Source organism: Lolium perenne, chromosome 5 (genome assembly GCF_019359855.2).
Source record: "Lolium perenne isolate Kyuss_39 chromosome 5, Kyuss_2.0, whole genome shotgun sequence".
Lineage (NCBI taxonomy): Eukaryota > Viridiplantae > Streptophyta > Magnoliopsida > Poales > Poaceae > Lolium > Lolium perenne.
The window spans coordinates 261,567,726-261,633,457 of record NC_067248.2 but is presented as its reverse complement, the minus strand read 5'-3'; the positions used below and the strand labels follow the sequence as shown (position 1 = coordinate 261,633,457).

General features: G+C 43.4%; 1 protein-coding gene across 2 annotated transcripts; it reads left to right on the top strand.

Annotated features, from left to right (window-relative positions):
• The first annotated feature begins 20,256 nt into the window (after nt 1-20,256).
• On the top strand, nt 20,257-29,205 carry LOC127302904 (protein ACCUMULATION AND REPLICATION OF CHLOROPLASTS 3, chloroplastic). Of its 2 annotated transcripts, none has more exons than XM_051333624.2 (17): nt 20,257-20,631; nt 21,397-21,452; nt 21,553-21,617; nt 22,490-22,624; nt 22,753-22,801; nt 23,837-23,949; nt 24,038-24,109; nt 24,199-24,309; nt 24,679-24,860; nt 25,664-25,906; nt 26,013-26,104; nt 26,180-26,556; nt 27,055-27,159; nt 27,246-27,383; nt 27,995-28,161; nt 28,312-28,471; nt 28,636-29,205. In XM_051333624.2, the coding sequence occupies exons 1-16, from the start codon at nt 20,357-20,359 to the stop codon at nt 28,367-28,369; spliced, it is 2,238 nt and encodes a 745-aa protein (XP_051189584.1). In that variant the 5' UTR covers nt 20,257-20,356; the 3' UTR covers nt 28,370-28,471; nt 28,636-29,205. The 2 variants fall into 2 exon arrangements, with proteins under 2 accessions (XP_051189584.1, XP_051189583.1); XM_051333623.2 differs by having other exon boundaries at nt 28,616-29,205.
• Nucleotides 29,206-65,732: the final 36,527 nt, after the last annotated feature.

Sequence of the window (65,732 nt, the reverse complement as noted above, 5' to 3'; positions counted from 1 at the left end):
GGTCCAGGCCGCGCCGCCCTGGCGTGTGGTGGCCCTGTGGCCCCCCTCTGGTCCCTCTCGGGTGTTCTGGAAGCTTCGTGGAATTCTAAGATGCTGGGCGTTGATTTCGTCCGATTCCGAGAATATTTCCTTACTAGAATTTCTGAAACCAAAAACAGCAGAAAACAGGAACTGGCACTTCGGCATCTCGTCAATAGGTTAGTTCCGGAAAACGCATAATAATGACATATAATGTGTATAAAACATGTGAGTATCATCATAAAAGTAGCATGGAACATAAGAAATTATAGATACGTTTGAGACGTATCAAGCATCCCCAAGCTTAGTTCCTACTCGCCCTCGAGTAGGTAAACGATAACAATGATAATTTCTTAAGTGACATGCTACCAACATGATCTTGATCAACATTATTGTAAAACATATGAGATGAATGAAGTGATTCAAAGCAATGGTAAAGACAATGATTAAACAACTGAACCATATAACAAAGACTTTTCATGAATAGTACTTTCAAGACAAGCATCAATAAGACTTGCATAAGAGTTAACTCATAAAACAATAAATTCAAAGTAGAAGGCATTGAAGCAACACAAAGGATGATTAAGTTTCAGCAATTGCTTTCAACTTGTAACATGTATATCTCATGGATAGTTGTCAACATAAAGCAATATAACGAGTGCAATAGGTAAACATGTAAGAATTAATGCACAGTTGACACAAGTGTTTGCTTCTAAGATAGAAGGAAGTAGGTAAACTGACTCAACATAAAGTAGAAGAATGGCCCTTCGCAGAGGGAAGCAGGGATTAAATCATGTGCTAGAGCTTTTCAAGTTTTGAAATCATATAGAGAGCATAAAAGTAAAGTTTTGAGAGGTGTTTGTTGTTGTCAACGAATGGTAATGGGTACTCTAACTACCTCATCAACCAGACTTTCAAGAGCGGCTCCCATGAAGGACGTTATCTCTACCAGCAAGGTAGATCATCCCTCTTCTCTTTTGTTAACACATGTATTTTAGTTTCATTATTTATGGATGACACTCCTCCCAACCTTTTGCTTACACAAGCCATGGCTAACCAAATCCTCGGGTGCCTTCCAACATTCACATACCATGAAGGAGTGTCTATTTGCAAAATTAATTAAGTTGCTTACTGATGAATCAGAGCAAACCATGTGAAGAGAATTATTAATGAAAGTTGATTAATTGGGGGCTGGGAACCCCGCGCCAGCTCTTTTTGCAAAATTATTGGATAAGCGGATGAAGCCACTAGTCCATTGGTGAAAGTCTGTCCGAAGTAAATGACAAGATCGAAAGATAAACACCACATACTTCCTCATGAGCCATAAAACATTGACACAAATAAGAGATAATAGCTTTTGAATTGTTTAAAGGTAGCACATGAAGTATTTGCTTGGAATGGCAGGAAATACCACATAGTAGGTAGTTATGGTGGACACAAATGGCATAGGTTTTGGCTCAAGATTTTGGATGCACGAGAAGCATTCCCTCTCAGTACAAGGCTTGGCTAGCAAGGTTGTTTGAAGCAAACTCAAATATAAAACGGTGCAGCAAGACTCACATATGAACATATTGTAAGCATTATAAGACTTTACATCATCTTCCTTGTTGTTCAAACACCTTAACCAGAAAATATCTAGACTCTAGAGAACAATCATGCAAACCAAATTTTAACAAGATCTATGTAGTTCTTCATTAATAGGTGCAAAGTACATGATGCAAGAGCTTAAACATGATCTATATGAGCACAACAATTGCCAAGTATCAAATTATTCAAGACATTATACCATTTACCACATGCAGCATTTTCTGTTTCCAACCATATAACAATGAACGAAGCAGTTTCAACCTTCGCCATGAACATTAAAAGCTAAGAACACATGTGTTCATACGAACCAGCGGAGCGTGTCTCTCTCCCACACAAGCATGAATTTATTCAAACAAAACAAAAACAAACAGACGCTCCAAGTAAAGTACATAAGATGTGACCGAATAAAAATATAGTTTCAAGAGAAGAAACCTGATAAGTTGTCGATGAAGAAGGGGATGCCTTGGGCATCCCCAAGCTTAGATGCTTGAGTCTTCTTGAAATATGCAGGGATGAACCACGGGGGCATCCCCAAGCTTAGACTTTTCACTCTTCTTGATCATAGTATATCATCCTCCTCTCTTGACCCTTGAAAACTTCCTCCACACCAAACTCAAAACAAACTCATTAGAGGGTTAGTGCATAATCAAAATTTCACATGTTCAGAGGTGACACAATCATTCTTAACACTTCTGGACATTGCCAAAAGCTACTGGAAGTAAATGGAACAAAGAAATCCATCCAACACAGCAAAAGAGGCAATGCGAAATAAAAGGCAGAATCTGTCAAAACAGAACAGTCCGTAAAGACGAATTTTCCAGAGGCACTGGACTTGCTTTGATGAAAATTCTCAAATTGAATGAAAGTTGCGTACATATCTGAGGATCACGCACGTAAATTGGCAGATTTTTCTGAGTTACCTACAGAGAACCCTGCCCAAATTCGTGACAGACAGAAATCTGTTTCTGCGCAATAATCCAAATCTAGTATGAACCTTGCTATCAAAGACTTTACTTGGCACAACAATGCAATAAAAATAAGATAAGAAGAGGTTGCTACAGTAGTAAACAACTTCCAAGACTCAAACATAAAACAAAAGTACTGTAGTAAAATAAACACATGGGTTATCTCCCAAGAAGTGCTTTCTTTATAGCCATTAAGATGGGCTCAGCAATTTCAACGATGCACTCGCAAAAAAAAAAGAGTTGAAACAAAAGAGAGCATCAATAAGCAAATTCAAAACACATTTAAGTCTAACATGCTTCCTATTAATAGGAATCTTGTAAATAAACAAGTTCATGAAGAGCAAAGTAACAAGCATAAGAAGATAAAACCAGTGTAACTTCAAAAATTTCAGCATATAGAGAGGTGTTTTAGTAACATGAAAATTTCTACAACCATATTTTCCTCTCTCATAATAACTTTCAGAGGCATCATGAACAAACTCAACAATATAAGTATCACATAAAGCATTCTTATTCACATGCATAAAAGTATCATTACTCTCCACATAAGCATAATCAATTTTATTAGTTGTAGTGGGAGCAAATTCAACAAAGTAGCTATCATTATTATTCTCATCATCAAATATAGGAGGCATATTGTAATCATAATTAAACTTATCCTCCATAGTAGGCGGCACCAAAAGACCACTATCATTATAATCATCATATATGGGAGGCATATCATAATCAACATAAATTTTCTCCACAATACCCGGAGGGCTAAAGAGATCATTTTCATCAAAACCGACCTCCCCAAGCTTAGAATTTTCTATATCATTAGCAACAATGGTGTTCAAAGCGTTCATACTAATATCATTGCTACTAGCATGCAAATAAGGTTCCATAGGTTTTTTAATTTTCGCATTAAACCATTCATGTCTTGACTCAGGAAATAGTTTAAAAAGCTCACAAATGTTTTCCATTATGCCTTACTAGTGTTTAACAAGAAACAAAAAGATGCAATTGCAGGATCTAAAGGAAATAGCTTCGAGCACACACACAACGGTAACAGAAAAGTACTTAGTTACCTGGGACCGGAGTATGAGTGCCTTTTACCTTTCCTCCCCGGCAACGGCGCCAGAAAAGTGCTTGATGTCTACGGGTGCTTCTATTCTGTAGACAGTGTTGGGCCTCCAAGAGCAGAGGTTTGTAGAACAGCAGAAAGTTTCCCTTAAGTGGATCACCCAAGGTTTATCGAACTCAGGGAGGAAGAGGTCAAAGATATCCCTCTCAAGCAACCCTGCAATCACGATACAAGAAGTCTCTTGTGTCCCCAACACACCTAATACACTTGTCAGATGTATAGGTGCACTAGTTCGGCGAAGAGATAGTGAAATACAAGTGGTATGAATGAATATGAGCAGTAGTAACGGCGCCAGAAAAGTGCTTGCTGGCGTGCAGTTGATGGCAGTAATTTTGCAGGAAGTAAAGATGCAGTAAAACAGTAAACAAGCGATGATTGCAGTATTTGGAAACAAGGCCTAGGGATCATACTTTCACTAGTGGACACTCTCAACATTGATCACATAATAAATAAGTTCTCTTCCTCTGTGCTACATATACTCTTGTTTGATAATGAACACCATTCGTTGTGTAGGGCTACAAGAGCTCCCTCAATGCCGGAGTTAACAAGCGCCACAACATTCGGCATTCATATTTAGGTAACCTTTAGAGCATAATAGATCTTTGCAATTTAAACCGAGTACTAACATAGCATACACACTGTCACCTTTACACTATGAAGGGGCAATAAATCACATCAATACTATCATAGTAATAATTAACTCCATAACCTACAAGAGATTATGATCATAACCTACGCCAAGTACTACACGATGCACACACTGTCACCATTACACCGTGAAGGAGGAATAGACTACTTTAATAACATCACAAGAGTAGCACATAGACTAATAGTGATACCAAACTCATATGAATATCAATCATGTAAGGCAGCTCATGAGATCATTGTATTGAAGTACATAGGAGAGACATTAACCACATAGCTACCGGTACAACCCTTAGCCTCGATGGAGAACTACTCCCTCCTCACGGGAGACAGCAGCGTTGATGAAGATGGCGGTGGTGTCGATGAGAAGCCTTCCGGGGGCACTTCCCCGTCCCGGCGGCGTGCTGGAACAGAGACTCCTGTGCCCCAGATCTTGGCTTCGCGATGGCGGCGGCTCTGGAAGGTTTCTCGTACCGTGGCTTTTTCGTATCGATGTTTTAGGTCAGGGGGCTTCTTATAGGCGAAGAGGCGGCCTCGGAGGAGCCAGGGGGTGGCCCCCCATAGGCTGGCGCGCCCAGGGTCCAGGCCGCGCCGCCCTGGCGTGTGGTGGCCCTGTGGCCCCCCTCTGGTCCCTCTCGGGTGTTCTGGAAGCTTCGTGGAATTCTAAGATGCTGGGCGTTGATTTCGTCCAATTCCGAGAATATTTCCTTACTAGGATTTCTGAAACCAAAAACAGCAGAAAACAGGAACTGGCACTTCGGCATCTCGTCAATAGGTTAGTTCCGGAAAACGCATAATAATGACATATAATGTGTATAAAACATGTGAGTATCATCATAAAAGTAGCATGGAACATAAGAAATTATAGATACGTTTGAGACGTATCAGAGCTCCACAAGGTAAGAAGGTAAATTCTATTGAAGAAACCTCCTCCTTGAGTGATAAGATTGATGTGATTATGTCTATGCTTGTGAATGGTAGATCTAATGTTGATCCTAATAATGTTCCTTTAGCTTCATTGGTTGCCCAAGAAGAACATGTTGATGTGAACTTCATTAAAAATAATAATTTCAACAACAATTCTTATAGGAATAATTCTGGTAACAACTATAGGCCATATCCTGCTAGTGGTAATGATTATGGTAATTCTTATGGTAGATATGAGGAAAAGATGCTAGAAATTGAAAGATCCACTAAGAGCTTTATGCAATCACAATATGAGCAAAATCAATTGTTTACTAAAACTATGAATGAACAATCTACCTTGTTGAAAAATATAGGAAATCAACTTGAAAATTTGAATATGGAGATTTCGGGCTTGCAAACTAAGATTTCAAATGCTAAAAACCGAATCTCATACATGTCTGCGTCACAATCCTCCTTAATTAATAAAATGGCTGCTAAACCTGAGGATATTGATAATAAAATTGTCACTACAACAAATGCCATCCAATTTCGAATTAATGAGAATATTAGATTGATGGCTGAATTGCATGCTAGGTGGGAAAGAGAAGAAAATGAAAAACTTGCTAAAGAGAATAATGTAGCTAAAGTTTGGACTATTACCACCACTAGTAATGATAATGCTTCACATGTTGCTACACCTCCTACTATCAATGGTAAAATAATTGGTGTTGGCAATGTTTCTACTCCTAGTGCAAAGCGTGCAAAATTACCTGAAACTGCTAAAACTGCTTGTGATAAAACTGCTGAAATTTTTCAAAACATTGGGGACAATGATTCCATTGCTGTAGGTCATAATGATTTAGACTTTGACGATTGTCACATCTCTGAAGTTATAAAGTTCTTACAAAAACTTGCTAAAAGTCCCAATGCTAGTGCTATAAATTTGGCCTTTACAAAACATATTACAAATGCTCTCATAAAAGCTAGAGAAGATAAACTAAAACTTGAAACTTCTATTCCTAGGAAGTTAGAAGATGGTTGGGAGCCCATTATTAAGATGAGGGTCAATGATTTTGATTGTAATGCTTTATGTGATCTTGGTGCAAGTATTTCTGTTATGCCTAAGAGAATCTATGATATGCTTGACTTGCCACCATTGAAAAATTGTTATTTGGGTGTTAATCTTGCTGATAATGCTATAAAGAAACCTTTGGGGAGGATTGATAATGTTCGTATTATGGTTAACAATAACCTTGTCCCCGTTGATTTTGTTGTCTTGGATATTGAATGCAATGCATCTTGTCCCATTATATTGGGAAGACCTTTTCTTCGAACTGTTGGTGCCACCATTGATATGAAGGAAGTTAATATTAAATACAAATTTCCTCACAAGAAAGGTATGGAACACTTCCCTAGAAAGAAAATGAAGTTACCTTATGATTCTATTATTAGAACAAATTATGATGTCAATGCTTCGTCTCTTGATGTTACTTGATTCACACTTTCTGCGCCTAGCTGAAAGACGTTAAAGAAAAGCGCTTATGGGAGACAACCCATTATTTTACTTCTGCACTTTTGTTTTATATTTGAGTCTTGGAAGTTGTTACTACTGTAGCAACCTCTCCTTATCTTTATTTTATTGCATTGTTGTGCCAAGTAAATCTGTTTCTGCGCAGTAAGAAATCTGTTTCTGCGCAGTAATCCAAATCTAGTATCAACCCTACTATCAAAGACTTTACTTGGCACAACAATGCAATAAAATAAAGATAAGGAGAGGTTGCTACAGTAGTAACAACTTCCAAGACTCAAATATAAAACAAAAGTGCAAAAGTAAAATAATGGGTTGTCTCCCATAAGCGCTTTTCTTTAACGCCTTTCAGCTAGGCGCAGAAAGTGTGAATCAAGTAACATCAAGAGATGAAGCATCGACATCATAATTTGTTCTAATAATAGAATCAAAAGGTAACTTCATTCTCTTTCTAGGGAAGTGTTCCATACCTTTCTTCAGAGGAAATTGATACTTAATATTACCTTCCTTCATATCAATAATAGCACCAACAGTTCGAAGAAAAGGTCTTCCCAAAATAATGGGACAAGATGCATTGCATTCAATATCCAAGACAACAAAATCAACGGGGACAAGGTTATTGTTAACCGTAATGTGAACATTATCAATCCTCCCCAAAGGTTTCTTTGTAGAATTATCAGCGAGATTAACATCCAAATAACAATTTTTTAATGGTGGCAAGTCAAGCATATTATAGATTTTCTTAGGCATAACAGAAATACTTGCACCAAGATCACATAAAGCATTACAATCAAAATCATTGACCTTCATCTTAATGATGGGCTCCCAACCATCTTCCAACTTCCTAGGAATAGAAGTTTCAAGTTTTAATTTCTCTTCTCTAGCTTTAATGAGAGCATTTGTAATATGTTTTGTAAAGGCCAAATTTATAGCACTAGCATTAGGACTTCTAGCAAGTTTTTGTAAGAACTTTATAACTTCAGAGATATGACAATCATCAAAATCTAAACCATTATGATCTACAGCAATGGGATCATTGTCCCCAATATTTTGAAAAATTTCAGCAGTTTTATCACAAACAGTTTCAGCAGTTTCAGGCAGTTTTGCACGCTTTGGATTAGGAGTAGAAACATTGCCAACACCAATTATTTTACCATTGATAGTAGGAGGTTTAGCAACATGTGAAGCATCAACATTACTAGTGGTGGTAATAGTCCAAACTTTAGCTACATTATTCTCTTTAGCAAGTTTTTCTATTTCTTCTCTTTCCCACCTAGCATGCAATTCAGCCATCAATCTAATATTTTCATTAATTCGAACTTGGATAGCGTTTGCTGTAGCAAATGACTTAATATCTTTATCTTCATTAGGCATAACTTTCAATTTTAAAAGATCAACATCAGCAGCAAGACTATCAACCTTAGAAGCAAGAATATCAATTTTACCAAGCTTTTCTTCAACAGATTTGTTAAAAGCAGTTTGTGTACTAATAAATTCTTTAAGCATGACCTCAAGCCCAGAGGGTACACTCCTATTATTGTTGTAAGAATTACCATAACTATTACTATTATTAGAAGGATATGGCCTATAGTTGTTACCAGAATTATTCCTATAAGCATTGTTGTTGAAATTATTATTTTTAATGAAGTTCACATCAACATGTTCTTCTTGGGAAACCAATGAAGCTAAAGGAACATTATTTGGATCAACATTAGATCTACCATTAACAAGCATAGACATAATAGCATCAATCTTATCACTCAAGGAGGAGGTTTCGTCAACAGAATTTACCTTCTTACCTTGTGGAGCCCTTTCCGTGTGCCATCCAGAGTAATTAATCATCATATTATCAAGAAGCTTTGTTGCCGCCCCCAAAGTAATGGACATAAAAGTACCTCCAGCAGCTGAATCCAATAGGTTCCGCGAAGAAAAATTTAATCCTGCATAGAAGGTTTGGATGATCATCCAAGTAGTTAGTCCATGGGTTGGGCAATTCTTTACCAAAGATTTCATTCTTTCCCATGCTTGGGCAACATGTTCATTATCCAATTGCTTAAAATTCATAATGCTACTTCTCAAAGATATAATTTTAGCAGGAGGATAATATCTACCAATGAAAGCATCTTTACATTTAGTCCATGAATCAATACTATTCTTAGGCAAAGATAGCAACCAATCTTTAGCTCTTCCTCTTAAGGAGAAAGGAAATAATTTTAGTTTTATAATGTCTCCATCTATATCCTTATACGTTTGCATTTCACAAAGTTCAACAAAATTATTAAGATGGACAGCAGCATCATCAGAACTAACACCAGAAAATTGCTCTCTCATAACAAGATTTAGTAAAGCAGGTTTAATTTTATAGAATTCTGCTGTAGTAGCAGGTGGAGCAATAGGTGTGCATAGGAAATCATTATTATTTGTGCTAGTGAAGTCACACAACTTAGTATTCTCAGGAGTACCCATTTTAGCAGTAATAAAAACAAGTAAAGCAAACTAAGTAAAGTAAATGCAAGTAACTAATTTTTTTGTGTTTTTAATATAGAGAACGCAAACAAGACAAATGAAATAAAGTAAAGCAACTAATTTTTTTGTGTTTTTGATATAAAGAAAGCAAACAAAGCAGAAAATAAAATAAAGTAAAGCAAGACAAAAACAAAGTAAAGAGATTGGAAGTGAGAGACTCCCCTTGCAGCGTGTCTTGATCTCCCCGACAACGGCGCCAGAAATTTAGCTTGATGACGCGTAAAGCACACGCCCGTTGGGAACCCCAAGTGGAAGGTGTGATGCGTACAGCAGCAAGTTTCTCTCAGTAAGAAACCAAGGTTTATCGAACCAGTAGGAGTCAAGGGCCACGTGAAGGTCGTTGGTGACGGAGTGTAGTGCGGCGCAACACCAAGGATTCCGGCGCCAACGTGGAACCTGCACAACACAATCAAAATACTTTGCCCCAACGTAATAGTGAGGTTGTCAATCTCACCGGCTTGCTGTAAACAAAGGATTAAATGTATAGTGTGGAAGATGATGTTTGTTTGCGAAGAACAGTAGAGAACAATGATTGCAGTAGATTGTATTCAGATGTAAAAGAATGGACCGGGGTCCACAGTTCACTAGTGGTGTCTCTCCCATAAGATAAATAGCATGTCGGGTGAACAAATTACAGTTGGGCAATTGACAAATAGAGATGCATACATATCATGATGATTACTATGAGATTTAATCAGGGCATTACGACAAAGTACATAGACCGCTATCCAGCATGCATCTATGCCTAAAAAGTCCACCTTCGGGTTAGCATCCGCACCCCTTCCAGTATTAAGTTGCAAACAACAAACAATTGCATTAAGTATGGTGCGTAATGTAATCAACACAAATATCCATAGACAAAGCATTGATGTTTTATCCCTAGTGGCAACAGCACATCCACAACCTTAGAACTTTCACACCTTTGTCCTGATTCAATGGAGGCATGAACCCACTATCTAGCATAAATACTCCCTCTTGAAGTCACAAGTATCAACTTGGCCAGAGCCTCTACTAGCAACGAAGAGCATGCAAGAACATAAACAACATATGTATGATAGATTGATAATCAACTTGACATAGTATTCAATATTCATCGGATCCCAACAAACACAACATGTAGCATTACAAATAGATGATCTTGATCATGATAGGCAGCTCCCAAGATCTAACATGATAGCACAATGAGGAGAAGACAACCATCTAGCTACTGCTATGGACCCATAGTCCAAGGATGAACTACTCACACATCAATCCGGAGGCGGGCATGGTGATGTAGAGCCCTCCGGTGATGATTCCCTCCTCCGGCAGGGTGCCGGAGGCGATCTCCTGAATCCCCCGAGATGGGATTGGCGGCGGCGGCGTCTCTGGAAGTATTTCCGTATCGTGGCTCTCGGTAATAGGGTTTTCGCGACGAAGAGTTTAAGTAGGCGGAAGGGCAGGGTCGGTGGAGGCACGAGGGCCCCACACCATAGGGCGGCGTGGGCCCCACCCTGGCCGCGCGGCCCTGTGGTCTGGGCGCCTCGTCGCCCCACCTCGTATGCTCTTCGGTCTTCTGGAAGCTCCGTGGAAAAATAAGACCCTGGGCGTTGATTTCGTCCAATTCCGAGAATATTTTTTTTGTAGGATTTCTGAAACCAAAAACAGCAGAAAACAGCAACTGGCTCTTCGGCATCTCGTTAATAGGTTAATGCCGGAAAATGCATATAAATGATATAAAGTGTGTATAAAACATGTGAGTATTGTCATAAAACTAGCATGGAACATAAGAAATTATGGATACGTTTGAGACGTATCACCTTTCTTCATCTCCCCTCCGTACTTTGTCTTCGTTACGGTAAAATATTGACTTCGGCTTTTGTTTCGTCCAAATCCGAGAATATTTCCTGTACAACTTTTCTAAAATACAAAACAGCAGAAAATAGGGAACTAGCACTGTGGCATCTTGTCAATAGGTTAGCGCCGGAAAATGTATAAAAGTGCAACGACGCATGAGCAAACACGTCAGATTTATTTTTCAAGATATATATCCTTGTAAACTTGATATAATCATCGATAAAACTGACATAATATTTATATCTTCCAACTGAGCCTGGAGCAGGACCCCAAACATCAGAAAAAACAAGTTTATGGGGAAAATTAGACACACTTGATGATTTAGGATAAGGAAGTTGATGACTCTTGGTCTTTTGACAAGCATCACAAACTGACTCTTTATTTGCCTCACTAAAAGAAATATTATTGTCTCCATGAACTTGATGAACTACACCTGAAGTTGGATGACCTAGACGCCTATGCCAAAGTGATGATGACGACTTGATGACACCATGAACTTGTTGACCATGGGATGAAGAGGATGACGCCGACAAATGGTAAAGGCCTCCCACGCATCTACCTTGGAGCAGGATTTCCCTCCTGTCCCGATCCTTAACAAAAAAAGAATTAGGTCAATACTCAAAAAAGGCATGATTATCTTTGGCTAGACGACTAGTGGATAAGAGACTCTTAGATGCACTTGGAACATGCAGAATATTTTTGAGATGCCAATCATGATTAGGGGTACAAATTTTAGATTGACCAATATGACGTATATCCATACCTGCACCACTAGCTGTGTGGATCTGTTCGTTTCCATTGTAGCGATCATAGACATGAAGCTTCTCTAGCTTGCCTGTGACATGATCAGTTGCTCCGGTGTCACTGTACCAATTTGTATCGACACCATAAGAACCAGAACCATATGCTACACCAGCTGATTTATCCGGACCCGGTAGCCTTTGTTGAATCTCTTCCAACAATTCAAGGCAATGTGGCCAACCTTGGCATACACCTGGCAGGTCTCATCGATGCGTCCACCTCCATATGGATGGTTTCCCTGTGGGTAGCGACCACCGCCATTGCCTCGGCCGCCTCTGTACCCATCACGGTTATTGTTTCTCTGATCATAACCATTGGGCTGATCACGATACTGGTACTGGTCCTAATCACGGTACTGGTACTGCTCCTGGTACTTCCCACGTCCACGGCCACCAATGCGACCTCCACGAGTTGGAGCGTTTATAGATGACCCATCTCCAGAGAGCCTCCCTTCCATCTGAGATTCATTTGCCATGAACTGAGCATATAAATTGCTCAGAGTCACGTTCTTCTCCGGCTTAAGAAAGACGTTTATCGCGGCAACGAAGCCGTCATAGGTATCATCGAGCCCAACGAGGATGTGTGAAATCACATCCACGGTGTCCATGGGCTTGCCAGTAGATGCCATCTCATTGGACAGACACTTGATCTCATCCAGGTAGACCCTGTTTTATCCTCCTTGCGACACTGATTCAGCTTCGTGCAGAGGTGCACGATTCACGACTGTGACTACGCGGAGAACATCTCCATCACATCTTTACAGACCACGGCGGATGTCGAGAGGCCAACCACATGCGTAAGAACCTCCCTTGACATATTCCTGACTAAGAACCCTAGGATGGTCTGGTCTTGCGCAACCCAGCGAACATGCTCGGGATTGGGAATATTCACCACAACCCCGTCCTTGTTTTTGGTCTTGATCTCCTTCTCCAGTTCCACCGACAAAGCCAAATAACTGAGCACCACGAATCTCAGGGAGAACTTGCGTTTTCCAAAGCAGGAAATTCTCTCGGGTTAACTTGTCTGAGAGGGTGATGTTGAGAACCACCACACCATATGTAGACGATGAAGACGACAACATGATGCTTGTCGACGATGGCGACCTAGATGTGTTTGAAAGAAGCTTGCTCTGATACCATATCAAAACATATGGGAAGGGGTAACCCTAAACAGGGCCGCAGTGTGTTTATATATAACGGACATCGGTACAAATACAAGTCCACCTCCTATAGGTGAGGGGTACGGATACAACATAGAGACCATATACACAACTAGCTATATATTTAACATTGTTCCCATGCGAGGCAGAGTACACCGTGGCATCAAGCGATGCCTGCTGACCAAGTTGCTTGGGGTGTCGCCAGGTTATAGGAGCTGCGTACCAAGATCCCATCGTCGAAATCAAGAACACTTACATCTAAATCGGGGGGGGGATTTTCAGCTAATCTAGCTGCTGCTTCCCGCTTTGTATCTTTTCCGTTTACTGCATATTTGGAAGACGTACTGGTAGCGTGTAGAGTATGAGCTCACGCATTATGCGAGTCATACCCGTCTGGTGTGATCTTCACTCGACCACGTACGCTCTGGCATTTCCCTAATTAAGATGCGAGACCGTGGGATGGCACGGAACTCCCTCGATTGTGGGTGTGGTTGCACCTAGAAGGCACAATTTCTCTTTTAAGCAATATACGGAAGGAAGAAAAGTTGTGCGATTTGACAGAAGGAACACAACACACTTTCAGAGTTCATCTGTTCGTTCTTCAGTTTCAACGACGAGCCACAACGACCACGAAGCCGCGGTGGGTGGGGAGTGCTGCCGACGGCGTGCCTCGCCCGCGAAATCCATATTGTGGAAACGAGAAAGTGCCGACGTCCCCTATAGAGCATGTCCGGCTGTGTTGCCGATCATACAGGTCGCCCGGTTGAGATGCTCATATATACGTGCGTGCACGTACGTACCTCCGATCCATCACGCATGATTTCTCTGGCTAGCTAACTCGTGCAGCCTCGCACATAATTCGTGCAAGAAGAATATGGAGGATAACGAGATCTCCGTCTTCGATCGTCCAAGGCAGACAAGGAGAAAGAGAGAGACGCGTAACTCCAAAGTGATATATTCCTCGTTAAAAGCCCTGGGACAAAAGGAACATCCCTTTTCTCATATAATCATTTGTCGGCCAGCCCGAATCGAATCTCCAGATCCAAATCTGTTGCCTACGCATCGTTCTCTTTTGCAGTCCTGTTACACGCACATGCTTCTCAAAGGAAATCGATCCTAAGCTCCGGCTGTAGGCGATTTGCACAAAAATAATCCAAAAGTGAAAGAAAAGCACAGACTGACCCTCCGGCGAAACTATTTCACCCATCTAACCCTTTTGTGTGGCGCCCCTCCCATCGGCGCCACACATGCCAGTGTGGCGCCCCTCCTGCCGGCGCCACACACCCAGCCGACGTGGCGCCCTCGACGCTGAGCTGGTGCGCCGATCCGACGTGGCAGCATGTGTGGCGCCCCTCCCATCGGCGCCACACATGCCAACTTATATCAAGTTTTCGGTCGAAAACATCCAGGGGCTCCGGACGTCTGGGACTTAGCCGTTTTGGCGAGCCTCTATGTGTGGCGCCCGTGGCATCGGCGCCACACTGTGAGGTGCGGCGCCCGTGGCATCGGCGCCACACATAGAGCCTCGCCAAAACGGCTAAGTCCCAGACGATTTGTCTCACAGTATGTTTTGGGCAATTACAAATGGATGTGTGGCGCCGATGAGAGGGGCGCCACACAGTGCAGTGCGGCGCCAGCGGGAAGGGCGCCACACATTGACTTGTGTAAAACCATGAAAAATCTTACCACATTCCAACAAAACTGCCATCATGTCAATAGCTATTTCATACACACATCATATCAATAGCAATTTCGTACACACATCATAGACATAACATCATCATACCTAACATCGTAGCACATAGTTTCATACAATTTAAGTTAGAATTCAAACAACACGTAGCAATGAAGATAGAGTTCACAACACTCTAAGTTCTAACTATCGGTGTCCGAGCCGGATTCGCCGGTGTGGTAGTGCACGCGGCAGGCTGTGTCGTCGAACACCTTGACGATCATCTCGTCGTCCCCCTCGTAGAGGAAGGTGAGCTGGCAGCCGGGCTCGAGCGCGAGGTCACGGGCGAACTTGTCCCACCCCGTGTGCAGGTACATCTTGCCCTGCCCGTCGAACAGGACCTCCACGGGCCAGCGGCAGAAGTTGCAGCTGGCCTCCCGTAGATGCAACTGCGCCGGCTCGACGCCATCGACGAACTCGGCGAACTTGTCCGGTAGCCGCTTGATGCCGAGTGGGTCGTCGTCGATGCGGAGGAGGAACTCGAATCAGCGTTCATCATGCGAAGACGAGGAGGGTGCAGGTGACGGTGAGCGTGGGGCCGTTGCTGCTCCACCACGGCGGCCCCTTCCCCGGCCCCGGGGGCGCCCAGGGCCGCGGCCTCGACCGCCTCGCCGGCCACCAGGACTGGCCATCCTACATGTTTACATCAAACACCATATTATGACCCATTCCACTAACAAATATGAGTTATTCCATCACAAATACTACGCATATGTAACACATTTGAATGCATTTCCTAGGTAGATATTACACATTTCAACACATACATACATAGGGTTTCAACACATACATGTGAAATTTCATATCTAGGTTTCAACAAATCTATGGTTCAAACACATGCATACATGAGGCTATGAATTTCAACACATACACTACAATATAGAGTGCACAAAAAAAAATTCATGTCTAGGGTTCATGTCCAAATCTAGCAAGATTTATGAAATTAGTGGATGAATGGAAAAGATTCGAAGGGGATTACCTCAAGGAACGAGTTGGGAACGATCTTTACGGACAGATCTGATGATTTGGTGGTGGATTTGGTGGGGGGGGGGGGGAGGGGGGAGAGAGAGAGCCGGCCGCCTCCTGTGAGAGAAGAAGAACAGAGGGAGGAGAAAGAAGATGGGTCGGGCTGGGCGGGTTGGCGCGGCCACACATAAGTGGATGTGTGGCGCCCTTGCCAAGGGAGTGTGGCGCCGGCGCGAGCGGCGCCACACGGGCTGCCACGTCGGATCGGCTCACCAACTCAGTGTGGACGGGCCACGTCGGATGGGTGTGTGGCGCCGGCAGGACGGGCGCCACATGGGCATGTGTGGCGCCCATGGGAGGGGCGCCACACAAAAGGGTTAGATGGGTGAAATAGTTTCGCCGGAGGGCCAGTCTGTGCTATAGTTTGACAAAAGGGTTATTTCTGTGTAAATCGCCCCGGCTGTACGTGTAGGTGTAGCTACAGTTTTCAGCCCCAACGCCGGCCTGCTTTCCCCGGCCGCCGTACTCTCTCGCTCATTGTAGACGCCCTCCGTCCTCTCGCTCAATGCATAAGGGCATCTCCAGCGGCGCGACGCATTTCGGACGTCCGAAATGTCCGTTTGCGTCGGCCCGCGGACGCGTTGTGGCCCAGGGCGACCGTTTGCGTCGGGGGTAGCTCCAGCGGTGCGGACGCATATTTTATCCGGGGACAGCGTCAAGGTCGCTAATGGCGTTTTACGTCCCGTCGAGGACTGCCGCCGGCGATTAACTGTTCCCGCGCGACGACGATCGTTCCCGCGCGCGCCCAATACATTCGCAAGTTTCGCCGGCGTTTCGCGCGCGCGGGAAACACCCTGCGCGGCAACGCCGTTTCCCGCCCCGCCGTGGCTATATACGGTGGACACCGCCGGGTGCGACGGGCACACCTCACACTACCATCCATCCATGGCGGACCACATGAGTTGGGAGCAAGTTGTTGACATTTGCCGCCAGCTCCACCCGAAGGAGGAGGAGGACGAGGTAGCTGCCGCCGGCGTTGAGGCCCAGCAGCTGGACCTGGAGGTCGCGGAGGCGGAGGCGGAGGTCGCGGAGGTGGAGGCGGAGGCGGCAGAGCGCGCGGAAGGGCACCTCGCGGCGACCAGGGCGGAGATCGCCAACGCCATGGCCGAGGTCACCGACGCCAGGGCCGAGCTCGCGGAGGCGCGGGCGGCCCTCGCGGCCCCTCCGGCCGACGCCGTCATCATCCACGACATCGCGGACGACGACCCCCGTGCCCGTGGCGCGCTTCGAGTGCGCCGGTGACCGGCGGGTTACGCTCGCGTCCTTCGAGTCCCCGGGCAGGGGACGCCCGGCCGCCGCCAAAGCTTTGGTGGCGGAGGAGGAAGCCGCCAGCTATGCGACGGCCATGGCTAGGGGGTTAATGTGCTCCGACCTGGACTCGCTCCGGCGTAGGGGCCGTTCTCCCGCGCGGGTCGAGCAGAGAACCGGGAGCCGGAGGTCGCCATCGCCGCCAGGGACGAAGCCGTGGCGGCGGCGGCAGGGACAGGGGCCCGGTTCGCCGCCGACGTGGCGGCGATCCAGGCGGCGGTCCGTGGAGGAGGACGCGGCGGCGGCGGAGGAGGAGGCCCGGCGGCGGCGGCGGCGGTCCAGCGGCGGGCAGAGGAGGAGGCCCGGCGACGGCGGAGGCGGCGGCTACGAAGGTGGCCTTTGCGACGGTGACGGCCCCGTGGGACAGCTCCCTGGCCGAGGCCCTCGAACGCCGCAGGCGGCAGGACGAGATGTCCGTTCGCCGCCGTGCGCGGCGCGCGGAGTGCAAGAAGCGCTCCCGCTTCGACGACGGCGCCGGCCCATCCGGCGGCCAGTAGTAGGGCGCGCGACTGCGAGTAACCGAGGCCGGTGTAGGCCGCGCGACGACGAGTAGGTACGGCCGTTGTAGTTTTAGGTTAACTCAACTAACCATCTCTGTAAAGATGGTCCTTTTGGCCAATCAATAGTAATGAAAAAATATTTTGCTTATCTAGTCACTGCCGACCGGGCCCGGATGTACCCAACGCGGACATTTTCCGCGACCGCCGAGCGTCCGCGGAGACGCAAACCTGACGCATATTTGGGCCAGATTTGCGTCTCCGCGGACGGGCCGGTTACTTTGCGTCGCCCAGCTGGAGCAGGGCCCAGACGCATTTCCGGTCATGGCGGACGAAAACGGTCGCTCAGCGACTATTTGCGTCGCGCCGCTGGAGATGGCCTAAGCACGCACATGAGGCTTTGTCTTTGGCGTTAGCCCGGCGCGGTTGGCGTCTTGCACCAGGGAGAGCATATCGCGATCCACCCAGCCCGTTTGTTATAGGACCTGTTACTTGGATCAGATTTGATATTCCGAGTGATATGCTAGTTAACCAAGTGCAGGCTATGGCTAGGGTCGATCGATGTTAGAGTACTTGGCTTGATTGATCGGACGTGCTTCAGATGATAAATGGTTTGACTCATCAGATGGACCAGCGCGTGCGAACTTGTGCTTGCTTATGACCATATGCGTTTTTTTTTTCTGTCTGTACTTTCCTTAGCCTATTAGTTGTTTTTTCGGAGGGAATAGCGACAATTTAATTGCTGGTTATAGGTTCACAATCAGCTGACATAAACTGTGTATAAACTGTGTTACAAACTTTTTTCGGGTGGTTCAACCAAGCGTCTAGGTTTTAACCCCGCTTTATAAATAAAGCAACCGCAACCATACATGTAAGAAATCAAGTCTCGCGTCACAAGGAAAAAAAGGAAAAGAAAGGCTTGCTACACCGCAATAAATACAAACCCAAAGCAAAACCGAATATGAAAAAACAAGCGCAGCGTCCCACAGCGAAGGAACACCGGTCAGCGACTGGGCGAGAGCTCAACCAAAACCTAGCCAACTAGATTATGGACAACTCTACTTTGTTGATTAGGGTTTATCTTCTCAAGACTTATACCAATGAAACTTCAGATTTTCTAGCAACAGTTGCCAGCCATTGGGGCGATCGTGGTGTTGGTGGATCTTATTCCTGCAATGTTGCATGGTGCCAAGTTGCTTCCTCGCAACCCAAGTCTTTCTCAAGATGCAAACTTGAAAACATGCAAACTAGGAATTTGATAATTGAATTCCAATTTCTAAAACTTCAAAAATTCAAAACTCAAAGGACATAAACATTTTTTTAAATAAAAACAACAGTTAAATAATTTTACGAGATACTGATAGTTATGTACAACACATTCAACCTTTGGATCAGGTGACTCGGGTCATAAAGGTCTAGGGCAGGTGTGGCTTGGGGAATATGAATGCTTGAGTGAGGAGCTATGATGGAAGTGTTCCGAGATCGATTGTCATGCATCGAGGGCTACCATAAAACTAATGGGTACTTGGTTTCTTTACTGTGTGTTCGAGATGACTTTTATGAACTTGTGAACGTGGCACCTTATTTTGCACTTCCGAACTACATGTTTCCCAAGAATAGTCACGGGCTATCCATGAGATTTTTGTCTATCACCAAGTGGATGGACATTAGAGATGGTTATATATCATGGGCCTATTAGGGATCAAATATAATATTTGCCTTTATATGTGTATCGCAAAGACATGAAACAGTTCCGGTGATAGGCGGTGTACCAGTTAATAGTGAGGCAGTGACTTTGACTTTATTTATCTTGATGCTCCATGACCACAATCTTAAACATTGTGTTGCTATATGGGTAATTGTTTGCATGTGCACGCATCCACATTGTATTCAATTTTCTAAACAAAAGTAAGACTTAAAGAAGTGATCCTATCTCAATTGGTTAGGAAAGTGGATAAACAACCCAGCCACCTAGGTTAAAATCACTCTAGGGGCTTTCCCTCTTGTATTCGTTTTAAAAATGTGATTTTTTTACGAGAACCTAAGATGAATAAACATGTAAATTTGGAATTTGATAATTGAACTCCTAAAACTTTTGAAATTCAACCTATGGATCAGAGAACTCTGGTCATGGAGTCCATCTATGGAGGGCTGGTGTGGCTTGGCGAATATGAATGCTTGAGTGAGGAGCTATGATGGAACCGTTACCAGGATGATTGTCACGCATCGAGGGATATCATAAACCTAATAGGTACTTAGTTTCTTAACTATGTTCGAGAGGACTTGTATGAACTTGTGAAAGTGGCCCTTTAATTTGCAGTTCCGTACAACATCTTGCCCAAAGAATAGTAAGAGGCTATCCATGAAAATTGTATGTCATACGCATATTAGGGAACACATATCGGATTTGACTTCATATGTGTGTCACAAAGACATAAAGCCTTTTCACATTTGTGCTCGTTCTTATCACCGTTCGAGAACTCTAGGCCCGCTCATAAGTTTTGGTCAAGATCAGCCCAACACGAACATGTTGGCCCATTGTCTAAAAAAAAACATGTTGGCCCAATACGACATAACGACCAACAATTCCCATTTTCGGTCCGCCTCACCGGCTCACCGGCCGCACCACGCACTCCACTACAGTCCTTCAAACCCACCGCCGTCCACGCCTCCTCGTCGCCGGCCGGCGCCGCGTCCAATCCATGTCGGGCTCAGTCCGGGGCGGCGGCCTGGTTGTACTCCCGGTCCCGCCGCCGCTCGCTTCAACGCGCCACCTCGCCCCGTCCCCGCGGAGGCGCCACCGCCGCGCCGCCCCCGGGGTCCGCGCGGCGGCGGCGGCGGCGGCGGCGGCGGCGGCGGAGGGTGCCCCGCGGCCGACGGAGCCCGTCGAGGTGGTCGGCGTCGGGAGCCGGAAGGACGCCGTCATCGACTTCTGCCTGGGCTCCCGCACCCTCTCCTCCACCCCGATCCGCTTCTGGTAACACACTGGAACCCTCGCATCGCACTGCAGCTAGCGCGTAATGTGGTTGGTGAATTGGGATATTGTGGTCTGTTGAAGCTTAAACCATCCTTAAAGCAAGCAATGCCAGTGTGAATTTTGTGAAATATGGAATAGTCGGGCCATTTTGCATCCTGCCCCAAGACGATGCCGATGTTAATTACTCTCTCCGTTCCGGAAAGGATGTCGCAGATTTAGTGTGTACTCAATTTAGTGTATACTTCGGGGTGACACTAGTGGAATAGATGGGTCAGAACATTTCCTGCGACTGTATCAATCATGCCGCCAGATTGTACTATTTGTAACTTACCATCAGGCATCACCGCATCAGTAGTATCAATCATGCCGCCAGATTGTACTATTTGTAACTTACCATCAGGCATCACCGCATCAGTAATGTTTTGGTTATAATAACTGTGGAGTGGCATATGAATGCTTGTCTTCCACAGTGTTAGGCACTAATAATTCGAAGGCCGTTTTCTTTCACAATGTTAGTTCACAATGTTAGATGCTATTTTCGGTTTATGTGGTGGTCCATTTGGAAACTCTTTGTAAGATTCAGTAGTGAAAAATAAGCATGTGACTTTTTGCAATTTATTCTGAACAAAATAGAAAAACTCCCAATAAACCCAATTCCCTATCATATTATGAAACGCTAGGCATGTGTATTATTTTCAGTAATTCCTAACTTGCCCTTATATACTTTTCTTTACAAACTCTGCCTTATACGTAGTTTTGTTTCAGGACAGTACATGCGGATAATTCCGAAGTACAGTTCATACAAAGAAGGCATGGTGCAGGTCTCAAACCTTTCTAAGCCTGTACTTCTGGGACCGATTTCCTATCTTTATCATATCTCATCCAGTTTTTAGCATGAACCTGACAGTTCTTTATTTTCAGAGGCAGTAGTCAGAGACTTGGAACCTCCCTTATCTCTCCATCCATGCCCACCGGCGCTTATAATTGTTTGTGCACTTCTCATCTTCATGTTTGATGCGATTTATTGTTTTTTGTGTTCTTGTTTACCTCAGATATGACATGATTATGACATCTGCATCAGTTGCTCCTTTGATATTAGAAAATATATTACTAGTTGCCGTGTTTGATCATATACTGTAGTATTACACTGTTGCTAGTTCTTAATGTGGCCATTTTTGTAGAAACAAACAATTGACCATGACAATTTCAGCCCATTTTCCGAGCTTGTAATACAGTGGTAACTGTTATTATGAATCTGTAGATCTGTACTGTCCCTGCTGTTCATATTGTGTTTTATACCTACATAACATAATTAAAAGTTCAAGACAAGAAAGATACTTAGCTTGGCGTAAGTACTAACAAACTTGAGCGTTCCATTTTTCGGAAAAAAACTGCTAACAATCTAAGTATCCAGTCCATGGCATGTTTCATGTTTTCATTTGCCTCAGGGAGAGGTCATGGTGTGAATTTAATATTGTGACTTTCCGCAAAGATGAGAACACTCCTGGGCTAGATCCGTAATTTTTTTTTTGTATAGGAGACACCAAAGTGAACTGACCATTTTACCGTGTCATAAGTGATACTCCCCACACATTTCTTACTAATTTTCGAGGAAGCACTTCTAACAAATAACGGAATGAAATTACTTTTATGCAAAAAATGTCTAGGGCTTTTATCGAACTTTTTAGAACCAGAAGGTCACATTGGTCATTGTGGTGCTAATATGGGTTTGCCTTTGGAATGCAGCAAACAATAGGGTAACATGCAATTCCAGACACCATGTTGCACTACTGATTTTTCTGATTTTGCCAGGTAAGATAGATGAGATCTTCCATCTTACAGTGATTGCATCCTGTAGGTTGCAAGTGCCGGACAGGAGGCTGATCAAGTTGCTGCACTGGAGCTTCTAAGTGCTACCAAATCTGCCGATAATCTTGCTGCATCAATATTTTTGAAGCCCTTTTGTTTCGAGGGACAAAGGCGGCAAGTAGAGGTGGATACTTCTGCCGGCAATTTTTCCTTCATTTGTTGAACTGTGTATTGCTGCCTAGAGCCTGATTATTTCTTTGGTACTCGTGGCTGGGTTTATCGTTAACTATTGTATTCTTTATGGTTCTGCAGGCATCTGATTTGATTGTTAAACTTCAAGCATGCTCAAACTTTCACATTGGTAAAACATTTTCTGACCAGGTTTAACGCTTTTGCACTAGGGATGAAGTAAACATACAATGCTCATGGAGGATTTTCATTTTTTTTTTGGGTTCTGTTTGGACTTTATATTTGCTCTAATATGGATCTTGTTATAGTGCTTCTCACCTTTTTCTTCTAAATAGAATGCGAGTGAAAGACTGGAAGTAGATAGTCATCGGTGAGATCATTGGTTGTTTTTATCCAAGTTTCTGTATAAGCTCGTGATTCAGAAAAGGCAAGTGCATACAAAAGTCATTTGTTTCTTTATAAAAGCCAAGGGATCATGAGCTTTTGGTTCATTTTGAAAGGATAGAACAAGGGTAAAAGGAGGATAGTGCTGGGAGTTTGGATTACAATTTAATATAAGTTTTGCAGTTGACAGTAGAATCAGGAGCAGAGCCAGGACACACCCCAGGTTGCCATGGCCCAAGTCCAGCAAAGCTTTTACTCCTAGCAAATCCTAGGCTTTTGAGCCTTTATTTCCATGGCAGCTAGCCTACCAGTTTCTCATGGGATAGCTCACCAGGGATTACTCTCACACACACCCAAAGTGGAAAAGCACCACAACCCATTGCTAAAACCTCTAGTTGCTGCAGTATGTTAACCAATGACTCATTAATGAACAAAACACCACCAAAAACCATCTTCAGCGTTCCAACTGTCATGTTTTGTTGCACATGCGAGTTGAGATCAAAACTTATATAGTTATAGAAGTCACTTGTTATCACACTTATCATATAAGGTTTATACAGATGCCCATCTCAATGCCTGGGATGATAGAGTAGCATGACGTAATGTAGATCTGTAATTGTTGATGTTTCATGTGGCGCTGGAGGTAGTGAACTAGTGTCAGTAATTGACTTCTACTAATCTACTTTGAATTTCTGCTATGTAGTTATGTTTGTCTCAAGTGCTATTTAGCACCACTACGATTACATTTCAGCATCCTGTCACTAAGCAGTAGTCACAGCCCAGAACAATTGACATGTAGTTAAATATTTATCTTCCACCCCAGTTATTGAAGCTGATTCACTGCTTGAGACGGAAGTGGAGACCCTTGCTGAAGCTCTGGAAAGTGCAAATAATGCTGTCCTCTCAACTATTAGCATGATATCTATCATGATGTCGGTTAGTCTTAACTAATTTTGTGTTGAATTTGTATAAAAAATATTATACTTGCTGCTCTAATTGACCAATCCTTCTCTTGACATATCAGGGATATAATCAGATGTTCTGGAGCTCCCCTGATGCACAAATTAAGGAAGTTGGTCCGGAGGAAGTAGGCAAAGTAATCTGTTGCATTCTCTTACTACTATGTTCTATGGTCAATACATGAGTTTTATTTTTCTTAATTCTTACAGTGTACAACTCTAACAGCTACTCAAATGCTACGGGGAAGCTAGAGTTGGATTTGGTGCTGGCTATAATATTCAATCAGCTATTAAGCAAGCTGTTCTTCACTGTCCATTTCTTCGTGAAGGCATAAAGGTGCACACAGTTGTCTATTAAAACCGTGTATTGCTTAATACTAGTCCGCTCATAGCAAGAGTAATTGTTACTATCAATTTGATAGTTTGTGCCAAAAGCAACAGTCTTAAGCATGTAGTCAGGTCGTTTGTCAAATATGCAATCTTACTTTGCAATAGCTAGTTTATCTCAAGCATGTCGGATCCTGTTGTTTTGAGATCTTCCACATTAGAATTATTAGGACGATGCATTATTTAAATTTTTTCACTCGTTATAGCTTTAATGGGTTTCTTTTGCAGGAAAACCCATTCCTGGTTTTAACTTGATCTCTTTCTGTAACCATATTCTGTTTTCATGGCAGTGATATGTGTGTACATTATTTTGATGTAGGAATTGAACAATGTGGTTTTCCTCTCCATTACAACTTCTCGGGTATTGGCTGAGGGTGACATGGTATCGACTCTACACATGTTTCGTCGAGTTACCGGGTTCACTGAGGATGTTATATTTTCTAGAAATTCTGAACCTGATTTAGAGCCGAAACTCATAGTAGTTTCTCTCCTAACAATTAGGTAAGCCCTTGCATGTCACATTGGCACAGTGACACCTGATTTAGAAAATAATCATACAGTCTTTCTACTTGAACATGTGCATTAGATCAAATCATGCTTTGTTGATTTTATACTATTCAGTTAATCTATCAACAATTACGACCTGGGATGTACATTAGTGCTCCCCTGTTCTGTAAAGAATTGTACCTCCTAGGAGGCGTGTACCAAAACCTATGTTTTCAATGAAATGAAACACAAACACCTCTTTGCATTTTCTCGAAAAAAAAGAAAAAAAGTTAATCTTTTAAGCTACACATTTCGTCACAATCTAACTATGTTATTACTTAACTCTCTGATGGAAGTCTGAACCTGCGAGCTTCAAATGGGAATGCATTTAATGTTTATTAATCAACAATTATTTAGCAAACGTAGTGCCTGTTGAGATTGTTATGCTTCCTATTTTATACTTAGTATCCCTTCTCTATTTGGATCTCATGATTCTAGTATGAATGAACCTGGTCTATGTCACTATGCCGGTACGTACTTCTAATTTGTTCATGGTATTTATTCTATAACTTATGCATGTATGAGATCACTATTTTGGTATAATCTTGTATCATAAGTAATGAAATCTATTTGTATTCAGAAGCTTACTGTACAAATAGTGTGTACTATCTGCCTAGCTGGTGCTCTTTTCAGTTTTGCCTATATACTACTATCTGGCCTTATGATGGTCAGGATTGCATTTTTTTTTTGTATTATGTTCATGTATAATAGTAGCATCATATAATTATATGACAAATGTATGCAATGTTTGTTTCCAGAAATAACCGTGTTGAAAATGTTACCTCGGTAAAGGAGGGGTTCCTTTCGAGCTTAGCTTTGCGTTTTCCTTTTATATCCTCTCTTATGGGAGGAGACACTCCAGAGCTTAAAGAAGCTTGGTCAAATAACTCATTCAACCAACCGCCTGACAGTGGATTGAGTTTGGCAGAACAAGGATTGTCAAAACTTTCAAGTGCTTCTAATTTTATTTCTGAAGAGATGGAAAATGTCAAACCTGAAAGGTAATGTACAGGCACATTTTGTATTTTCCCAGGGAATATATTTCCTTCTTTAGTGTAACTTCCAGTTATTATATGCCAAGCGATGTTCATTGCTATTCTGTCTCAGGGAATCTAATAACAACAACGGGAGAGCACATCCAGAGTTTCAAGAAGCTAATTTCGAATCTGATGGAGAAATTAATATAGATGTTGGCAGAGGTAAAATTGCATACACTAGGTTCTTTGTTTTTTTTCCATTTTGGTGGAGCATCCTAATTTTATCCTCATTGGCAGTGGATTTAAGTTCAGAGAAAGGGCATAATTTCTGGAGCAATGCCCCTGCCTTTGCTATTGCACAACTATGGGCTAAAGAGCGTACAACAACAGATAGAGGCAATCGAAGTAATGAGCTCGATGTTATCACTCTGCCTGTTGGTGTAAAATCTCCTGAATCTCAGTATGATCATTCTCCAACTATACAGCCTGGAACTCGTAATGCTACTGATAGCACATCGCCAGCTACTGGGAATGCTGCCTCTGGACCCTCACTTTCTGATGTTGGTTTGGAGAAAGTGATGGAGATATGTAGTTCCGCAGCAGCACTCCTAAAGGGCAGAATGGATAAATCTCGAAAACGTGGCTCAGCTGCCAGCCGAGCTGCATCAATGCTTGTTAGTCTCCCTCCCTGTCTTCCTTATGTTCCTCTATCATTTTTCACTGGAGACTTATCTTGGATTTTCCCCTGGTATAGTTTGCTGTTAAAGTTTAAGACATTCCTCATCTGGAGTTTCAGTAGCTAGCCTGTCTTACTAAAATTAAATCGGAAAAAATGCCAACTGAGTTGAAGTTTTGTTAATCACATTTGGGGATGAGAAGTTCCATCATGTTTTTAGTACGATCTTTTGGTTTCATGCAGGTTCATGATCAAATTATATGCCTTGTTTATGCAAGCCAAATAGGGTGCACCCAAATCCATTCATGATCAAATTATTTCTGGAAGCAAACTCTCCAGCTACTCATCATGCTAGGACTGTGTATGGTTTAACACTTTGGTAGATAATGTGCAGTACCCTTAACATCTATAGACGGGTTCCTATTCTATTTTTATTATAATTCTTTGGTTGCTGCATGACAACTATGATCTCTTATATCTTTTATATCGCTTGTAGGATGCAGAAAGAGAACCCGAAAAAACATGGAGCCCAGTAGTTGAAATACAGTTTGGAGAAGGAACTTACAGAGGAAGATGCCAAGAAGGTGTCCCTGAAGGAAAGGTGAAGCCCGTTAATGTACTTGTTCTTCTAGTTTGCTGGTCGTAATTATTACCTTTTCGACAATCTTGTTTTCTTAATTTCCATAGGGACGCTTAACCTACACGGATGGCAGCTTTTATGATGGACTCTGGAGGTATGGCAAAAGATCCGGTTTGGGAACCCTTTATTACAGTAATGGTGATGTGTTTCATGGAACATGGAGGGATGGTCTAATTCATGGAAAGGTTTGGTTCACTACTACACTCATTGCCATCTTGTACATGGTAGTTATGAAATGGTCACATTAGAATTATCGGAAAAGGTCACATTAGAAATGCTCTACTCCTCCCTGTTAGATTGTGCTTGTGTTAAATTGTGTTAGATTATGGTCACATATAATTGCATCCCATGTGTTAGATTGTGCGTTTATTCCATGCTGTACCTGATTATCCTCATGGTTACTTGGTGAGAAATATGCACTTCATATCGTAATAGTCCATCAGCATACATCGATCAAATATGGCTGTGTGGCCTGTGTCAGTCGGCATGTTTTAGATGTATTTGCTACAGAACAATTCATACTTGCATTTTAGTTTCATTTGCATAGCTTATATGTGCCTTTTAACTTATACTTTTATATGCCAAAATCCTATCTTGAGGCTTCATCCAAAGCCCCCAAGTCTTGAATTCAGTTGGTACTGTAACTAAACATGTGCTCATTTTTATGCTCAGTAAAATCGAATAGGAACATCTTGTATTGTATTAAATGTTGACCATGTATTTTGCATGTTTGATTGAATTTTCCAAGCCTCTTTCAAGGTTTTGTGAAATTTTGAAATTTCCCTCTTCTCTTTAGGGTTGGTACTACTTTCACAGTGGTGACCGTTGGTTCGCGAATTTTTGGAAGGGCAAGGCTAATGGCGAGGGAAGATTTTATGCCAAGGATGGGAGCATACTCTTTGGCCATTTTCAAAATGGATGGCGCCATGGGGAGTGCCTGTTGATAGATGTGAACGGATCAAGGTGGTTCTAGTCTATCTCCCTTTTTTTTGAACATTCTATCTCTCATTTAAAATGCGCTCAAGAAAGAGCAGAACTGCAAATAATGTAAAAGAAGAATTATACTTTTTTTATCTGAGAAAGATTTAACTTTAGTATGCATTGTGATTACAGGTGGCTTGAAGTTTGGAATGATGGTCTACTTACTGAACGGAGTAAGCTGAAAGACTAGTATCCTGATCTAACTGATTTCTCTGGATGTCTTTGGCAAAGTCTTGCTGCTCAGATTAGGGAGAACAATGCTTCCATAGTGCAAATCCTTCAAGACTATATGGTATGGGCTTCTATTATACCTATTTTTAAAAGAATTTGTATTACACCTCATCCCTTCTGCATTGATTGATCGGCAGACTCTAGCCCCTTCTAATTTAACTATACTACACTACATGACACCAGCATGTCTAACATGTTACTTTAGTCTCGTCCAATTGTTGGTAGGTGCCTGCTGGAAGCTTTGTCAAAGTGATTGTGCTATTTTTCAAAGCTGTGAGCTGTAATGGTTGCTGGATCCACCCCAAGAAGTATGGGAGGCTCTCGTCATAATTCTGTTATTCAAAGTAGGGAACGAAACACCATCACAAGCACAAAGAAGCACGCCTGGTTCCTTTTGCTGATAGCTGCGAGTACATATTTCTTCTCTTGTTAGGCTCTGTATGTGGATGAAGGTCTCCACATTTCCAATTGAATACGTCCCGTCAGTACCAAACGTATATAGTATTAGTGTGTAGATACTGATGTGCATCTTATTTCAAGTTTATTTACATATCTCCACATCGCCCAGTCAGTAGGTGCCCAATAATTTGATGGGTACTGCATAAACTGTAAGGAAGAGGTGACATAGGGTCAGAGAGGGAATCCATGATGTAGATAGATATTGTGCGTAGTGTGTGTGTGTTTCAACTTTCATTTTGAGCTTTTTGGCGACTGTAAGCTGATTGATACGGTTTTGTCAAGAAGTTCTTCACTGGTGGACAACAATAGTACTATTGATTAATCCATTCTTGATAATGCCTAATGGTCCAGATCAGCTGAAACGTGGCAGGATTTGGTGAAGTTTGGGTGTTTCCGTGAGGATATATAGGTGATAGGGCTAAGAGAGTGATTTATTCTGAGAATGGAAGCTGAGGAGGCAAAGTGCTACTCGCCTTCTTGGTTATGTGCATGGTTTGATCAATCTGTCGTTGCCGATTAGATTGGACATTCTTGTCTCTTTAATTTTTGTGAGATACTATATTCATGGTTGGTCAAACACATTTTGTTCCAGGCTTGCAGCCTTTCAGGCCTCTCTTCCGTGATATTGCTTCTTGAGGCAGTAGGCTGATTGCCATGTTTTCATTTCATAGCAGACTTTTGAACGGGTGGCGCGCTGCAGAAGTGCAAATTTCTTTTTTCCTTGCAAGGTCGACCCCCACATGTAGTTTTGAGTTGATGACCAGTGAAGAAGATCGGGTGTCAGCCTGCCAGTGGATGTACTACTGCCTACTGGTTCTGAGAATACAAAGGGACATTCTCGGTCGCCATTAGCTTGAGCCAACAGTCGAGTTAGTGCGCAGCGCAAACCGACACCGTATCCTGCCTGTCGCAATTGTTATCATGTTCCTGCCGACGAGTGCTTGACTAAGTGCATTACTACAATACTCCAGTGCCTACCCTAGTAGTAGCACTTAACATTCTTCCTTTTTGTTGACGTTATGTTTAACGAAATCAGCTGAAACATGGCCAGGTTGGGATTTTTTGTGGGTTCAGCGAGCATAGGTGATATAATGGTCAAATTATTTCCAGAAACCCAGAGCCCACCCTAACTAGTAACTAGTGTACATGCAAATCGGTAGGGAAAACGACGCTTTGTAGTAGAGAACAAATGTGTGAAGGATAACCAAGTTTATCCACGGGGCGGACGCTAGCAGGACTTGAGTGCCTACTACCCTAGTGTGCAGGCAAATCCGTATAGATGACGACACAGTATACAACAAATACCTGAAGTCTCGGCGAATTTGCGATATAGTACTATATCAAAAACAAAGGTGACCTTATGGTTCTGGCTTCTGGGCGTCTCTTGCGTGTTGCTGCTTCCTGAAGTGGACGCGTCAATTGGCATTATTTCATTTCATATAATCGGGCATGCAATGCAAGATGGATCGATCCATGGATGGAGTAGATGTAGAATTCAGATTACATTACATATGCCATAGATGTGTAGTAATCATGTAGACCTGCCTGCTTGGGTGTACACCGTGCATGCGTGGCGCGTGGCAGAAGAGGGTTGAGGCATTGCACAAGTGCGAATCAGCAACAGGTTGACGCGCTACCTTTCTCTGTCGACTGACCGGTGGAGGAGAACTGGAATGGGGTGTCAGCTGGCCATTCGTCGTGCTGATTCTCACTTATTGGCGCGTATCTTTGCTCGGTGCAGAATTAAGCTTCAGTCCCACTGGGACTGCCCTGCCGACGAGTGCTTGCTGACGGAGGGGAAAGGAGACCACCGTCGATCGGCTCGCCGTCGCTGTCTGCCCCGCGCGCCGTCCAAAGTGGAAGGAGACTGGTCGGCCGGGCCGCGTGGAAAAGCGCTGATCCGGACAAGTGATCCCCTGATCCTCCCTCGCAGCTCAACGGCCTGTGCCTGTTGCAAGATGCCGTGGATCCACCCGCACGCGCAGGCGGCGCGCGCGGCTGCCGGTTGGACTTGGACGGCGGTCGTCGACTCCGGCACCGATAACGCAACAGCAACGGCCAGCCGGTGCTGACGGGGTCCTCGATCATGCATGGGCATGGCACGACCGCGCGCACGGGTGAGCCGCAGACAGAGACGGCGACCGCGGCGGAAACGCGAGGGCCCACGTTCACCGGCGTGTCTGCCTCGCTACCGGCCGGCCGGCCGGCCCCCGCTTGCATGGAAATTTTGCCAAAAGAGACCACCTGCCCCAATTCATTGACAAAAAGGACCACCTCTGAAGCAAATTGACAAAAAGGACCCCCTCTGGTGTGGCGGCAGCGCCCCCAGCCGACACGTGGCGGTTGCCGCCGGAGCGAGGGGCGGCAGGGGCCCGCCGCCGACGTGCCTGGCAGCACGTTACCGAGGCCGCCTCGCCGTCAGCTCGCCGTTTGGTCCGGTGGGCCATGCCGCTGGACGCAGGGGCGGCAGGTCCACGTCGAGCGTGCCGCCATCGAGTGTGGAGGCAGGTCCCGCCATGCAGCACGCGCGTCGTCGGCGCGAGGAGACTGATATCATGCAATGATCGACCACGGGAATCTGCCGACCAGCTCCGACGTGACACTGACTAAAGCTGGTGACACGGGAATCTGCCCGCCCGTTTCATGCAATGATCGACCACGCGCGGCGCGAATCTGCCGACATGCACGCACTTTGCTGTAAAAAAGCTGCTAATCAGAGTGCTTTGAACTGTTGCAAATTTTGGCTTTCGGTGTGATTGCTGCGAAACTGTTGTAAATTGCTGCTTTGCTGCTTTCGCTCTGATTGCTGCTGAGCCGATTCTATATAAAGAAGTACGTTACTCGCTCTCGCTCTCGCTCTCACTGTGAACACACTCAGTCTCTGCTCACTTAGTTGATGTCTGTTGCTGTGCGTCGTTAATGTCTCTTACTCAGTTAGTTTATGTCTGTTGATTGAGTGGAGCCTGGTTGATTCCGTCTTTGCTCAAGGTAAGGATTACAAGAAGCTAGCATGTTGTATTTATTTACGTAGTTAGAATCTTATTATTTGTGTAGTGTAATTAGTTTAAGTGGTGCATGTTCCGTAGTTGCGTGCATAGGTAGGATGAAAATATTAGTACGGCATATTATTGAGTACTCCCTCCATCTCACAGCATAGGGCGTATATATTTTTGCACTCGGATTAAGGAGAAATTTGGTTCGGTAGCTGTGGACGAATTTACCCCTAAATTAACTCTCTGCAGTAATAATTAGCGTGTGTTTCCCGGAATAAACTTCCCTAGTCTGCCCGTGGTATGCGGCCTCGTTATCTCTTCACATTAATTTCGGGTGAGCTGTTAAAGTTTGCATGCACTGCATGACCAATCGATGCTGCATGCACACGGTTTTTCAAGTGAAAAAATAGCATGCATGTTAATATATTAGTAGTTAATGCTGCATGCAGGGCAACATGTAATTAAGCCGTAGATAGCTAATTAAATGTGCTGTATAGAATTTATATTTTTTGTACGCGATATGCAGAGTATAGAGACTATGATTTTATGTGCTACGTACAAGCTAGCATGGTGAACATTAGTAGCAAATAGAGGAAAACGCACCGGTGGTCACACAACTAATCTGAGATGAGCGGATTGGTCACTCATCTCTCAAAACGTGCGAAACGAGCACAAAACTTTCACATGATGAGCGGTTTGGTCACGAACCAGGTCCGACGCGGTTTTCTTGTCGACGTGGCGTCTGGGTGGGTGTTTCGGCGGGAAATAACACACGTGTGGTGCACGTGAGAAGGGAGTAGGGGCATGGCAGCTGTGGGGAAAATAACAAGGATCTTTTCATAAATCTGCCGACACCGGGTATAACAAGAAAACATCCAGAACATTGCAATTTCTAGCTGAATCATGACAGTTAACAGAAGTTTTGCACAAATAGGATGTACTAACAAAAGATTGGATATAATTTCTGTAACAACTACATAGTTGGTGGCTCCTGGGTGCTTTCAAGCACTATTTGCTCATCTAGTTGTGCTTGTTGGCTAGTACTAGCCTGATCATCGCCAAATAGCAGCCATTCTCCTCTTCCTTGTCCTCTTTTTGGTATGGCCGATGTCTCCGTTACTCCTCTCCCTCTTCCTCCACTTGTTGATCCTCTCCCTCTTCCTCTTCTTCCTCTTGTAGCAGCTCCAATAATGTCAGCTTGCGCACTTCTTTTGGGAACATCTCTTCTCACTTTGCCTCTGGTTTTCTGTTTTCCTCTTAAGATTGCATAGCCAGCTGATGTTGCAGTATTAAGTCCTGCTCTGACAGGGATAGATTCTCTGTGTTCTGCTACAAAAGTTGATTCTTCTGGAATTGGTTCATAGTCAGTGATCACAACCAAGGGTTCCTGCCAGAAAAACATTGCAATTAACTTCTGGAAGTTTCTAGACTAGCAAAATAGCAAAAATATCATTGACAATACCTCATTAGCAAGAATAGAAACCATGGAGTCTTGCAGGTTAGTAGGATCACGAGCTGGGTCCAAGTCAACATGTACAATGTGCTACACAGAATGTGTTCATATTAGCTATAATTTGAAAAAAAATGAAAAACTATGAGGGAACGGCTGGAAATTACCTCTCTAATAGCAGGAACATCTGCATCTCCATGTTCATCAATAATAGTAGGTTCTCTAGTTGGATTTTGTTGACTAACTTTTTCATAACATGTCCTTCTCTTCTGTCTAGTTGGTTTTTGTACTGAATCTACATTCTCCTCTACATTCTCCTCTTCGTTCTGTTGTGCCTTGGCAGTTTTCTTTCTCTTTCTTGTAGATTTTCGTGTGGTAGCTGCTGCATCTCCCTATTGAGTTGCTTCATCAGCCTCCAACAGTTCACAACCTGCCTTATTGTGATCTGCTTCTCCGCAGTAACTACAGTGCATCTGAACTCCTGCTTTGCTCAATTTGGTGCCATTTTGCTTTTCTTCTGGTGCCTTTCTTCTATTTTTCCTTGGCCTGCCAACAACCTTTTCATAATATGGAGGCTTCACTTCTGGTCCATTGAGCTTTTTCCACTCTTTTCTATCCCTGACTGGTCTCACATGTGTTCCATAAGCTTTCATGAATGTTTGTATTGAATAACAGTCAACAACCAGCTTCTCTAGCTTGATCTTTTCATGCCTCAGGCATGCAATGGCGTGAGCACAAGGAATGCCTGTGAGTTGCCACCTCTTGCAAGTACAGCTCCTAAGATTTAGTTCAACAATGTAAATTGTCTTGGGGCTGCTCCCCACCTTAAAAACTCTAGCTCCTGCTGGTTTTGGTGTGTACAGTGCTGCTAAATCTGAATTTTTATCTAACTTTTTCTTTATCTTTGGGCAGATGAGTCCAATCCAAGTTTCTCTTCCTTCTTTCTCCTTCTCATAATTCCTTGTCATAATCTGGCAAATAATTCTTTCAAGCATTGATAGTACAGGTAGCTCCCTTGCTTCCAATATCCACCTACAAAAACAGTGAACCAATATTATCACTAACACTATGGTTCCAAACTAAATAATGACACGTGGCAAAACATATACAGAAACAAACCTGTTGAAAACTTCACAACTATTATTGAGGAGAATGTCACATTTAGGAAAATCACTAAAGAAAGCTCGACACCAAGTGTTTGGTGGCATTTCTTCTAGCCATGCTTGTGCTTCAGGGCACTCATCTTTAAACTTTTCCATGTTTTCGGTCCACTTTGCAACATTAGTTGATCTCGCACACGCCCACACATGATTCTTCACAACCTCTCCTTTGTGCAGCTGACTCATGTTCTGGTGGAGATGTCTGACACAAAATCTATGTTCAGAATCAGGAAACAATTCAAGGACTGCTTTGATGAGGCCCTGCGATAATATAACAAGTAAATATTGATAGTTAATAAAGCAATAAATCAAGTTAATGAATGAACCAAGTAAATATAGCGAACCAACCTTCTGTTTATCACTCATGATCGTAAATGGTGAAGTGTTAACAATGTTCAGATCATTCTTGAATGTGCTCAGAAACCACAACCAACTGCTATAACACTCAACCTCGACAATTGCCATTGCAATTGGATAAATACAATCGTTAGGGTCAATTCCCACAGCTGTTAGTAGCTGGCCACCAAACTTTGTCTTGATATGTGTCCCATCAAGGCATATTATGGGTCTGCAACCCCTCAACCATCCTCTTTTCATTGCATCCAAGCTGATGTACATACAACTGAAAGAATTTCCCACACTCTTCAGGTAATAGCTGGTTCCAGGGTTTGCTCTCCTCAATTCTTCCCCATAATCCCAGAGATAACTCCACTGAGCAACCTCGTCACCATGGATTTTCTTAAGTGCTGCCAGCCTAGCCCTTGCCAACTTAAACCTGCTTGGTTCCATGTTGTATTTTATCTGAACTTTCTCAGCAAATCCTTTCAGCGACAATTTCTCATTAATCCTAAATTCTTCTATGAATTTATCGGTAAGAAAAGGATGTGTCATCTCCTTTACATCCCACACCCTCTCACAGTCATGCACATCAATAAATGTCTTCACTGAAAATGATGCATTATAGCTGCTATCTTTAGTAGCAATGATCTTCCAAGGACAACCTTCACAGCATTGGGCCTCAACCCTTGTGCTATTGTTCCGTGTTTTCTTCACCTGGTGCCTTTCATTCACAGCATACATAGCCAAAGCTTGTCTAAAATCCTTTGCTGATGGAAATACCATTCCTAGCTTGAATATAGGATTGTCTTTATCTGTTGCAGGGTTGTAATACTTGCAATTATATTTTGGCTCATCAAATCTCTGTAATTCATCTTCATCTGGTACATCATCCTCACCTTTGGGAAAATATTGTTTAGGTTTTTTTCCAACTAAGTCATCTGTCACGGCTACATCCACATTCTCATCAAACAAGCAATCATCATCATCAAAATCATAATCCGAATCACTGAAGTCTGGATCATCTATTGATTCACAATCTGAATATTCACATCTTGCCGCTCCTTCTTCATCACTGTCAGACCCACATACAGCAAATTCTTCTTCTTCATTCTTCCCATAACCACCTTTCTTTGGACTGAATACTTTGGGCATAATATGTCCAGAAGAAGACACATCATCTTTGACATTCTGAGTAGCTATCAAACCCACATGATCGATATATAATACCATTGGATTGTGTTCGAGGGAAGCAGCTGCCATTGCTATAGCATGTCTCTCAAAGGACACCTCCAGCAAGTGACCACCAATATCATCCCCAGGCTTCAACCAGTATACGGCAATTGTAGGATCAGCATAATTATAGCACAACTCCTTCAGAAACTCATCTACAAACTGTATGCACCAATTGTCTATGTGACAGTAGTCAAAGTGGTCTACTTTTTCATCTAAATAGCACCTATTCCTTCCCAATCCACAGAAAAAACCACCGTGATGCACTTCCACAGTAAACACACCATGTCCGTCGCCTACGTTGAGCAATAATTTCATCAAAACCCTAGCTTTACAGAGAACAATAATAACAGAGAAGATATACAACATAGTCGTGTATAATCTGTGCCTAATTGTCACCAACATTACGAAATCGAACTAAAAACTATGTAATCTACCTCCAGCAAACCCCAAATCCATCCAAAATCAGCAGATGAACTACGTACCGTAAACTGGGGCAGAGCACCACAGATCCCTTCGTTGTGGCCGCGCTGGAATCGGAGCAGAGCCGCCCGCCATGAATCCACTCCCGCTGCCACCGTTGTCCGCACCTCCACCACCCTCACCCTCGCCCCCATCGTGGTCTCCGGCCTTCTCCATCTGTGCAAGACAACGATCGTGTGAGAATTGAACGGCCAGGGACTGGAATAATGGAATACCAATCATGGCAGGGTCGTCTTTGCAAAACCTACGCAGCGCCTGCTCGACCTGGACACACCTGCACGCCACGTCGACAAGAAAAACCGCGCCAAACCCGGTTCGTGACCAAACCGCTCATCATGTGAAAGTTTTGTGCTCGTTTCGCACGTTTCGAGAGATGAGTGACCAATCTGCTCATCTCAGATTAGTTGTATGACCACCGGTGCGTTTTCCTCTAGCAAATAATGGTCCATTCAAGATCCATGTTAAAATAGACATATAATATTACGGTGCTGAAATATTAATGTTCCAACTAAATATGTTGAACTTGTATTTTAAGATATAATTAGAAGTGGAGCGCACGGGCTGAAGTAGAGGTAGTAAAATCCATCCGTACTTATTTTAATTTTAGTTTGTAGTATTAAAATTTGTCGCTTATTAAAAAATAGTCTCGTGTTATGTTTGGTGTTAAATTTATTATGGAATGAGTGAGCGGTAGGCTTGTAATACAATTATTATGGAATGTTGTTATAAATATTAAAGATGCTGTTGTGTTATGATTATTTAAAAATGTTAATCACATGTTAAATATTATTATGTTGTAATCTAATATAATTTTAAAAATATGGTTGTGCGGTAGGTACGATGGAAACTGTGTTAGTATTTTATGGAGACGTCGTACGCGATGAATTTTCTGGTGTCGATGTGTCGCGCTGCGACTCGATGAAAGTTGTAGTGACAGATATGGTCAATAGAGAATTTTTGGATGTTAGAAGATGCATCCGAGCACAGTTTGGGCGCGCCATGCGTGTGAAGAAGATGACCGTTGAGGCTCTCATTGTCGTAGGAGGGAATGATGGGACACCTGCACGTTGGGGTTTGCGGGAGGTAAAGAGTGATAGAAATTGGGGTACGTACATGAGGTTTGCAAGCACACCTGGTGCTGCTATGTACGGAGAGCCCATGGTGTACGTTCAGTTTATATCAGGTGATGATGGTGCCGGAAGCAGTACCGGCGCTGGTGAAGAGGAGATGGCCATCATCACAGGACCGAGCACCGTTCAATCGGACCATTTGGCCCTGACTGCAGCAGGCATGATAGGCCAATCAGAGCAAGCGGCACTGACTGCAGGCCATAGCACCGGCCCATCGGAGCAGATGGTCGCCCAGTTTGCTGCCGAGCCAGGATACTGGTCCGCGTTCGTTGATATTAGCGAGCGTGTGGAGGGACTGCCGGAGGCATTGGACGATGACGCTCGTTCTTCTTCGTCTGAATCCTCCTCGGACGAAGAAGGTGCCGGTCCTTCCCGGAGGGCGGTTGCGGCACCAATGGACCCTGAGTTCTTAAAAACAATGACCATCAGCAATGAATTCCACTCTGTTCCAGGCCTAGGGGAAGACAGTCTTCAGGTTGGGCAAACTTTCCCAGACAAGGACTCGGCTGACCAAGCAATCAAGAGGTATGCGTTGGCCATATCTCGGCAACACAGAGTGAAGCAGTCTGATCGAAGGCAGCTGAAAGTCATATGCGTCAAATTGAATGAGGAGGGTTGCAGGGGGAGAGTTATCGCTCGGGTGAGCCCTGGGGTATGTCAGCCATGGCATATCTCAAAAATAGAACCCCATAGCTGCGAGCAATTGGGGTCTCTCGACAAGCACCGCAACGTCACTGCAAAATATGTATCACATATCATGCAAGTGGCGGTGGAAGAAGATATAACCCTTGGTACAAAGAAGCTGCAAAAAACCGCGGAAGATCTGATTGACTTCCCGGTCAGCTTTAGTAAGGCAAGGCGGGCGAAGGAGGAGATTTTCCAGAGATTGTATGGCACCTATGAAAAGGCATATGATCTTGCCCCGAGACTACTCCATCAGATAGCAGCAACTAACCAGGGGACTCAAGTGGTCAGGAGAGTTCGTCAACACCCTCTGGAGGAAAACCAAGAAATCCTTGATCGTTTATTCTGGGCATTCCCCCAGACTATACGTGCATTCCATCACTGCCGCCCTGTGCTGTCAATAGATGGTACCTTTCTCACAGGAAAGTACAAGGGCACACTCTTGGTGGCGATCGCAGCTGACGCAAATAATCAGCTCTTGCCTATTGCCTATGCACTTGTCGAGAGTGAAAACAAAGATAGCTGGTTATGGTTCCTCAGCTGCTTGAAGATGGGAGTCGTGATAGATCGGCCCGATGTTTGCATCATATCAGATCGCAACACATGCCTTTTGAGCGCTCTCGAAATAATCAAGAATTCATCGGACCCTCTCTGGGGGTGGCCCGACCTGGAGACAAGGTGGTGCATGAGGCACCTGGCTGCCAATTTTTACTCAAAGTTCAAGAACAAGGACTGGTTCAAGCTATTTAAGAGGATGTGCATGCAGAAGACTGAGGCGAAGATAAATGCTATTTGGGCTGGAATCAACAAAGAAATCGAGAGTGCTGCCTTGCCGCCGAGAGAAGACCGGAGGGGCCGGAGGACTGAAATAAATTTGAGTACATGGATTAATCAGAACTGCCCCGATTTACGTAAGTGGGCGCAAGCTCACGACTCAGGGGCTCGGTACGGTATAATGACCAGCAACATGTCAGAGGTTTACAATGGCGTGCTGAAAGGTGTGCGAGCCCTCCCTATCACAGCCCTGATTACTGAAACTTGGAACCGGACTCTGTCATACTTTGCAGACAGAGTGCAGGTCGCAAACACACGGTATGTGATGAACAAGCAATGGTCTGAAAAGATGCAACGACATTTGGATGAGAAAGCTGAAAAATCCAAAAGTCATGGGTTTCGTCAAATTGATGCACTTAATAATAAGTGGGAAATCCACGTACGAGCCAAGTATGTGAAAGGCCACCTTAGAGGATCGAGAAAGCAAGTTGTTCAACTCGGCCCCAACACGTGTGAATGCAGTTGCAACAAGCCCAAGCTTTTAGGATATCCATGTTTAATAATTACCTACCAACACGTGATTATTTACATGCCTACTAATAACATGTCGTTTACGTTCGCAGGAATCTGTTGACCCTACGTGGTCCAACATGGGAGCTGGTTTAGGCCACAATATGCCTCCACTGCGTGGTCGTGACCACATGCAATCGCAATACCCAACACAGGTTAATTCATGTTAATTACATACATGATTATTGCATGCATGTTTCTGACAGAGCCATTCAATACGCAGGAATCTTTAATCCCGACATGGCCCGATATGACACAGCAACCACAATACTACAGCAGCACTTCCCAACAACCTCGCAATGATGTTACCGGGATAGTTGAAGAATTCTTTGGAGGTGCTATTTTCGGCACAGATGCCAGTTTGATTCCCCCAAATCTGGAATCTCCATACATATTTCAGACTCCATCGCCAGCAGATGAGACACGTACAGAGGATAAGGAAAATCAGTATGGCCGAGGTTTGCGTCCACCTCATCCCCCTCGTCCCCGGTTGTCGCCTTCCGGTCCAAGGCCACGGCAGCAACGTCGTCGTCGTCGACAGGAATGATACAAATGGACCTTACTTCTATGTATCATATATTTATCTATGTATGAGACATTTTTCTATGTATCTCGGAGACATATTAATATTAGTTCCAATAAGTTTGATTTCTAAATTAACTCCAATAATTACTATTATTTCTATCTATGTATGAACTATGTATGAGACATATTTCTATAATTTTGAATAATTATTCAACCAGTTTTTCAAAATAAGATACATGAACATGCAAAAAATTCAATGATTTCGCATAATAATTCAACAGGTACTTCAAAATAAGATACATCAACATGCAAAAAATTCAACATAAAATTAAGTTACTACCAAAATAAAGATACATCGGCAATACCAACACCACAACTTAAAATAAACGCTACGAGTAACATTATAAGCTTCACTTTTTTCCCTTCTTCTTGCTCTTCGATGATGAACTAGCCTTTCCCTTCTTACTCGGTGGCATAAAATCATCGTCCGAGTCAACGCAAGCGGATGCAGCGCTTTTTCCCTTGAAATATTCATTGCTCTTAGCAAGACTCCTCGGCGTGAAGACTTCTTCGTCATCCTCCGTCGAGGAAGCCCATGTATATGGAAACCTTAGAAATTCTTCTTGTTCCTTCTCATCCTTCGGTTTCTTCTTCTCAAACCTTGCTTGCAACCTAAGAAGCTCTTGTCGTAATTCCACCGGAGTTCGGCCAGGCATACCTGCGTGCTTAGAAAAAAGCTTGCCTACCTCAACGAGAAGATTCACATTCGTGACCAGATCTTCGACATTTTCTATGTTATTGGCACTCATAACTGAAGTAGCAGAGGAGATAAGAGGAGCAGCCATACGTGCAGTAAAACTACGATCTCCACGAGGAGCCATCTTCTGGCGACTAAGATTGTGTACAACAAATGAATGCCCGGGGAGGGGTTTTATAGCACGCGGCTCAGAGAAAAGGCGGGAAATCTTGGCGGGAATTCATGGCGCGAAATTTTGGCGGGAAAAAATAAGGCGGGAACTTTAGGCGGGAAAATTTACACGCGAACTTTTTCCGGGAAATCAACATTTATTATTAATACATCTGCGGAAATAAAGTTGGAAATATAACTTAAATTAAAATACGGCTAATCACTACAACAAAATTTAAGATACAACGCGAAAGTAAAACATAATTTAAAATACGTAGTTACTATAACAGATCACTCTATTTGCCCGGCGTCCAGCGTGACCATTTTCCAGTCTTGTCGCCGCGTTCTTCTGCTGCCTGCGCCTCAGCAGCCCTTTCTCTTAATCTCTTTCTTTCCGCTTCACGGGCCTCCCTGCGCACCTCTTCCTCTGCATACCTACGTGCAGCCTCATCATCCATCCGCTTCTGATTTACCTCGCGATTTCGAGCTTGCTCTGCCCTTAATTTTTGTATCTGTCTCTTTCTTTCTGCTTTATCATTAGCAATAGCCTTTTCGAAACGCTCCTCCTCATGGAACATTGCCCATGCACGCCGTTGTTTCTCCTCCACCTCGCGGCGTGCCCACTCCGGCTGCTCCTGGTCTATCCAGTGAAACCACATGCAAAGGGGCGGGGGAGACTACAACACAAATAATACGGTTAATAAACAAAAATTAATGACATACAATTAATTTTTTTAATCATGCTGTTAGAACATACCGCAGGCCTCGAGGACGATGAACTTGTTTGCCTGGGTGGATCACGATCATAGCTCGCGCACATGAAATATTTCATGCCGAACTTATCAGAAAAATCAACCACCTCCTTCACCTTCGCAAGGCGGCCGCACCAACACCTCTCTGCTCTCACCCCCGGTGGCAAGCTTGCATTCTTCCCCTTCATCGGCCTAAAATCCTGGTCCGAACAAGGCACACTCATACTCACTCCAATATTTTGCGCACGAAACAGAGACGCGGAGAAGGCAAACTCGATCCTGCTGCTTCGATTTCTATGCGGGGAAGCCGACTTATATAGCCTTCAATTAGTGTGAACAGTACCAAAAAATTAGTGCAGAATTATTGGTATCGGCTGTCGGTGCTCTAATTGCTGTATCAGCACAGAATTCCTACGCATATAGGCCGCTTTCGGTGGTTAATTTCCTGTATCGAGCGGGAAACTCCGACAGTTTCAGCAGACCTTTAAATCAGTGCAGTCAGCTCTTTAGTCAGTGTCAGCAGCTCTTTAGTCAGTGTCAGCAGCACATGTCGGCCGGCCGAATCTGCCGGGCCCTGCCTCCACCGGGTGTGGAGGCATCCTCCACGTCACCCTGCCGCCCCATGCGATGGCGGCATGGCCCACCTCGACGGACGGCGGCCTGATGATACGTCTCCGACGTATCGATAATTTCTTATGTTCCATGCCACATTATTGATGTTATCTACATGTTTTATGCACACTTTATGTCATATTCGTGCATTTTCTGGAACTAACCTATTAACAAGATGCCGAAGTGCCAGTTCCTGTTTTCTGCTGTTTTTGGTTTCAGAAATCCTAGTAACGAAATATTCTCGGAATCGGACGAAATCAACGCCCAGGTTCCTATTTTCACCGGAAGCATCCAGAACACACGAGAAGGACCAGAGGGGGGGCACTGGGCCCCCAGACCATAGGCCGGCGCGGCCCAGGCCCTGGCCACGCCGCCATATGGTGTGGTCGCCCCTTCGACCCTCTGGCGCCGCCTCTTCGCCTATATAATGCCCCTGGATCGAAAACCCTGATGCGTTGGACGAAACCCACAGAAACCTTCCAGAGCCGCCGCCATCGCGAAGCCAAGATCTGGGGGACAGGAGTCTCTGTTCCGGCACGCTGCCGGAGCGGGGAAGTGCCCCCGGAAGGCTTCTCCATCGACACCGCTGCCATCTCCACCGCCATCTTCATCACCACTGCTGCTCCCATGAGGAGGGAGTAGTTCTCCATCAAGGCTCGGGGCTGTACCGGTAGCTATGTGGTTCATCTCTCTCCCATGTACCTCAATACAATGATCTCATGAGCTGCTTTACATGATTGAGATTCATATGAGTTTGTATCACAATTTATCTATGTGCTACTCTAGCAAAGTTATTAAAGTAGTTCTATTCCTCCTGCACGTGTGTAAAGGTGACAGTGTGTGCACCGTGTTAGTACTTGGTTTATGCTATGATCATGATCTCTTGTAGATTGCGAAGTTAACTATTGCTATGATAATATTGATGTGATCTATTCCTCCTACATATGCATGAAGGTGACAGTGTGCATGCTATGTTAGTACTTGGTTTAGTCTATTGATCTATCTTACACTATAAGGTTACTTAAACATGAGCATTATTGTGGAGCTTGTTAACTCCGGCATTGAGGGTTCGTGTAATCCTACGCAATGTGTTCATCATCCAACAAAAGTGTAGAGTATGCATTTATCTATTCTGTTATGTGATCAATGTTGAGAGTGTCCACTAGTGAAAGTGTAATCCCTAGGCCTTGTTCCTAAATACTGCTATCGCTGCTTGTTTACTATTTTACTGCGTTACTACTGCTGCAATACTACCACCATCAACTACACGCCAGCAAGCTATTTTCTGGCACCGTTGCTACTACTCATACTTATTCATACCACCTGTATTTCACTATCTCTTCGCCGAACTAGTGCACCTATTAGGTGTGTTGGGGACACAAGAGACTTCTTGCTTTGTGGTTGCAGGGTTGCATGAGAGGGATATCTTTGACCTCTTCCTCCCTGAGTTCGATAAACCTTGGGTGATCCACTTAAGGGAAAACTTGCTGCTGTTCTACAAACCTCTGCTCTTGGAGGCCCAACACTGTCTACAGGAAAGGAGGGGGAACGTAGACATCAAGCTATTTTCTGGCGCCGTTGCCGGGGAGGAAAGGTAAAAGGTACTCACACTCCGGACCTCGGCTACTAAGCTATTTTCGCCGTTGTAAGTACTTGAAGCTATTTCCTTTAGATCCTGCAATTGCATCTTTTTGTTTCTTGTTTACACTAGTTTGGCATAATGGACAACAATGAGCTTTTTATTCTATTTCCTGAGTTAAGACATGGATGGTTTGATCCGAAAATTAAAAAACCCATGGAACATGTTAGTATGAACACTTTGAATACCATTGTTGCTAATGATATGGAAAATTCTAAGCTTGGGGAAGCTGGTTTTGATGAGCATGATCTTTTTAGTCCCCCAAGCATTGAGGAGGAAATTTACTTTGATGATACTTTGCCTCCTATTTATGATGATTATAATGATAGTAGTCTTTTGTTACCACCTGTTATGGAGGATGAAATTGATTATGATTATAATATGCCTCCTATATTTGATGATGAGAATAATAATGATGGCTACTTTGTTGAATTTGCACCCACTACAACTAATAAAATTGATTATGCTTATGTGGGTAGTAATAATTTTATGCATGAGACTCATGATAAGAATGCTTTATGTGATATTTATATTGTTGAGTTTGCTCATGATACTACTGAAAGTTATTATGAGAGAGGAAAATATGGTTGTAGAAATTTTCATGTTACTAAAATGCCTCTCTATGTGCTGAAATTTTTGAAGCTATGCTTGTTTTATCTTCCTATGCTTGTTACTTTGCTCTTCATGAACTTGTTTATTTACAAGATTCCTATGCATAGGAAGCATGTTAGACTTAAATGTGTTTTGAATTTGCCTCTTGATGCTCTCTTTTGCTTCAAATACTATTTCTTGCGAGTGCATCATTAAAACTGCTGAGCCCATCTTAATGGCTATAAAGAAAAGAACTTCTTGGGAGATAACCCATGTGTTATTTTGCTACAGTACTTTGTTTTATATTTGTGTCTTGGAAGTTGTTTACTACTGTAGAAACCTCTCCTTATCTTAGTTTTGTATTTTGTTGTGCCAAGTAAAGTCTTTGATAGTAAAGTAAGTACTAGATTTGGATTACTGCACAGTTCCAGATTTCTTTGCTGTCACGAATCTGGGTCTACCTCCCTGTAGGTAGCTCAGAAAATTAAGCCAATTTACGTGCGTGATCCTCAGATATGTACGCAACTTTCATTCAATTTGAGCATTTTCATTTGAGCAAGTCTGGTTCCATTTTAAAATTCGTCAATACAAACTGTTCTGTTTTGACAGATTCTGCCTTTTATTTCGCATTGCCTCTTTTGCTATGTTGGATGAATTTCTTTGATCCACTAATGTCCAGTAGCATTATGCAATGTCCAGAAGTGTTAAGAATGATTGTGTCACCTCTGAATATGTTAATTTTTATTGTGCACTAACCCTCTAATGAGTTGTTTCGAGTTTGGTGTGGAGGAAGTTTTCAAGGATCAAGAGAGGAGTATGATGCAACATGATCAAGGAGAGTGAAAGCTCTAAGCTTGGGGATGCCCCGGTGGTTCACCCCTACATATATTAAGAAGACTCAAGCGTCTAAGCTTGGGGATGCCCAAGGCATCCCCTTCTTCATCGACAACATTATCAGGTTCCTCCCCTGAAACTATATTTTTATTCCATCACATCTTATGTGCTTTGCTTGGAGCGTCGGTTTGTTTTTGTTTTTTGTTTTGTTTGAATAAAATGGATCCTAGCATTCACTTTATGGGAGAGAGACACGCTCCGCTGTAGCATATGGACAAGTATGTCCTTGGTTTCTACTCATAGTATTCATGGCGAAGTTTCTCCTTCGTTAAATTGTTATATGGTTGGAATTGAAAAATGATACATGTAGTAATTGCTATTAATGTCTTGGGTAATGTGATACTTGGCAATTGTTGTGCTCATGTTTAAGCTCTTGCATCATATGCTTTGCACCCATTAATGAAGAAATACATAGAGCATGCTAAAATTTGGTTTGCATATTTGGTTTCTCTAAGGTCTAGATAATTTCTAGTATTGAGTTTGAACAACAAGGAAGACGGTGTAGAGTCTTATAATGTTTTCAATATGTCTTTTATGTGAGTTTTGCTGCACCGGTTCATCCTTGTGTTTGTTTCAAATAAGCCTTGCTAGCCTAAACCTTGTATCGAGAGGGAATACTTCTCATGCATCCAAAATACTTGAGCCAACCACTATGCCATTTGTGTCCACTATACCTACCTACTACATGGTATTTTCCGCCATTCCAAAGTAAATTGCTTGAGTGCTACCTTTAAAATTCCATCATTCACCTTTGCAATATATAGCTCATGGGACAAATAGCTTCAAAACTATTGTGGTATTGAATATGTAATTATGCAATTTATCTCTTATTAAGTTGCTTGTTGTGCGATAACCATGTTCACTGGGGACGCCATCAATTATTCATTGTTGAATTTCATGTGAGTTGCTATGCATGTCCGTCTTGTCTGAAGTAAGAGAGATCTACCACCTTATGGTTAAGCATGCATAATGTTAGAGAAGATCATTGGGCCGCTAACTAAAGCCATGATCCATGGTGGAAGTTTCAGTTTTGGACATATATCCTCAATCTCAAATGAGAAAATTATTAATCGTTGTTACATGCTTATGCATAAAAGAGGAGTCCATTATCTGTTGTCTATGTTGTCCCGGTACGGATGTCTAAGTTGAAGAATAATCAATAGCGAGAAATCCAATGCGAGCTTTCTCCTTAGACCTTTGTACAGGCGGCATAGAGGTACCCCTTTGTGACACTTGGTTAAAACAGTGCATTGTGATGATCCGGTAGTCCAAGCTAATTAGGACAAGGTGCGGGCACTATTAGTACACTATGCATGAGGCTTGCAACTTATAAGATATAATTTACATGATGCATATGCTTTATTACTACCGTTGACAAAATTGTTTCATGTTTTCAAAATCAAAGCTCTAGCACAAATATAGCAATCGATGCTTTTCCTCTATGGAGGACCATTCTTTTACTTTCAATGTTGAGTCAGTTCACCTATTTCTCTCCACCTCAAGAAGCAAACACTTGTGTGAACTATGCATTGATTCCTACATATTTGCTTATTGCACTTATTATATTACTCTATGTTGACAATATCCATGAGATATACATGTTACAAGTTGAAAGCAACCGCTGAAACTTAATCTTCTTTTGTGTTGCTTCAATACCTTTACTTTGAATTATTGCTTTATGAGTTAACTCTTATGCAAGACTTATTGATGCTTATCTTGAAGTGCTATTCATGAAAAGTCTTTGCTATATGATTCACTTGTTTACTCATGTCATATACATTGTTTTGATCGCTGCATTCACTACATATGCTTTACAAATAGTATGATCAAGATTATGATGGCATGTCACTCCCGAAATTATCTGTGTTATCGTTTTACCTGCTCGGGACGAGCAGAACTAAGCTTGGGGATGCTGATACGTCTCCGACGTATCGATAATTTCTTATGTTCCATGCCACATTATTGATGTTATCTACATGTTTTATGCACACTTTATGTCATATTCGTGCATTTTCTGGAACTAACCTATTAACAAGATGCCGAAGTGCCAGTTCCTGTTTTCTGCTGTTTTTGGTTTCAGAAATCCTAGTAACGAAATATTCTCGGAATCGGACGAAATCAACGCCCAGGTTCCTATTTTCACCGGAACCATCCAGAACACACGAGAAGGACCAGAGGGGGGGCACTGGGCCCCCAGACCATAGGCCGGCGCGGCCCAGGCCCTGGCCGCGCCACCATATGGTGTGGTCGCCCCTTCGACCCTCTGGCGCCGCCTCTTCGCCTATATAATGCCCCTGGATCGAAAACCCTGATGCGTTGGACGAAACCCACAGAAACCTTCCAGAGCCGCCGCCATCGCGAAGCCAAGATCTGGGGGACAGGAGTCTCTGTTCCGGCACGCTGCCGGAGCGGGGAAGTGCCCCCGGAAGGCTTCTCCATCGACACCGCTGCCATCTCCACCGCCATCTTCATCACCACTGCTGCTCCCATGAGGAGGGAGTAGTTCTCCATCGAGGCTCGGGGCTGTACCGGTAGCTATGTGGTTCATCTCTCTCCCATGTACCTCAATACAATGATCTCATGAGCTGCTTTACATGATTGAGATTCATATGAGTTTGTATCACAATTTATCTATGTGCTACTCTAGCAAAGTTATTAAAGTAGTTCTATTCCTCCTGCACGTGTGTAAAGGTGACAGTGTGTGCACCGTGTTAGTACTTGGTTTATGCTATGATCATGATCTCTTGTAGATTGCGAAGTTAACTATTGCTATGATAATATTGATGTGATCTATTCCTCCTACATATGCATGAAGGTGACAGTGTGCATGCTATGTTAGTACTTGGTTTAGTCTATTGATCTATCTTACACTATAAGGTTACTTAAACATGAGCATTATTGTGGAGCTTGTTAACTCCGGCATTGAGGGTTCGTGTAATCCTACGCAATGTGTTCATCATCCAACAAAAGTGTAGAGTATGCATTTATCTATTCTGTTATGTGATCAATGTTGAGAGTGTCCACTAGTGAAAGTGTAATCCCTAGGCCTTGTTCCTAAATACTGCTATCGCTGCTTGTTTATCGTTTCTTTGCGTTACTACTGCTGCAATACTACCACCATCAACTACACGCCAGCAAGCTATTTTCTGGCACCGTTGCTACTACTCATACTTATTCATACCACCTGTATTTCACTATCTCTTCGCCGAACTAGTGCACCTATTAGGTGTGTTGGGGACACAAGAGACTTCTTGCTTTGTGGTTGCAGGGTTGCATGAGAGGGATATCTTTGACCTCTTCCTCCCTGAGTTCGATAAACCTTGGGTGATCCACTTAAGGGAAAACTTGCTGCTGTTTCTACAAACCTCTGCTCTTGGAGGCCCAACACTGTCTACAGGAAAGGAGGGGGAACGTAGACATCACCTGACGGTGATGCGGCCTCGGTAACGTGCCGCCACACACTTCGACGGCGGGCCCCTGCCGCCCCTCGCTCCGGCGGCACCCTCCACGTGTCGCCTGGGGGCGCTGCCGCCACACACAAGGTGGTCTTTTTTGTCAATTTGCCTCACAGGTGGTCCTTTTTGTCAATGAATTGGGGCAGGTGGTCTCTTTTGTCAAAATTTCGCGTGCATGTGCCGTGGCCGCGCCGCCCGCACCTTTTAAATCTCTCGACAACTAGCTCCCACTTTTGAGGACACTCATCAACGCATTATCTCTTCGATACTACAGTACAGCATATGACTCACCCACCGTGCGTCCTTGTGTGTATAACCGTTTATGTCCGCGAGGTCGAAAAATACTTCTGCACCTAGTTCAGCGGCTCGACGCAAATGCCCGTAAAATAACCCGTTTGCGTTGTCCACGTAGTCGACAAATATGCATACACCCAGCCCAACAATCCGGCGCAAACTGACTGCTATTCGCGGGAACTCATTCTGAGACCAATTTGCATCGTGAATGCGTCTGCGTGTCCGTATGGCATGCTTGACCCTCTATCCTCCTGCGCAAACTGACTGTTGTTCGCGGGAACTCATTCTGAGACCAATTTACATCGTGAATGCGTCTGCGTGTCCGTGTGGCATGCTTGGCCCTCTATCATCCTTTAATTAATGTAGTGACTATGTGCTCGTCACTCCTGACGACATAAAAGACAACTTTCTCTCTCCTTCCTAATTAATACATGGCAGGCCTATTATGGTCAAAAAATGAGCACTGCTGTTGGGGAGATGCACACGCATACGAACATATTAGAAAAAAAATTCAATTTCATCTGCACATTCGACGCAAACATACATAAATCATGTTCAAAATACCGTCAAGCCGCCCGAGATGCCGTTATTCAAAGTAGGATAGGCCATGGCGGTCACGGGGTTCAACGACGGGGCTCCCGCGCAGTTTGTCCTTAGTCCATCGACCATGGTGGCACCGACCCGAAAACTATATGCTTTCTCCCTACCTTGTATTCTTTGTTGAGGCTACTAATGTCTTCCTGCGCCCTATGCACCTAATATTGGGATTCTAACTCTCAATGCTTCCGTGTATGATAAGGTTCTACGTTAAACAACTTCTAAATTTATTGAATTTGACTACTACCGAAGGGTGCAATAACGGTCAACGGATCATTTGCATCCATGAAATACAATACCGTGGGCATGGTGGAATAGCACGATCTAGTGGGGGGGCATAGTGATCCACACAACATGCTTGCTCGAATAAAACGAGGAGAAATAGAGAACAACGACAAGTTGAACCCGCCACAAGAATATTGTCTTCGTCTTCCTCTGAAACATTTCTTTCACTCAAGCGTGAGATCATCTGCTTCTTTTTCCAAGGGACTCTCTAAGCCAAAGGATCGATTTTCGTTACCGTCGCGATAACAAAAAATAGGAGTTCATCTGTTTGTATGTTGTAGAAAATAGTGTAAACGTCTCTCCCACCTCTGCAGCTATAGGCGGCGGTGGTGAAGCGGCTCTGTTTGCGTACACCCAAATGACCGACGATAGTCCGCTATTTGTATTGCGAAGTCAAAGAAATATATTACAGACACGGGAGGGGGGCATTGGCCCCCTAGTCCACCACACAGTAAGTACGTATAAACCACTTAACTATTGGGACTTGATGGTCCAGGCTTCGTCGCCTGCAACCATATCATCGAGAACACAGTAAGTGCTGCCAACCACCATGCAGTGGCACTAAGGTCGACGTCCAACTGGTATGTGGTGTACCGCTCGTTCGCTCCGACATCAAAGGCTACCAGGACACTCTCAACGCCAAGACGACATTAGTTCAATTCGAACAGTTTGATAGCCAGAAGCTGTTTAAGACCGAGTGAGACACACTTTTGGCAAAAAGTTCTTCAGTGGTATACTACTTTTTTTTTTTGCTCTGTGGAAGCATTTGTGGAATTTGGAGAGTGTAGGACACGTGTCGGCTATTGGAGGTGAGGTATCCTGAAGAAATATTCATGTGGGACGTCCAACAGATTCTTTTTTACCTATACCACATAAAAAGTCGATTTCTCTTGGACCAACTTGGCGCACACATAGGTTGGTTATGAAGATGTCCACATGACATTTTTAAAAAAAACTGACATTTCAAATTATGTTCAAGATACATTTTAAACAAAGAGAGCATATGCAGACTGAGGGAAAACGTTACTCTGCTAATGTTCTCCGTGCTCTGTTCTTTGTATATTGTAATGTAACTGATGGAATACTCAAAGAATTTTATAATAATAATAATAATAATACCAACTCTAACTAATTATTAATAATAATTATTATTATATGGGACTGCCTACCCTACTAGTGTATAGGCAGATCAGTAGGGAAAACGACATTTTATAGCTTTGGTAGAAAACAAATGGGTACACTATAACTATCAGGACTTGAGTGCCTACTACCCTAGTGGATTGGCCACTCTGTTGTTTTTTATTTCTTCCTGCGTTGCGTGGACCGTCAGATTTGTACACTGCTTTGACAACAATTATATATTTATATTAACAACGAAATCCTGGATTCTTGCCGAATTTGAGATATGTTATACGCTTGGACGAGAAGGCATGCTTCTAAAAAAACAGAGAGGTGATCTCATGGTTCTAGCTGACCTTCTAGGCGTCTCTTGCGTGCTGCCGCTTCCTGAATACAAGACATAGATGTAGGATTGAGATTAGATTTACATTGTACTCCCTCCTTCCCAAATTAAGGTGTCTATAGTTTTTAGTTAAATTAAAAAAAATATAAAATTTGAGCAACTATATACGAAAAAATATCAACATCTAAAATTTCAAATGCACATAATATTAAAATATATTTCATGATGGTTCTAAAAATATTAACTTAAGATTATAAATGTTGATACTTTTTTCTACTATACCTCTGATTAATATTACTTGTCCGTAGTATGGATGTACCTAGAACTAAAATATGTCTAGATATATCTGTATTAGTGGCAAATAATATATAGTTGGTATGGGCATCCTATTTTGGGCCAAAATAGAGGGAGTATATATAGATGTATTAATAATGTAAAGCTGCATGTATAGGTGTACATCATGCATGCGTGGCGCGTGGCAGAAGGATAGTATGATATGGCGCACTGTACATGCAGAGGTGCGAATCAAAATACAGGTTGACGCGCTATCTGTCGCTGCCGGCTGACCAGAGGAGGAGGGTGTCAGGCTGCCATTCGTCGTGCGCGCGCGACTGAAAACAGAGGAATGTTCCCACTGATTGGAGTCACTCACAGTGAGAGAGAGTGATCCAACATGTCTGCAGACGAGTGCTTGCTGACTGAGGAGGAGGAAGGCGACGGAAGGGAAGACCACCGTCGATCGGCTCGTTGTCTGTCCCCGCCGCCCAAAGTGGAGGGAGGGAGACTGGTCGGCCGCGTCGAAAAGCTTGGATCCGGACAAGTGGGTGCGTGATCCTCCATCGCAGCCGCACCGCAGCTCAACTCAATGCCCTGTGCCCGGTGCCAGTTGCCGGCGGCCGTCGACATCGACGGAACGGACACAACAGGTCCAGTAGCGCTAGCCCGGCGGCGGACGTGCGTGCGCCAGCACGACCTCAATCATGCATGGCACGAACGGGCGGAGAGGCACCGATAGCGACGCCGGCCGTTCTCAGCGAGGACCGCGAGCTAGCGCGGCAGAAGCACGAGGGCCCACCAGGTGCTCCTTGTCGCGCCGTCCATTCCCACGTCCACGTGTCTGCCTTGCTACGTACCTGCCGGCCGGCCGGCCACCGCGTGCATGTGCCGTGGGCGCGCCGCGCACTGGACGGCGACGGGCGGAAGGGAGACGAATACAGTCTAGGTGGTGGGGGCGCACCGCGTTCGCGATCCTTGAATAAGCATCCGGCCTATGTTGGTCCATCACCTGCCACTGCCGGTATAATACTCTGTCTCTGCCAAACAGTTTTACTGACATACGCATGCATAAATTAGTTAATCTACCAAATCTATCGAGCATTACTTCGCACAGTACAGGACACTGGTCAATGGGCTTTAAAGCATCTCTGCGTATGTTCCTGGATGGACTGTCGAATCAGAAGTTTCCGCGGAGCTTTGACAGCTTACAACGGTTGCACGTGTGGAGAAACACGGGGACACTAATAACTCATCTGTATGCACTCGACTCGACCGTCACCGCCTCATCCTCTCTCTGACTCTCACCCCTCTTCCATTAAACATCTCCTCAATGTTTGTGTCCTAGCCTCCTACCCCTTCCGCCGCAAGCTACCTTGGCCAAGCTTTCTCCTCGACAGGTCGCAAGGAGCATACGGATGGTCCACGAGTATGAAGCCGACGGGTTTCGCGACGCGGCAACGCCGATTGACCTTGTCGTCGTGCCATTGTTAAATCGGCCGTCCAACTTCGCATCCTGGCATATGGCGAGCACGAGGGCGGCCATGGCAGTCGCTGTGATTCAATGGCGGAGGTTCCTGATGGGGACATTTGTCTCCCATGTGGGTACGCATTGAGTAGAGCGGCCGCCATGGGGAGGGGGCAACCGGCTCAAGGCTAGAGATGTATGTCTTGCCGGGCTTAGCCCCTATGTCGTGGCATGCTTTGCCTCGGGCAAGGGGACCCGCTAGCAGTTCGTCCTCCTCCCTTGACCATGGTGGCATCGACCCTTGGCAGAGTGCATACGCCACCCCGGCACCAGCAGCACCATTGGGACAATCGACACCACCTCCAACACCTCGAAATGGGGGCACTGTCCTTCTCTCCATTGTAAGTTTGAATTAACCCCCCCCCCCCCCCCCCAGCTAGGGTTTTTCCTAGATTCGACTGTGTCGATCCTTGCAGCCGAAGTACTATTTCAATTTGGGTTGTGTTACATGTAGGCTTTGCAGTGTGTGATGGCAGGACCATTGGCTAGTAGGGTGGTGACCACACCATGGCACGATCACCACTGTGTTGCCATATATTGTGTTGCAAGTCCATGACACGACACTAATGCATGCCAGTGTTTTCTGTTCTTGCATTATACATAACTGGAAATTCTTGCAGAATTACACCGAGAAGTTGTCATTCCCTAGGGTGCAACTTAGGTCTGGCAATTCAGCCCTCATGGTTGCTGTCGATGAGGTGTCCGTGCCCATGATGACACCTGGGCGTTCTGCACTCTTGAGGCACCATCTCCAAGACAAGGTGCATGCCTTCTACGCGCAGCTTAGCGCCAATGACCCTAGGTCGCTCACCGTGCCGCTCACCATGGAGTTGGTGTTGTCGACGAAGTTCAAGATCAAGGACGGAGGTCTTGCAGTAAACACGACGATCTTGGAGAGCAAGTGGTGCGAGTATAGGGTGCAGCTGCTGGAGCAAGCTGGCAGGGTTGTCTTCCTCAGGGGTTGGAGCCCACATGGGAGTCGGTGACACGCTCTCTTCACGTACAAGAACGGCGGCTTCCAGCTACAGATATACACGGAAGCCACCTCCGTGGAGGTGTAGTGTGGACTTGCAACAAGCATGCATGCTGCCATGGAGCTTGATCAGAATGTTGTTATTGTTGTTGTCTTTTGATGTGTAGTTCTAATGTTGGCATGTAGCAGGGGGCGGGCCCAGGCACAGCTGAGTGGGGGCCTATGCCCCCACTCAAATTTTTGAATTCCCTTTGTATTTGTACATATTTTGAAGGAAATCATCAAAAATCTGCAAATTCATTAAAGAAATGCCCCCACTCAAATCATATGCCCCCAGTCAGGATTTGTTCTGGGTCCGCTCCTGGCATGTAGAGGCTTAAGACCATCTCTTTTGTGACAAAGGTAGACCGTAATTTGTAGGATGTGTGTGTCTGGAACAAACTTGGCATGAGTGTGCAATCCTGTTAGAATGATCTTTTAGCCCACTTGAGACGTGGGCACATGAAGTGCGACATCAGAAAATGGTATCCATGTTAGTAGAAGCCACAACGTGGCACACACAACAACATGTACACGTAGGATAGACATTGGCTAAATAAACCAGTGTAATTTTGGAGCCCCGTCTTCTTCAACTTCAGAACTTCGTGGCCGAAAACTCATTGTAGTTAAAATAAAATGTAGTACTTCATAATAGAGTATACTTGATTGGATTTTAGTTTCACAACACAAGTGTAATAATGCATAACCATTTTTTCCATATGAGTTGGATGAAGCTAAACTTATGTGGAGACTAACAATAACAGACTTCTAGAACTATGGTTTGGGAAAATGTCCAGTTCGACCAGCCATGTCAAGAACTAAGGTTTGGGAATAGCTTAATGGGTTTACATTGTCAATTTATGTTATAGAGATCAATTGTGGGACTAAAACAATAAAATATATTCATATTTGCTATACTCCAAGCTCTTTTCCGTTTTCCAAGTTTTATTTGTGGTTATGATATTGTTATGATATTTGCACCAGACACTAAACCAAAATCCATTCATAGGCATTGTCCCATCATCATGGGAATCCCAAATTATTGATGATCTCTCATTTACCATTCAACAACAGTGATTAAATCAATTGGAACGGAGTTTCTTCTGAGTTGATACTTATAATATTTTTCCTAGCGACAATTTCATCCCCAAACACTTTTTCTAGAAGAGGGTAATGGCCGGACACTACAACAACTCAAAGTGACATTTTCAGAGTGATATTAGTGGCAGGTACGAGGAATAAGTATAAGCTTTTAAGGGCCGGTTCATGCAGAAGTTTGACCCGAGGAAAATATATAGCATTTTATACTAAAATTTTGTACTTCGAAGTTACTTTTATCATGATACCCTCTAAGAAATTACAATTTTTTGTTGTTATTTGAAATAGTTAATCACATATCAACGTTTCGAAGTATTAGTTAAGTTTTGTTTTTTTATGCATGTGAAATTCATATTGATGAAAGATACACATGTATTGTGTCATATTTAATCTAATTTTGTGAAATTATTCTCTGCATAAATTATTCTGCAATATGTAAACAGTATACTATTATACCTATTTGTGGTAGGGATATCTTTGTGATAAATATCTTAAAAATGATTTAGTGTATGAGTAGGTTACCATATTTATAGAAACTTCGAGAGTATAAGTAGAATTGTTCCAAAGATTCTTTTGTTTTTTCCGTCATGTTAAAATGTGTCTACTAAGTTATAATGGGTTTAATATAAGTTGATAACGTTTGTATTCTGCCACCCCCCCCCCCCCCCCACCCCGGGCGAGGCGGTCAACAGTCCATGCTTATGTGCACCCCCTTCTCTAGGATATTGCGATGTGTTGCTACTCTACTGTAATGCTATCATGCTATGTAATATTCGAGTGCACTAGTTTGCGTTGGATTAAGTTGTGAACTACCCTTTTCCTTTATTTGCATCGTTGATTGAAATTTATTCAGTTCATACCGTTGACTTCATGGTGGTCGTTGATGTCTACGCCCCCTCCTTTTCCTGTAGACAGTGTTGGGCCTCCAAGAGCAGAGGTTTGTAGAACAGCAGCAAGTTTCCCTTAAGTGGATCACCCAAGGTTTATCGAACTCACGGAGGAAGAGGTCAAAGATATCCCTCTCATGCAACCCTGCAACCACAAAGCAAGAAGTCTCTTGTGTCCCCAACACACCTAATAGGTACACTAGTTCGGCGAAGAGATAGTGAAATACAGGTGGTATGAATATATATAAGCAGTAGCAACGGCACCAGAAAAGTGCTTTGCTCAGGACAGTAAACAAGCAGTAGTAACGCAGCAGTAGTAACGCAGTAAAACAGTAAACAAGCAGCGATAGCAGTATTTAGGGACAAGGCCTAGGGATCATACTTTCACTAGTGGACACTCTCAACATTGATCACATAACAGAATAGATAAATGCATACTCTACACTCTTTTGTTGGATGATGAACACCATTGCGTAGGATTACACGAACCCTCAATGCCGGAGTTAACAAGCTCCACAATTCAATGTTCATATTTAAATAACCCTAGAGTGCATGAAAGATCAACACGACTAAACCAAGTACTAACATAGCATGCACACTGTCACCTTCACACTATGTAGGAGGAATAGATCTCATCAATACCATCATAGCAATAGTTAACTTCATAATCTACAAGAGATCATGATCATAGCCTACGCCAAGTACTAACACGGATACACACACTGTCACCATTACACCGTGCAGGAGGAATAAAACTACTTTAATAACATCACTAGAGTAGCACATAGATAAATTGTGATACAAAACACATTGCAATCATAAAGAGATATAAGTAAGCACTTCACTATGCCACTCATAACAGTGAATAAGTATTCTGTGAAATATAGCCTAAGAGACCCACACGGTGCACACACTGTCACCTTTACACACGTGGGACAAGGAGTCTCCGGAGATCACATAAGTAAAATTCACTTGACTAGCATAACGACATCTAGATTACAAGCATCATCATATGAATCTCAATCATGTAAGGCAGCTCATGAGATTATTGTATTGAAGTACATAGGAGAGAGATGAACCACATAGCTACCGGTACAGCCCCGAGCCTCGATGGAGAACTACTCCCTCCTCATGGGAGACAGCAGCGTTGATGAAGATGGCGGTGGTGTCGATGGAGGAGCCTTCCGGGGGCACTTCCCCGTCCCGGCGGCGTGCCGGAACAGAGACTCCTGTCCCCCAGATCTTGGCTTCGCGATGGCGGCGGCTCTGGAAGGTTTCTCGTACCGTGGCTTTTTCGTCAATTGGTACTGCGTTTTTAGGTCGAAAGGGGTTTTATAGGCGAAGAGGCGGCGCAGGAGGGCTGACAGGGTGGCCTCACCCTAGGCCGGCACGGCCAGGGTCTGGCCCGCGCGGCCCTATGGTGTGGGGCCCCCTGGATCTCCTCCGACTCTCCTTCGGTGTTCTGGAGCCTTCCGGGAAAAATAGGAGGTTTGGCGTTGATTTCGTCCAATTCCGAGAATATTGCCCGAACAGCCTTTCTGGAACCAAAAACAGCAGAAAACAACAACTGGCCTTTCGGCATCTCGTCAATAGGTTAGTTCCGGAAAACGCATAATAATGACATAAAGTGTGAACAAAACATGTAGATATCATCAATAATGTGGCATGGAACATAAGAAATTATCGATACGTCGGAGACGTATCAGCATCCCCAAGCTTAGTTTCTGCTCGTCCCGAGCAGGTAAACGATAACAAAGATAATTTCTGGAGTGACATGCCATCATAAACTTGATCATACTATTGTAAGCATATGTAATGAATGCAGCGATCAAAACAATGTAAATGACATGAGTAAACAAATGAATCATATAGCAAAGACTTTTCATGAATAGTACTTCAAGACAAGCATCAATAAGTCTTGCATAAGAGTTACTCATAAAGCAATAAATTCTTAGTAAAGGTATTGAAGCAGCACATTGGAAGATTAAGTTTCAGCGGTTGCTTTCAACTTGTAACATGTATATCTCATGGATAGTTGTCAATGCAAAGCAATATAACAAATGCAATATGCAAATATGTAGGAATCAATGCACAGTTCACACAAGTGTTAGCTTCTTGAGATGGAGAGAAATAGGTGAACTGACTCAACAATAAAAGTAAAAGAATGGTCCTTCAAAGAGGAAAGCATCGATTGCTATATTTGTGCTAGAGCTTCTATTTTGAAAACATAAAGAGAGCATAAAAATAAAGTTTTGAGAGGTGTATGTTGTTGTCAACGAATGGTAGCGGGTACTCTAACCCCCTTGTCAGGCAAACCTTCAAAGAGCGGCTCCCATTTTATTTTATTTTTGGGTGGCACTCCTTCCAACCTTTCTTTCACAAACCATGGCTAACCGAATCCTCGGGTGCCTGCCAACAATCTCATACCATGAAGGAGTGCCTTTTTATTTTAGTTTTATTATGATGACACTCCTCCCAACCTTTGCTTACACAAGCCATGGCTAACCGAATCCTTCGGGTGCCGTCCAACAATCACATACCATGGAGGAGTGTCTATTTTTGTTAATTAATTTGGGACTGGGAATCCCATTGCCAGCTCTTTTTGCAAGATTATTGGATAAGCGGATGAAGCCACTAGTCCATTGGTGAAAGTTGCCCAACAAGATTGAAAGATAAACACCACATACTTCCTCATGAGCTATAAAACATTGACACAAATCAGAGGTGATAAATTTTGAATTGTTTAAAGGTAGCACTCAAGCAATTTACTTTGGAATGGCAGGAAATACCATGTAGTAGGTAGGTATGGTGGACACAAATGGCATAGTGTTGTTTGGCTCAAGGATTTGGATGCATGAGAAGTATTCCCTCTCGATACAAGGTTTAGGCTAGTAAGGCTATTTGAAACAAACACAAGGATGAACCGGTGCAGCAAAACTCACATAAAAGACATATTGAAAACATTATAAGACTCTACACCGTCTTCCTTGTTGTTCAAACTCAATACTAGAAATTATCTAGACTTTAGAGAGACCAAATATGCAAACCAAATTTTAGCATGCTCTATGTATTTCTTCATTAATAGGTGCAAAGTATATGATGCAAGAGCTTAAACATGAGCACAACAATTGCCAAGTATCACATTACCCAAAACATTATAGCAAATTACTACATGTATCATTTTCCAATTCCAACCATATAACAATTTAACGAAGAAGAAACTTCGCCATGAATACTATGAGTAGAGCCTAAGGACATACTTGTCCATATGCTACAGCGGAGCGTGTCTCTCTCCCACACAAATAATGCTAGGATCCATTTTATTCAAACAAAACAAAAACAAAAACAAACCGACGCTCCAAGAAAAGCACATACGATGTGATGAAATAAAAATATAGTTTCAGGGGAGGAACCTGATAATGTTGTCGATGAAGAAGGGGATGTCTTGGGCATCCCCAAGCTTAGACGCTTGAGTCTTCTTGATATATGCAGGGGTGAACCACCGGGGCATCCCCAAGCTTAGAGCTTTCACTCTCCTTGATCATGTTGTATCATCTCCCTCTCTTGATCCTTGAAAACTTCCTCCACACCAAACTTAGAACAACTCATTAGAGGGTTAGTGCACAATCAAAATATATATGTTCAGAGGTGCCATAATCAGTCTTAACACTTCTGGACATTGCACAAAGCTACTGAAAGTCAACGGAATCGAAATATCCATCGAACATAACAAAACTGGCAATGCGAAATAAAAGGCAGAATCTGTCAAAACAGAACAGTTCGTATTGACGAATTTTATTGAGGCACCAGACTTGCTCAAATGAAAATGCTCAAATTGAATGAAAGTTGCGTACATATCTGAGGATCACTCACGTAAATTGGCATAATTTTCTAGTTACCTACAGAGAATTTTGCCCAGATTCGTGACAGCAAAGAAATCTGTTTCTGCGCAGTAATCCAAATCTAGTATGAACCTTACTATCAACGACTTTACTTGGCACAACAAAACACAAAACTAAGATAAGGAGAGGTTGCTACAGTAGTAAACAACTTCCAAGACACAAATATAAAACAAAATACTGTAGCAAAATAAACACATGGGTTATCTCCCAAGAAGTTCTTTCTTTATAGCCATTAAGATGGGCTCAGCAGTTTTAATGATGCACTCGCAAGAAATAGTATTTGAAGCAAAAGAGAGCATCAAGAGGCAAATTCAACACACATTTAAGCCTAACATGCTTCCTATGCATAGGAATCTTGTAAATAAACAAGTTCATGAATAGCAAAGTGACAAGCATAGGAAGATAGAACAAGTGTAGCTTCAAAAATTTCAGCACATAGAGAGGCATTTTAATAACATGAAAATTTCTACAACCATATTTTCCTCTCTCATAATAACTTTCAGTAGCATCATGAGCAAACTCAACAATATAACTATCACATAAAGCATTTTTATCATGAGTCTCATGCGTAAAATTTTTACTCTCCACATAAGCATAATCAATTTTATTAGTTGTAGTGGGAGCAAATTCAACAAAGTAGCTATCATCATATATAGGAGTCATATTATAATCATAATCAAATTCACTCTCCATAACAGGTGGCAACAAAAGACTACTATCATTATAATCATCATAAATAGGAGGCAAAGTATCATCAAAGTAAATTTTCTCCTCAATGCTTGGGGGACTAAAAAGATCATGCTCATCAAAACCAGCTTCCCCAAGCTTAGAATTTTCCATAGCATTAGCAACAATAGTGTTCAAAGCATTCATATTAATAACATTCCCATTAGCATGCATATAAAGTTCCATGGGTTTTTTAATTCTCTCTTCAAACACATCATGTCCTAATTCAAGATAAAGTTCATAAAGATCTCTCATATTTTTATTGTTTTCCATTATGCCTAACTAGTGTAAACAAGAAACAAAAAGTTGCAACTGCAGGATCTAAAGGAAATAGCTTCGAGCACAAACACAATGGCGCCAGAAGAGTACTGTTACCTGGAACCGAAGTATGAGTGCCTTTTACCTTTCCTCCCCGGCAATGGCGCCAGAAAATAGCTTGATGTCTACGCCCCCTCCTTTTCCTGTAGACAGTGTTGGGCCTCCAAGAGCAGAGGTTTGTAGAACAGCAGCAAGTTTCCCTTAAGTGGATCACCCAAGGTTTATCGAACTCAGGGAGGAAGAGGTCAAACATATCCCTCTCATGCAACCCTGCAACCACAAAGCAAGAAGTCTCTTGTGTCCCCAACACACCTAATAGGTGCACTAGTTCGGCGAAGAGATAGTGAAATACAGGTGGTATGAATATATATAAGCAGTAGCAACGGCACCAGAAAAGTGCTTTGCTCAGGACAGTAAACAAGCAGTAGTAACGCAGCAGTAGTAACGCAGTAAAACAGTAAACAAGCAGCGATAGCAGTATTTAGGGACAAGGCCTAGGGATCATACTTTCACTAGTGGACACTCTCAACATTGATCACATAACAGAATAGATAAATGCATACTCTACACTCTTTTGTTGGATGATGAACACCATTGCGTAGGATTACATGAACCCTCAATGCCGGAGTTAACAAGCTCCACAATTCAATGTTCATATTTAAATAACCTTAGAGTGCATGAAAGATCAACACGACTAAACCAAGTACTAACATAGCATGCACACTGTCACCTTCACACTATGTAGGAGGAATAGATCTCATCAATACCATCATAGCAATAGTTAACTTCATAATCTACAAGAGATCATGATCATAGCCTACGCCAAGTACTAACACGGATGCACACACTGTCACCATTACACCGTGCAGGAGGAATAAAACTACTTTAATAACATCACTAGAGTAGCACATAGATAAATTGTGATACAAAACACATTGCAATCATAAAGAGATATAAATAAGCACTTCACTATGCCACTCATAACAGTGAATAAGTATTCTGTGAAATATAGCCTAAGAGACCCACACGGTGCACACACTGTCACCTTTACACACGTGGGACAAGGAGTCTCCGGAGATCACATAAGTAAAATTCACTTGACTAGCATAACGACATCTAGATTACAAGCATCATCATATGAATCTCAATCATGTAAGGCAGCTCATGAGATTATTGTATTGAAGTACATAGGAGAGAGATGAACCACATAGCTACCGGTACAGCCCCGAGCCTCGATGGAGAACTACTCCCTCCTCATGGGAGACAGCAGCGTTGATGAAGATGGCGGTGGTGTCGATGGAGGAGCCTTCCAGGGGCACTTCCCCGTCCTGGCGGCGTGCCGGAACAGAGACTCCTGTCCCCCAGATCTTGGCTTCGCGATGGCGGCGGCTCTGGAAGGTTTCTCGTACCGTGGCTTTTTCGTCAATTGGTACTGCGTTTTTAGGTCGAAAGGGGTTTTATAGGCGAAGAGGCGGCGCAGGAGGGCTGACAGGGTGGCCTCACCCTAGGCCGGCACGGCCATGGTCTGGCCCGCGCGGCCCTATGGTGTGGGCCCCCCTGGCTCTTCTCCGACTCTCCTTCGGTGTTCTGGAGCCTTCCGGGAAAAATAGGAGGTTTGGCGTTGATTTCGTCCAATTCCGAGAATATTGCCCGAACAGCCTTTCTGGAACCAAAAACAGCAGAAAACAACAACTGGCCTTTCGGCATCTCGTCAATAGGTTAGTTCCGGAAAACGCATAATAATGACATAAAGTGTGAACAAAACATGTAGATATCATCAATAATGTGGCATGGAACATAAGAAATTATCGATACGTCGGAGACGTATCAGTCGTGTAGATCTAGATGTTGTGATATGTGTTCTACCTTTATATGATCTCGTAATGACCTTTTAGCTTTAATTCATGGTAGACTAGCATGATTTTATCATTTCGGTAGTGTAAAATGAACATGTCTTCAGTTTCGATAGTTGGCATTTACTTTCTAACTTTTCCAGTTAATTTTAGTTACTACTTGATGTTCATGTGGTCATATCGATGATAATATCATCATCTTGGTCTGATTTGGATGATTTAATGGAGAAAGTGATGCTTCTTGATACTTAGGTATATTCCTAGCATGATCTACTTGTGCAATGTGACAAAGCATATTGAATTTTGATGCATCTAAAAATGTTATACTCTACGTACACTATACGTGTTTTTATTGTGATGGAACTTTGGGAGAATGAGCTTATCGTGGAGGAACATGAACTACTTCAAACGGGAGCAACAAGCTGCGTATCTGTCGCCGAGGCAACCGAACATTCTTTTGGGCCACTTTTGTTCGACCAAGAGTTAATTGAATCCCCCGCAAATGATGGTATTAGACACTCTCTCTCTCTCTGCGATCAAGAAGGAAATCTTGGAAATAGTATTTTATATTAAACTTGTATACATCGCACTTACTTTTACAATTCTAAGATCTTAGAGAGTACAATTTTTTGTTAGTTTGCCATAGTTAATCAAATAGCAAGGTTTGTAACCATGAGTTGAAGTTTTTTTGTTATACAGTATGCCGATGAAATATATACATGTATCGTCGCCATGTTGAGTTCATCTAAGAGTCAATCTTCCATGTACTCCGAACTTGAGCCATCTTTCATGATTTCCGCTGCTACTCTCTGTAAAATACCAGGTTTAGGAGAATCGCGGGTAATTTTAGAAAGGGTTGTGCATTTGCATCGCAAAACGGGAAATATTACACGCTGGAATGCTTAAAAACATAGGGGGTTGATGTCTCTTTCTCGATGTGAATTAGGGTTTAGTCGTGGCGAGAGTGTGATAGACTTCGACATGACCTCTTTGCACTTAGGATTTTTAGAGGGGGGAAATTTGAATTGAAATTCAAACCTATACTATGAATTCAAAAAATGGAATTTCAAATAAGTAAAACATTTGAATTCAAACCACTACTTTGAATTGGAATTCAAACACATTATTTGAATTCAAATTTGAATAATTAATCAAGCAATCAATTTGAATTCAAACCAACACTTTGAATAATAACAAAATTACAACAATTCAAAAAGAGGGAAATTACAGCTTTATTGATAAATAAACACAAGTACATTGTCTTTATAATATTCATTAAATATTACAATAATAAATAAATAAATCGAACAATATGTGTCGGAGTTTTGGTTCGTGCCGGTGAAAGGGTCGATGTTCACCACCTTCTATGCTTCGGTGAGGCTTTCGTCCTCATTTGTCCTCCACATTGGCCGTGGCTGCCGGAGTCGGCTTTCCTCTTGTTGGCCGGTGCTTTCTTCTTCGTGGCCGGTGGGGAAATCGACGGCTCCTCTTCTTCCCCCTTTTTGTCGTCCTCGTCCCACTCCTCATGCGGCTCCTGGTCGACGTAGGCCTGGGACTCCTACTGCGTGAACGTGTCCTTGGAGCCGTGCTGGATGATTTCCTCCATAGCTTTATCCGACAATCCGCCAAACACGATGTGTGGGCCTAGCCCGGCGGGCTGGTAGGACGACCCGGCCCCTTGTGAGCCTCCTGTGAACGGCAGAGGGGCTCGTGGATTGGGTTCGTCCGGTGGAATAAAACGTGTTTGCCAACCCGAAAAACAAGTTTGGGATGGCCGAGTGGACTTCCTAAGACTAGTCACAGTGGAAAGTATCATAGACTAATATCATACATATGATACTAGTTTATGATACAACATCTACAAAACATAGTATCATGAATTAGTATCATGGTTTCATCATATTTAATATTCTGTAGAATCTCAATGCAAATATGTGTACATGATGTGTTTGGCACTAAAATTTCTAGTTTTACGTGCTATGATACGGTATCTACCTATGATACTAATTTCACCTGGCTCATCATTAATTGATGCGCCACATCAGATTTTTGCCTACAAGTATACATTATACTACCTATGATACTCCTGTCGTGGCTAGTCTAAAGCCAGGCACTCCGCAGCGGGTATAGGTGTATGGCGTGCATGCTTGGCGCGTGGCAGAAGAGGGTATGATATGGCGCAATGCAAAGGTGCGAATCAAAGACAGGTTGACGCGCTGCGTGTCGCTGTTGGCTAACCGGTGGAGAACGGAAATCGCCAATTCCTCTGTTTTCAAATCGGGTGTCACCGTGTCAGGTTGCCATCCGCCGTGCGCAAATGAAAACAGAGGAATATTCCTGCCTGCCCAGCTGCCCTGTTGTGCCGACGAGTGCTTGGTGACGGAGGAGGAAGGCAAGGGCCAAGAGGAGACCACCGTCGATCGGCTCGCCGTCGTAATCT

Coding starts and splice junctions, on each gene's coding strand:
- LOC127302904 (XM_051333624.2), top strand. CDS start 20,357: ATGTCGGGCTCAGTCCGGGGCGGCGGCCTGGTTGTACTCCCGGTCCCG. Junction 20,632..21,396: donor TCCACCCCGATCCGCTTCTG/GTAACACACTGG, acceptor GTTTTGTTTCAG/GACAGTACATGCGGATAATT. Junction 26,557..27,054: donor GCCGAGCTGCATCAATGCTT/GTTAGTCTCCCT, acceptor TATCGCTTGTAG/GATGCAGAAAGAGAACCCGA.